We start from the raw sequence: 72,089 nt of genomic DNA, 5'->3' as shown, positions 1-72,089 counted from the left end.
ATGCTAGACAACCTTTCCAAACCTCCCCAATTAATGCAGGAAAGGATGGGGACGGGGAAACCAGGTACACCCAGGGAGGGAAATTGGGATCGGGGTGGTGTGTGCCCTCCACCCCACCTCACCCCTGGCTTGAACCATCAGACTTTCTTTTTAACCACCCAAAGAGTTTAATATTAAAGTGGTTCAAGTGTCATAAGATTCTACGCTCAGTCGAAGACTCCTCCAAAATGGCAGTGTGCTCAGATGGCGAGCATACATTTTTAATAATGCCTTCCCTATTAAAAATGATTGACAATATTGTTTTATCCCCCTTTGATATATTTACCTTCGATGGCAGCTGACATTAAGCATCTAAAACTTTTCCTGTCAGTATTTCCATGGCCCAAAAAGCTCCCCCAGCTAAATTTCTGCACGCAAGTCAACAGGCAGCCCCACAAAATAACAGAGCACAAATAACAGCTCAGAAAACCCCAAATCTTTGCCATTTGAATAGTTAGGTAACTTTCTCGAGACCGCCATTGTACTAAGAACTCACTGCAGCTCCCTCACATGTTAAGTGAACAGCTGAGGGGGTTTGTGTTGTTGTGGGTGTTGAATGGCTGTGCAAAGGACCCCTTATGGCTCCTCTGCATGAGAAGAAATCATGAGCCGAGATGTGTACAACTCCTTCACCCAGCTGTCAAGTGCATGGCTGCTGGCAGGTATGGCCTGCACATGTTTCTGCAAGGCGCAGGGCGGCAGAGGGCAGCGGCCCAGCCCCCTCATGTGTTCCTTTGAGAGAGCTGAGTAACACCCCTCCTGCTGCTCCTAAATTGAGGGCATGTACACATTAGTGAGGGACGTGGGTGGCGCTGTGGGTTAAACCACAGAGCCTAGGACTTGCCGATCAGAAGGTCGGTGGTTCGAATCCCCACGACAGGGTGAGCTCCCGTTGCTCGGTCCCTGCTCCTGCCAACCTAGCAGTTCGAAAGCACATCAAAGTGCAAGTAGATGAATAGGTACCGCTCCGGCGGGAAGGTAAACGGCATTTCTGTGCGCTACTCTGGTTTGCCAGAAGCGGCTTAGTCATGCTGGCCACATGACCCGGAAGCTGTACGCCGGCTCCCTCAGGCAATAAAGCGAGATGAGCTCCGCAACCCCAGAGTCGTCCGTGACTGGACCTAACGGTCAGGGGTCCCTTTACCTTTACCCATTCGTGGGGACGCGGGTGAGAAGGGAAGACAGGCTTATCTTTCTTCCAGTATGAGACTGTAAAATTGTACTTTTCACTTTTATGCTGTGGATTCTTCTGCTCCCAGAGCAGAGAGAGAGAGAGAGCACCATGATTGCTTGTCTGTATATTCTGTAAATAAATTAGTAGTTTAGAACTACAATGTCTCTAACTTCTTGCTGTGCTAAGCCAGAAGGATAGTGTGCTTACACCAGCTGGTGGAGGTTGCTGGGAGCGCCCTGGAGAAGAAGGGGATGCCTTTTCCAGAGCTATGCTCACTGAAGTATGTCCAGAGGAATGGGGGCTGCAGGCACCCCAGGGTGTTTTCTCCCAACACAGGGGTGAGGGGGACTGTATACGGAAATTTATTTATTTATTTATTTATTTATTTACGGCTATTAGCCCATAAAGTATGTACAAACATAAAAGCACAAAGGCATAAAGCCGGTATATTCGGCACCAGAAGGTGAAAACCAGAAGGTGAACACCATGATGCAGGGGTGGGTCATTGAGCAGAGCCAGGTAACAGCTTGGGGCCCGGAGAGCTCCAAGGGACGGATCCCAGAAAAAGGAAAACTGAAGACGAGATCCGACATGCACTCTCTTCAAAACTGTCCGATTAGTTTTTGATGTTGTTGTTTTTGGTGGTTTTTGTGTGTGAGATAACCGCATTCAGGAATCTCGCCACCTGCAGAGTTACAGAAGGATCTGTATCCTGCAAAAGTAGTGCGGCATGTGACTCAACAGGCCTGCCAACCAAGCGTAGTAAAGCAGGACCCAGGAATTTAGTCCTGGCTATGCTATGTAGGGGGCAGTTGAACATTATATGTGGGAGAGAATCAACAGTTTTCCCGTCACACACGCATAGCGGAGACACCAAACCCTTGGAAAATCTGTGGCTCAGCAGGTTCGATGGAAGGACATTGAACCTTGCACGAATAAATGCAAGTCGGTGTGGTACAGATGAAAGAGATGACATGTATGATGGAAGGCCAAGTGGTGGGGTTATTCCGTGATACCTGGGGGAGCAGACACCCCCACCCCCGGCGAGGTTGTGTTGGTTTTCAATGTCTGCTAATCTTTGCTCAATAAGGCTTTTGGCTGAGCGTAAGTTCATCTTTAAGGAGTCCGCTGGAGAAATTCCGATGCTCAGAAGTTTGGCATGGATTTTTCCTACCCACGGATTGACAAAGTCGTCCCGCCAGAGGCACTGAAAAAGGTAATGGTCGGGAAGCCTATGCCAGCTGGACAGCCAATAACCAAAGACTCGCTTCCAGATGACAGTCTCCAATGATGCAATCCTTAACTCCAGACGTATGGCTGCGTTGCTCACACACATGGGGAGTTTCAGGAGGCGACGGAGAAACTGATTCTGCAATGTCCCCAACGATGTTAAATTGGACCCTGGGGCCCAGAGCGGGGCAGCATAACAGAGGGTGGAAACCACTTTTGCATGGTACACCTTCAATGCAGAAGGGATGTGGGAGGCTCCGTCGGCCGCAAAAAATTGGAGTAGAGTATAAAGTATTGTTTTCCCTTTGTTTAGTAAATACTGTATCTGTGGCTTTCAGCTTAGGTTGTAGTGAAAAAAGACTCCCAGGTACGGAAAGCACCAGGTTAGGGAAAGCTGCTCTGTTTGATTATTGGGATAATGGGCTGATGAAAGATGCTGCCTGACATATATTGATTCTATGGGTTGTCTCCCTACTACACAGTAAAGGTAAAGGGACCCCTGACCATTAGGTCCAATCGTGGCCGACTCTGGGGTTGCGGTGCTCATCTCGCTTTATTGGCCGAGGGAGCCGGCGTACAGCTTCTGGGTCATGTGGCCAGCATGACTAAGCCACTTCTGGCGAACCAGAGCAGCGCACGGAAACACTGTTTACCTTCCTGCCAGAGTGGTACCTATTTATCTACTTGCACTTTGACGTGCTTTCAAACTGCTAGGTTGGCAGGAGCAGGGACTGAGCAACGGGAGCTCACCCCGTTCCGGGGATTCGAACTGCCGACCTTCTGATCGGCAAGGTCTAGGCTCTGTGGTTTAACCCACAGTGCCACCCGCATTACACAGTAGGTCCACTGAAAATTATGAACCTAAGTTAGCCATGTCCTTGAATACCAGTGGGTCTGCAACATGTATGAGCATTAGATGCAAACCTATGGATTCTTTTTTTGGCCAGTACACTAGTGAGCAACAAAGAACAGTTAAGGAGTGTGCTGGTAGTGGCAAGGGACAGACCAAAGGATAGGGCCTTTGCCTTACTTCTCTGCTATTTATATCTAGTAAGGAGGAGTTTGAGAATGCCTGTTTAAGGGAGAACAGAGATGGGACTTCTCTGGTATCACTCAGAGAAAGCTTGTTCGGTGTGAATAAGACAGTTTGTACCCTGTGACATCAGCATCTTCACAAGTGGTCCACAGGAGGCTATCACCATATTGGCCTGAATATAAGCCACATCCGCAAATAAGCCACACCTTAAAAATTCAAGGGAGAAACAGGGGGGAAATGACAATACTGGAATATAAGCCGCTCCCTTAAAATTCCGCAGGCACTCACACCTGTAAATGGCAAATGTTTCAGCAGCGATATCGTAAAAGCCAATTTTGGTAAGGTCACAAATTTAAGCTGCCCTTTAACTTTTTACGGTCGGAATTTGGGGGGGGGGGGAGAGAGAAGTGTGGCTTATATTTGGGCCAATATGGTACTTGCACTGCTTGTATCAGTTGGGGAGATTCACAGCAGCAGAAAATGTTTTTCTCTTTTTTATCCATATGTGGCGCATAAGCCAAAAGCACAGTGCCATAAGCAATAAATGTCACCATCATTGTATACTGAAATCTCCTGCCTCTCCCACCCCAAGTGCAGATTTACATTAGTGAATGGCAGATGGGAGGAATTGCGTGAGCTGAAAATGCTACGAATTTTGAAGAGTCTCATTTGAGATGGATTTTTGCCCATCTTTCTTCAGGAAAGCACGATGCCCAGGAGACCCTGAGGAAAAAGGAAGGAGGCTGCGGATAGCAAAAGTTATCTGTTAAGGGAGCCAATTAGCTAGCATCTGAGAGAGAAGAGCCCAACACGTCCCTTCCTTTCGCCCCCAAAAAGGTTACCAAATATTACGTAACAAGTCTAAGGATATTGTTGTTTTGCAACAGAATTATTGAAGCCGGGGCATGGCAGGACTTTCCACAGAAAAATGTACAATGGGAGCTGTATGCATATCAATTCACTAAGCCAATTCATCTATCAGGCCTGATATGAAATTGCTCAGGTAAAAATCACAGAGGGTTGGGCACAGAGGAGCTGATGTTCATTTTCCAAAATATAAAAAGGCTTAAAATGACAGGCACACTTTCATCTCTCCCTCTCCCTCTCTCCTCCCTGCCCTATTTTGGTCTGCTACCACATACAATATTGGGTAGAAACAAGAACAACAACATTATACTGCATCTAATTAAACTTCACCCAAATGCCCAACCAATGTATTATTCAATGCCAAATTTTCTTCGTTTGAAAAGTGGGGGGGGGGGGGAGGATTTCTTGCAGTAAGGAAATTGACAGGTAGATGCTCTGAAAAATGTGGAACGATTAACAGGAAGACCTAAACACCACACAGGCAAACCAGGAGGAATGCCCATTGCTATGCGTATAACCTCCCTGGAAACAAATCAAAACTGCTCAGTAAAGGCTGGACGCATTCTAACCTCCTTGTCAGCTTTCTGCAAGCAAATGAGGACGAATGCACAACAGATTGTCTGGAGGAGGGCTAAGGCAGGAAGGGCAAGGTTTGGTGTGCACGAGTCTTAAATGTGCTCTTTTCTCATGTGGGGACTAAAAAATAAAGCGTGATTTGAGTCTTTGAGACCTTATGACCATGGGAAGCTGCTGGCCCAGGGGAAAAGTCCACCAAGGGTGAGAGTAGATGGCAGGCACGCAACCTCTCTTTCACCTCTTACAATGCCAGCATGGTGCGTCAATGGGAAACTGGTTTTAGAGTGTGCATGAGAGAAATCCCTGCTTTTTGAGGTATTTAAATATAATTTAATGCTGTACTGTTTTTAACACTTGATTGGGAGCTGCCCAGAGTGGCTGGGGAAACTCAGCCAGATGGGCGGGGGATAAATATTATTATTATTATTATTATTATTATTATTATTATTTCGGTAAAAAAACCAGAGGCCTTTTTACTGGGATTAATTGATGAGGAAATTCAAAAAAAGGATGTAAACTTTTTTATGTATGCCACAACGGCTGCAAGAATTCTTCTGGCCCAAAGATGGAAGGAGCAAGAACTCCCCACCCTGGAAGACTGGCAAATAAAGATGGTAGAATATATTGAATTGGCAAAATTAACGGGAAAGATACGAAATCGGCACCATGAATTGTTTCTTAAGGACTGGAGCAAATTTATAACTTATTTGAGAGAAAATTGTAAATATTTGAAATCGTTTGCAGCTTTAACATGAAATGTTTTGTAATGCGGAATTAAGGAGCTAATTTACATATAAGAGGGTGAATGACAAAGTTAATATTTAGTGAAGAAGTGGCTATAGAAATGCCAATGATTTGATAAAAAATGTGGAAGTCAGAAAGAGGGAGGGAAGGAGGTCGATGCTCACTCTGAGCAATAAGGTAGCTAGGAAGTTTATGTTATTTATGCGAAATGTAATTTTGGAAAACTCAATAAAATTATGTTAAAAAAAGAGTGAGAGAAATCCCTGCTTTTTGAGAGGCACAATAAATTATTCTACTCAGGTGACCTCTTCCCCACCTCGGCAGGAGGTGAGGTGGTGGCACCCCCACACCAGGACTTAAAAGACACCCCATTTAATTTTTAAATTAGGAACACAGGACGCTGCCTTATACAGAGTCAGACCATTGGATCATCATTATCTCTCCAGGGTTTCAGGCAGGAGTCTCGCCCAGACCTATCTTGGGTTGCCAAGGATTGAAATTTCTGAATTCCAAACAGATGTTCTGCCACTGAGGTATGGCTCTTCCAGTTTGTTACATATGTTCCTAAGGACATAAACATTCCACTTGAGAGGACAGTATAGATACATATAAACAAACGGCGGCTGCTGCTACAGGAAAGATTAAAGGTAAAGGTAAAGGGACCCCTGACCATTAGGTCCAGTCGGACCATTAGGAGCCGGCGTACAGCTTCCGGGTCATGTGGCCAGCATGACTAAGTCGCTTCTGGTGAACCAGAGCAGCGCATGTAAACGCTGTTTACCTTCCCGCTGGAGCGGTACCTATTTATCTACTTGCACTTTGACGGTTGGCAGGAGCAGGGACCGAGCAACGGGAGATCACCCCATCGTGGGGATTCGAACCGCTGACCTTCTGATCGGCAAGTCCTAGACTCTGTGGTTTAACCCACAGCGCCACCCGCGTCCCACTGGCAAGATTAGTTTCTTCAAATAGTGGTTATTTCCCAATCCTCCTCTCTTAACAAGAAAGCTTCGTTTCAAAACTATGCCAACAGTCTTTCCAGTTGTGCGCTGCTTTTCCTGCACTTGCTACCCAAAGTACCTAACAATCTAAGCAAGCAGCTGTCTCCAATCCTTCTATGCATTTGAAGACTAGCAATACAGTCAGACAGGAGTATCTCTCGGTGGCACAGCTTTTAAAAATATTTCTAATCTGTAGGGGAAACGTTCAGCTTTCAAGATATACAATGGTTGGTGTTTATGCAGCGCTGATGTTTTTTTATGTAGTCAAAATGCCACCATGCTTTTCACACACAAGAGGGAAGTCTCAAAATGCTCTAGGAAACCCAGTGGTTTGCAGAAGTAAATTATATAAAGGGGGTAACCCTTCTCCTAACAACAAAAAGAAAAATGTGTGCATTTGTGCTTATATAAAGCCAGCAAAGGGACAGAGAGAAAACGGGTGCAATTGCCCCCCCTTCCCCAGCTGGGGGAACGAGGGTGGCGCTGCGGGTTAAACCACAGAGCCTAGGACTTGCTGATCAGAAGGTCAGCGGTTCGAATCCCCGCGACGGGGTGAGCTCCCGTTGCTCGGTCCCTGCTCCTGCCAACCTAGCAGTTCGAAAGCACGTCAAAGTGCAAGTAGATAAATAGGTACCGCTCCGGCGGGAAGGTAAACGGCATTTCTGTGCGCTCCTCTGGTTCGCCAGAAGTGGCTTAGTCATGCTGGCCACATGACCCGGAAGCTATACGCCGGCTCCCTCGGCCAATAAAGCGAGATGAGCGCCGCAACCCCAGAGTCGGTCACGACTGGACCTAATGGTCATGGGTCCCTTTACCTTTACCTCCCCAGCTGGGAGGCTCTCTCACTGTGGACAATCTTTTTTTGCATTTCTTGCAGGGTCCCAACTTCTTACCTTTGCATTTCTCAGCCACCTTCTGTCCACTTTTGAATCGATGAAGGGAGCAGCACAAACAAACACCTCAAATTTTGTTTTTTAAAATGTGCACGCTATTTCAAGGACACTTAAATAAACTCCAGGAAACTATCTTCTTGCCTGAGCCATCTACACAATCAAAATTGGGTAATTACAATGACTTACTTCCCTGATCTTTACAACCACCGACTGTGTCAATTTGAGAAACTATGTACTCCACGGCTGACTCAAATGTGTTAAAGCAAATGGTTTAACGAACCAAATTTGTTGCACCTCTGAAATAACAGCTGCAGCTGCACGCAGTCAAATCAAACCATGTTTAACTTCCCACCATCTCTCTGCAATTCATATGCTCGTGGATATTTAGGTACAATGGACGAGAGAGGCATAGAAGGCGTGGGCAAATAAAGCCTAATTGCAGATCATAAAATCCATATTGGAGAACAACCTATGAAGAGATAACTAAGGAGGAAGAAGCTAAGAATGAAAGCAGGCCAAGTGGCCTTTCCCTCGTTGCTGACCTTTTCTGAACTGTGGTCTTATCAGTGTTTTACAGCTGAATATTCAGACTAGTAACCTATGTGTGTTCAAACCACTTCCACAACTCTCAATACACCTGCCTGCCTCATAGAAAAGGCTGTAAATGGCTACCAGCCAGGATGGCTACATTATAACTTCAGTGTTAGAGGCAGTAAGTCTCTGTACGCTAGTTGTTGGGAATCTCAAGTAGGGAGAGAGCTGTTGCCCTCAGCAATTGTGGCTATTTGCTCTGCACTAGGAGCAAAGGAGGGACGCGGGTGGCACTGTGGGTTAAACCACAGAGCCTAGGACTTGCCGATCAGAAGGTCGGCGGTTCGAATCCCCGCGACGGGGTGAGCTCCCATTGCTCGGTCCCTGCTCCTGCCAACCTAGCAGTTCAAAAGCACGTCAAAGTGCAAGTAGATAAATAGGTACCTCTCCAGTGGGAAGGTAAATGGCGTTTCCGTGTGCTGCTCTGGTTCACCAGAAGTGGCTTAGTCATGCTGGCCACATGACCCGGAAGCTGTACGCTGGCTCCCTCGGCCTATAGAGTGAGATGAGCGCCGCAACCCCAGAGTCGGTCACGACTGGACCTAATGGTCAGGGGTCCCTTTACCTTTACCTAGGAGCAATGGAAGCTGCCTTATACCAACTCAGACCACAGGGTTCATCTAGCCAAGTATAACTGACACCAATTGGCAGCTATTCTCCATTTCAGGCAGAGATGCCCAGTTGACCCTGAGATACTGTGCATTCAAAGCACATGCTCTGCCACTCATCTACGGCCCCTAATATAACAATAACAATAACAACAATAATTTATTATTTATACCCCGCCCATCTGGCTGGGTTTCCCCAGCCACTCTGGGCAGCTTCCAACAGCTCACTAAAATACAATAACCTATTAAACATTAAAAGCTTCCCTAAACAGGGCTGCCTTCAGATGTCTTCTAAAGTTTGGTAGTTAGTTTTCTCTTTGACATCTGGTGGGAGGGCGTTCCACAGGGCGGGTGCCACTACTGAGAAGGCCCTCTGCCTGGTTCCCTGTAACTTGGCTTCTCATAGTGAGGGAACCACCAGAAGGCCCTTGGCACTGGACCTCAGTGTCCGGGCAGAACGATGGGGGTGGAGACGCTCCTTCAGGTATACTGGACCGAGGCAGTTTAGGGCTTTAAAGGTCAGCACCAACACTTTGAATTGCACTCGGAAACGTACTGGGAGCCAATGTAGGTCTTTCAAGACCAGTGTTATATGGTTTCGGTGGCCGCTCCCAGTCACCAGTCTAGCTGCAGCATTCTGGATTAGTTGTAGTTTCCGGGTCACCTTCAAAGGTAGCCCCACATAGAGCGCATTGCAGTAGTCCAAGCGAGAGATAACTAGAGCACGCACCACTCTGGCGAGACAGTCCGTGGGCAGGTAGGGTCTCAGCCTGCGTACCAGATGGAGCTGATAGACAGCTGCCCTAAGGGGGAAAGGGGTAACACTGCCGTTTAGACCATCGGTAGGCAAACTAAGGCCCAAGGGCCAGATATGGCCCAGTCACCTTATAAATCCAGCCCGTGGACTGTCTGGGAATCAGATTGTTTTTACCTGAGTAGGATGTGCCCTTTTATTTAAAATGCATCTCTAGGTTATTTGTGGGGCCTGTCTGGTGTTTTTATATGAGTTGAATGTGTGCTTTTAATAATAACTTATTATTTATACCCCGCCCATCTGGCTGGGTCCCCCCACCCACTCTGGGTGGCTTCCAACAAAACACTAAAATACAATAACCTATTAAACATTAAAAGCTTCCCTAAACAGGGCTGCTTTTAGATGTCTTCTAAAAGTTTGGTAGTTATTTTTCTCTTTGACATCTGGTCAAAGAGATGCATTTTATTTAAAATGCATCTCTGGGTTATTTGTGGGGCATAGGAATTCGTTCATTATTATTTTTTCAAAATATAGTCCGGCCTCTGATAAGGTCTGAGGAACAGCGGACCGGCCCCCTGCTGAAAAAGTTTGCTGACCCCTGGTCTAGACAATACTGCCCTGGACGAACCCATTGGTCAGGATCAGTGAAAGGCAGTTTTCTGTGACCCATGACCACTCAAAGCATGTTTAACAACTTCAGTTAATGGGAGAATTCGGCATTTCCCAATGAAACCAGTGAGACTGAGTAATGCTTAAGTTTGGCGTGACCATGCTCATCTTGTTAGGAAGTCACCAAAATGTTTGTCAAATCTTAGTTTGCATGTTCTAAGTGCTTCCTGATGGCTCCATCTAGTGGCTCTATTATTATTGTATTATACACATCAAACTGATTTTCTAGGAATTGTTACGTCTTCAGGCCACAAAACAGGCAAGTACAAAGGCATTGTTGCCACATTGACCTGCACTGAGTGGGTGGCCTGTGAAGTTTCTTGAATGTGAATTTCAGCAAGAGGTGGAGAACCTCAAACTTTGGAGCCATATTTTTTCCCATGATGCCATTTTGGCCAAGCTACACCCACTTTTCCTATACTTGATAGCATACATGACTTTAAACTCTGCACACCTCAATGATTGCCTTGGCTTGAGAAAACTAATACTGTTTAAACATTGAATGACAACTTCAGTGTGCATCTTTAAATGACAATCTTTGAATTTATTTCAAAATGGGAAGCATTTAAAATACATTTGAAAATTAATAATATTGACTTAAAATCTGTAGAGGCATTTGAATACCAGTAATATCGTTCACTAGTTATATGATATAACATATTCCGAAGTGATTTGAGATGATAGCAATAACATGTATTGGCAGCAAAGAATGGTAATTAGAATTATGGAGTAGGTGGGAAGTTGGATTTAAATGGAAGAGAGCATTACAGTTTATGGGTTATGAAATTAATATTAATTCTTTATGTAATGCGCGACTGATGATATTCTAATTATGGTGTAATTTGTCTTTTTGTTGCTGTTATGTGTTGAGCAATTTTTTTTTTTTTAATGACAATCTTTGGCAACTATAGTTACAGGTGGAGCCCATATCTCAAACTCTTTGCATTATTCAATCCCTGATCATGCTTTTTATGGTACAATCTGCCAGCATTTTCACAATCACTGGCCTCAGACCAGCACAGTTATTTGTACTTAAGAGGCTCTCAAGGCAGTGAATCACTAAGTCTAAACAAGAACATAGGGCTGCATCCAACATTACAGAATAGACCCACTGAAATTCATGGATGCGATTAATTTAGGCCTGTAAATTTCAATGGCCTGTGTAAAACTTCATTGGCTACGTCCTACAGAATTTACTTCAAAGAAAATATTGGCATTGCTGAAAATAAAATACATGCTAGCTGAGCAAGATCTTAGAGAGGTTTTGAAGAGATTCTTAAATCTGCCTAGTTATTGCAGTCTGGCCTGCAAATCAGTTTTGGATGATGTATCAATACGCTGCCCAGCCCTAGCATCCAACTGCCTTCCCTACTCTTGATAGCATAAACCCAGCAGATAAACACATGGCAGATGACCTGAACCCTAGTTACGCACGAACATACTTCAGACCCCAGCAGCCAAATGTCATAGCCTCGTGTTGAACAACGTGCGGAGCTCAGTAGAGTGGGAGCCAGCCCACCAGAAGAGTATCTGAGGTGTACTTGCCTTGATGAAGAGTCAGTATCCAAAGCCAGGTCCAGTCCTACTGTAGGTCAAACAGCAATCCATGTGGTCAGAGAATCCAAAGATCATGGGGTCAGGGGCCAAGGCAAGCAGGAATCAGCAAAGTAGGACCAGAAACTACAAGTGGTGTTTCCAGCATCCGAGTACGGCTGGAAGCTTGGCTGAAACTAGCTGGTTCTCATCAGCACCTTCTCCTGTGTGTCCTTGAAAGCTGATCAGCTGCAGGTGGAGTCACTTCCCCCTTCAGTTCAGAAGGCAAAGCCGACTCCTGGCCCATGACACCAAATTATATGTTTTATTAAGAGTTTAAAAAGTGAGGCGAAGAGAAGGACAAAGTAGACTGGAAAATAACAGGAGTTCTTGGGCTCCAATCTACCGTACCTAGGCTGACCTAGCTACTTACAAACAGACTTATGGTCTTAACACACCATAGGTGGTCGATTGCATGGTTTTCCTATGGTTGATGGACCCTGAGGTGAGGGACTTCATGACAGAATGTGAAGGACAACAGCCCAATTTGGAGGGTTTCCTACCTGCATTGGTTTGAGTGGCAGCTGACACCTTTTGACCAATCCAAGCACCTATCACACCTGGGAGGTAACTAGTGTGACACCTTGCCCAGACTTGGGAAGTTGGCCAGCATCCTCTGGGGGCAAAGATGGTTATCCCTGGTGGAAATTGCTACTGGATTTCTCAATCTTTCCTGCCAGACAGAACCTATTTTGGGTTTGTGGATTCAGGATTGATGCACTTGCCTCGCTCAAGCAAAATGGAAGAACAAGGGAGCAGGGCTTTTTGTCCACACTCATTATTATGAACCTTACCCCAAAGGTGATCAAAGACCTCAAAACTCTAGACTCCAAACCTATGTGTCTACATTAGGTTTTGGTCGCCCAATTTTGTTCTAAATAGTTATGAACTGTGGTTACTACACATTTTAAGCATGCTTTGAAAGAGTATGTAGCACTACCCATGTGCCATGGTGTTTCATGAAGTACAGACAAGAGAACATATCTCTGGGCCGAGAGGCTTACTATCTCTATTTCACCATAGGAGAATCAAGGGAAGAACAGAACAGAGGCAGGGATAAGTGGAGCAAGAATGAATTCCTTTAGTTACATGTGTTTAGGATGAGCCTCCCCCATAACCAGTTCTTGCCATCACTACCTTTCTGCTGCAGCGTCCCATATCATGTGAGCCATCATCAGGGAAGGATGCAGACAGCTGCAGAGGGAAGCCACATGTCAGGATCAAAACCACTGTTTCTTCAATATTTAAAAATGTTTCCTATTTTATGCTTTCATTTGTGGCAGTTTGCTTATTTAAGAGAACTTACAATTTTGGTCAAGCTATATTAGTATGCCAACTATAAGTTAGGTAAAGGTAAAGAGACCCCTGACAATTAGGTCCAGTTGCGGACGACTCTGGGGTTGCGGCGCTCATCTCGTTTTACTGGCCGAGGGAGCCGCGCAGACAGCCTCCGGGTCATGTGGCCAGCATGACTAAGCCGCTTTTGGAGAACCAGAGCAGCACACGGAAACGCTGTTTGCCTTCTCGCCAGAGTGGTACCTATTTACCTACTTGCACTTGATGTGCTTTCGAATTGCTAGGTTGGCAGGAGCAGGGACCAAGCAATGGGAGCTCACCCCGTTGCGAGGTTTCAAACCACCGACCTTCTTATCGGCAAGCCCTAGGCTTTGTGGTTTGGACCACAGCGCCACTAGAAGTTAATTATACACAAATCGTGCCTGGGCTACCACCAACTGTTCTCTGTCGAGAGCCAGTGTGGTGTAGTGGTTAAGAGCAGTGGACTCGTAATCCGGTGAACCGGGTTCGCATCCCCACTCCTCCACATGCAGCTGCTGGGTGACCTTGGGCTAGTCGCACTTCTCTGAAGTCTCTCAGCCCCACTCACCTCACAGAGTGTTTGTTGTGGGGGAGGAAGGGAAAGGAGATTGTTAGCTGCTTTGAGACTCCTTAGGGTAGTGATAAAGTGGGATATCAAATCCAAACTCCTCCTCCTCCTCCACTCTGAATAGTCAGTTAATAACTGACTATTGGTTTGCAACTGTTTTGGATTACAACCGTTTTGGATTATAACGTCAAACCCGGAAGTACGTGTCCCTTTATTTGGATTACACACCCCCCCCCCTTTTTGGGGGGTGGCCCCATTGGCGAAAGTGCACCTTGGGTTACAACCTGTTTTGGTTTACAACCGGACCTCCGGAACAGATTATGGTTGTAAACCAAGGTACCACTATACTTGATGCATTCATTTCCCCCTGGCCTCATAGCTTACCTTGTAAATTCCCACCTGCTGTACCTCTGACATCCTATATGATGCCTGCTGATTTGTGGTCTTTCAAACTTTGGTTGGTGGCCCTGCCCACTTGTCAAAGTTGGCCTGCAAGGGTGAGAGAAGATAAGGATCTGTTGAGATCCGTTTTTCCACTCCTGGCTTACAGTCTCACCCCATCTCCCTGTGTAACTCAGGAAAATGCTTCATGCTTCTGATGAAGTGGACTGTAATCTGTGAACCCTTAGGCCATAAAATATTGGTAGTCATAGGTACCTGCTATAATCAGAGGCAAAGGAGCGCATTTCAACAAGAAATGCAGGTGAGCTAAAATGAAAGCATGCTGTACGACTTCCTAACTAACCGAAACTCCCAGAATGAGACAGGTTTAACAGTGGTTAAGAAAGTGAAATACCTGGGGATTAACATGACAGCAAAAAATGGGAATTTATTCAAAGACAATTACGAAAAATGCTGGGCTGAAGTGAAAAAAGATTTAGAAATTTGGTCAAATTTGAAGCTTTCACTGCTAGGCCGTATTGCTGCGATAAAAATGAATGTATTGCCTAGAATGTTGTTTCTGTTTCAAACACTGCAAATTTTGGACAAAATGGACTGTTTCAAGAAGTGGCAGAGAGATATCTCTAGATTTGTCTGGCAGGGCAAGAAGCCTAGAATAAAATTTAAAATATTAACGGATGCAAAGGAAAGAGGTGGATTTGCCCTGCCAGACCTTAAACTTTATTATGAATCAGCAGCTTTTTGCTGGTTGAAAGAATGGCTGCTTCTTGAAAACACAGACATTTTGGATTTAGAAGGTTTTGTATTTGGATGGCATGCATATTTGTGGTATGATAAGGTCAAAGCACACAAAGCATTTAAAAATCATATTGTCAGGAAAGCATTGTTTAATGTATGGATAAGATATAAGGATCTATTGGAAAACAAAACCCCAAGGTGGCTGTCACCGATGGAAGCGAAAGCTCAGAAAAAGCTCAATATGGAGGTCAAATGGCCGAAATATTGGGAAATTTTGGAACAAGAGGGAGATAGACTGAAATTGCAGAGTTTTGAGAAATTGAAAAACAAAGTGCGAGACTGGCTTCATTATTATCAGATAATGGAGGCATACAATTTGGACAAGAAAACTGGCTTCCAGGTGGAAAAATCAAAATTAGAAACAGAACTGCTAGAACCCAAAACTAAGATTTTGTCAAAGATGTATAACTTGCTGTTGAAATGGAATACACAGGATGAAACGGTGAAATCTGCTATGATTAAATGGGCACAAGATGTTGGACATAACATAATGATGGCTGACTGGGAACAGTTATGGACCACAGGTATGAAGTTTACGGCATGTAATGCCTTAAGAGAGAATATTATGAAAATGATATACAGGTGGTACATGACACCAGTCAAGCTTGCAAAAATCTATCATTTGCCCGATAATAAATGTTGGAAATGTAAAGAAACTGAAGGTACATTCTTTCACCTTTGGTGGACGTGCCCAAGGATTAAGGCTTTCTGGGAGATGATTTATAATGAAATGAAAAGCGTATTTAAATATACCTTTCTGAAGAAACCAGAGGCCTTTCTCCTGGGCATGGTCGGCCAAATGGTGTTAAAGAAGGACAGAACTTTCTTTATGTATGCCACAACAGCAGCAAGAATACTTATTGCAAAGTATTGGAAGATACAAGATCTACCCACTCTGGAAGAATGGCAGATGAAGGTGATGGACTACATGGAATTGGCGGAAATGACTGGCAGAATCCGAGACCAGGGAGAAGAGTCGGTGGAAGAAGATTGGAAGAAATTTAAAGACTATTTACAGAAATATTGTAAAATTAATGAATGTTAGAATGATGTCAGAATGAAGTTAAGTGGTTTAAGCAGCAATGTTATAAAGGTGTATGTAAAAATGGATTATTAACAGGTGAGAATCCAAAGTTATAATATATTAAGTTAAAGGATTAAGATAAAAACAAAGAGGGAAAGAAATTGCTGAATTAACTAACTGAATTGGAATACAAAAAAGGGAGGTGCGAGGAGGTCAGGGAAGCAAGGAAATGAATGTAAGGTGGAAAGATTGATGTTTTTTTTAAAAGTGTTTTTTATATTTCTTTTTTTTCTGTATTTTGTATTTTTCTTTTATTCTTATTTCTGTCCTTTTTTCTTTTTTTTAATTTATGTAATTTTATTTTTTTTGAAACTTTAATATATATCATTAAAAAAAAAAAAAACTCCCAATGTGATAGGATCATGAAAGCAAGAGGCTCCCCTGAACAGACACTAAAAGGCACTCTGAATTCAGCTGAGATCACATAAAAGGACAGAGGGAAGGGATATGAATTGAGGGAATTCATTACTAACTCGTCCTTGCAAAGGTGGGAGGCAGGTCACTTACAAAATTGATTTAACTGACTAAAAAAAAAAAAAAAAAAAAAAGACCCAGTTAACAGAATTTTTACTGCAGAAAGGAGCTGTATGAAAAGTCTTCCATTTTCAAACCAAAAGACATACACACTTTAGCCAGGTAAAAGAGTGTCATTAAAAATGAAGTTTTGATGAATCATTGGGTGGTAGACAAAGAGATAATGCATTATCTTCAATTAAGTGAAGAAGTGACTCCAATAGAAATGGATTACATCCATTAGGAGAGCATCAGTGTGGCCTGGAATGTAAGCTTTTATGTCTAGGTTCATCAAAGAAACCTCAGCCACTGAGCATTCTCGTGTTTAACCTGTTTTTGCTTTGTAAAATGGAAATATCACCGTGCACTACAAAATGACTGACAGAATGAAGACGTTGTATGCCAAAGCCTCCTGCTTACTAAAATTGTTTTACTGCTTTCAAAATTGTCAACAGATGTCCCTCTGGAACTGAACTTTAAAGAAAATGAAGCAAAACTGGAATCTAACTGGCTTTGGAGCTGAAGAATGAGGGAACATGATATATTGCCATTATTATTGTTTTGCTGTGTTTCGTTTTGTGATTCTACCTGTTTTCAATGCTAGATTTTTCTTATATAGCTACTCTAGACTCTCATGACAGGAAGGGGTAAACTTAAGAATTAAAATAATAAAGGGTCCAACATTTGGGGCTTATGCTTCTTGCACAGAAGTCCCCTTGCACTTTAGTAAATAACTTTTTTAATCGAGGGGTGGGTTTTCGAACTGTCATGGAAAGGAAAAATGTCAAAACCCCTCTAGGCATGTCCAAGTTATTTGGTATGCATAAAACAGCTCTCTGGATCCCAACTTCAGGTACCGTATTTTTCGCCCTATAGGACGCACTTTTTCCCCTCCAAAAATGAAGGGGAAATGTGTGTGCGTCCTATGGGGCGAATGCAGGCTTTCGCTGAAGCCTGGAGAGCGAGAGGGGTCGGTGCGCACCGACCCCTCTCGCTCTCCAGGCTTCGGGAAGCTATCCGCAAGTCTTGCAAGCCTGGCGGGATGTCCCGCGGGCTCGCAAGGCTTGCAGGCAGCAGCCTGCAGCCCAAAAGCTCGGGGGACAGCAGGGAGGCGCAGCGCCTTCTCCCCCCCGCCAGCCCCACAAACTCGGGGGACAGCGGGGCAAGCTGTCCCTGAAGGCAGAAGAGGGAGACGGAGCGCTCCGTCTCCCTCTTCTAGCTTGGGGATGGCTGCGCAAACCTGGGGGGGAAATAAAAATTTTTCCCTTGATTTCCCCCCCAAAAAACTAGGTGCGTCCTATGGGCCGGTGCGTCCTATAGGGCGAAAAATACAGTAGATCATGCTAACATCTCAAGTTTCAGACTTCAAGTTTCAAAACACCACTCACCAATAACTCTGAAGTTATTGCTAAAGGGAAATCTGAATGTTAAACTTTTGCCAGCTAGTTTTTATTGATATGTTACTGATGTTTTTACTGACATGTCACTCGTGGTTTTTTTACTGTAGTTGCACTATTTTTATGTTGTGTAAGGTTGTACACAGCCTTGCTGTATTTCCTATGGAAGTGTGGTGTGAAAATAATTAAATAATACCCTGCGCACCCCTGTAACACAAGAAGCCTGAATGAAAACTCACTTTGTCAAGTAGAAGTGCTGAATGACATGAGTTCTGGCTGTCTTCTGCAGTTGAGGGAGAGGCAGTACAAACTTAACAGAACACACACAATTTTCTATAAAGAACCCTAATAGATCAGGATGTGTTATGTGCAGGGCCCTTAAACTTTTGAATTGGAAACATTTTAATAGATTTTTTTTTTCTTGTGCAAGGAGGTCCTGGATAGAAGCACCAGCCTAGAACTTACCATTTTGGCAGTGTGTCTTTTCTCAGCAACTGTAATGTCAGATTTTAGGCACAACACCCCACCACCTGACCGTCTGAACCAATACTGTGCATATGGATTTTAGAGAAAGTTATTTATTTTACACATTTAAATATAAAAGTGAAATGTGATGGACATACCTAAGAGAGAGAATGTTAACATGTAAAAAAAAATACTGTCCAATTCTGCATCTCAAAACAGAATCTTATAATGAAAGATTCACAGAGGAGTAACAGATCTCCTGCAAAAATGTTGCAGGTATACTTTTAAAAAGTATAAAATATTTTAAAATGGCAGCTCTCTCCTACCCAATACTCTCCCCGCTCAACGTACCCATGTCTGTAAACTGTGGAAAATTATTCATAGCACGGAAGAAAAGTTCCATTTAAATCCTTTCAAGGATAATGTCCAGTGGCACTACACAGTAGTTTCATGTTTCCATAACCCAGTCCTGATATTGCCAGTGCTGTCAGCAGTCAGTAATGTCGCATCCTGGGCACTGCTTTTTAGTGGCCCGTTCTGGACAGCCAAATTTAAGCCATAGGACTTCTGCTGCCCTTCCAGCTCGGCCACTATGGGCTTCCTAAGTACATCCTTTTTGAAGTTTGTTGGCACTGTCTTTTCGGTATTCCTGTGTCCTTTCTGAAGAGTGCTGCAAGCATCACCACTGCTGTCTTGCTGAGACTGGTTATACTGCCGCTCCCTGTAGGCCAAATAAGCTCTTCGGCTCCTTGAATGCCCTTCGCTGATACTTTGACGGGGTTTGGGCATGCCATTTTGGATGCTTCCTTCCACGCTGGTGGGGACATCGTAAGCATACTCCCGCAAGACGGTTAGCCTGCTGGCACGATGCCCTTTACTCCTGTTTTTGTGATGGCGACCTGGGTGCCCATTTGTCCGTAAAGGCACCTCTAAAGGGGCCACGTGCATTTTGATCTCATTGTCTACTGAGTGCTCAGTAAGGCTGTTATCGAGCGGAGGGCCTGTGTTCAGCGCCAAGGGGCCTGCAGGACACTGAGCTGCTGCAGCCTGTATATTGGTCAGCTTACAGCCCGGAGAAGAATTTTTTAAGCTTGGCGCACTTTTATTAGTGCATGACGACTCTGCACTGCTATTGGTGCACTTGGCAGGTTCCCCGTTTGCCCCGCTCGCGCTGGAAGAGGGCTGAATGTTCACTTGTACCGAGTATGTGCTCCTTCCAGGGCAGCAGGTTGTGATCCAAGCATGTCGGACATCTTCCCGGTTGATGCAATGATGTGTTATTAGGAAACCACTAAGAGTTAAACACACAACTCCAAAAAAGCAGCTAAATACCAAATCCAAGGGGTAATATAAAGAAACAGCAAAGGCCCCGACAATCCACAGGGCCACGTACAGAAATAAAGTGAGGCTCACGCCCAGAAGCTGAGCATGGAAGCTGTGCTCATTCTCCAAAGCTGAAGTGGAAACCAGCGACACAGACATTGAATCCTGATGGTTGAGGTCGCTGTGTTCATTGGTAGCTAAACGCTGCTGCTCCTCAGCTGGCTCTTTAAGTTCAAATTTACGCTCAGGGTGCCTCTTCAGTTGTATAAATATGCTGAGAAAATACATGCAGTTCACGAAAATAATGAAACTGGAAGGTCCATAAAATGCTCCCAAGCTTGGTTCCCATGCCATCCAACAACTGCAATAAGACAAAAAAAACAAAATGTGAGAAAGGCATCTGCTTTCATGTTACTCTTAATAATAATTTCAGTTAAATATATCCACCCAAATACTTACTATGCTGCATGAGGCCTGCTTCCATAATTCCTTATATTTGCAGCAGCTGTTATCCCACAGACTATCACAGGGATGCCACCACCAATTAGGTAGAACCTAAAAAACAAAGCAGATGCCAGTTAGCAGTTACAACAATTTAAGGCACACTCCAATTCCGTAGTACGACTGGAAAGCTAGCCCCAGTTCTTAGGCTGGGATAGCACATGGAAAGCAGTATCCCCCCCCCCCCAAAAAAAAAGTTTAAATGTTGGTTATTCAGTAGAAAGCTGAAAGGCAGGGACTTTGAGGTAGCTGTTTCTGAAATACTACCAGAGCCACTTGCGGGACCAGCTAGACAGATGCATCAGTGTAGTCTTAAGGCATGGATGAGAGAGGATGGGGTTGGGAGAAGGAAGGGGTTTGGCTTTCTCAGACCAGGGTTGGGGAACCTCAGACTTGCTGGTTGAAGGCAGGCCTCCCTTTCTCCACCCCCACTATTCTCTGACTGATTTTCACCTTCCCTGGGTTTTTTTCTGGCTGGCTGGCATGTATCGAACTCTGATAATGCGTCTTGCTTGCCTAGATTCAGGATAGAGAGGGATGTGCAAGTGTGTGTAAAGGTAACCTGTTCATTTACTGCTCTGGCCCTGCACACCAGAGGCTTGAAGCCCCCAGAGGGTTTTCCATTAGGGAATTTTGCCTTCTGGTGCGAGAATGTTCTCCTCCCAGTGTCAGGTACTGGCCCACTCTGAGTAGCAGTGGTTCTCAGGATGTCAAGTGAGAGTCTTTCCCATCACTTGCTTCCTGATCCTGCCCAGAAAGCATGTGGTCTGCTACTGAGCTAAGGTGTCTGCCCCAGCTCCTTCAAAAGAAGGGCTATACAAGGAATATTCCAAATGGATTTTACTTCTTGTGCTCTCTTAGGCATGCAAGAGAAAAAATATTTTGTATGACAAATTAACACAACGAGGCTATAAAGTTCCAGTTTTGAAAAAAACTGATCAGTTTCTGCCACCTTGTGGACAAAGCCAGATTAAACTAGTTTAATGGACAATGGCTGAAACATCTGTATGAAATATTAAACACACATTTTGAACCCTTGACAGAAGGGATTTTGAATGAGAAAAGAAAGCAAGGCCCTTTGTGGCACCTTCAAAGCCCCTTCAGCTGCAAACAGACTGCAAAGTCTTCTACTGAAGCCAATAGGGTTTGAAGCCAATTGGGTGATCTCCCCAATGAAAGCTGGAAAACGTGAATATGCTCCCCCCCCCCAAAAAAACCCCCACCTAATTTCTGGTGAAGTGCACACCAAGAGTTTATCCAGTTTGCAACCTGTTTTAGCATATAATGGAAGTTGGCTTGAATACAGTTTTATCCGTTCTGCTTAATTTCATGGCTTTATTTTAACTGCTCCTTTTACTGTCTTATTTCTGTAGCGTTTTGCTTATTTACTGTTATTTATATAGTTACTGTACGCTATCCTGGAACTGATATCTTCTAAAATAAATAAAAATAATCTTCATTAGCTTGTAAATCATAAACAATGAAGGGAGTAAGCCAACCTAAAATATTTATATATGCTTTCTGATCTCATCTTGACCACCACCAGAACAACAAGCCACTCTCCCCTCGTTATACCCTAAGCTTGGCACCCATGGAGATGCTCTAAGCATGCTGGTCATTTTTATGTTCCTCAGTCTTTCACTAATATTCACCTAGAACTTGCTGAGTTCCATTCAAAGTAGGGAAATCCCAAGAACAACACACTAATTTAAGCAGAAGCTGTACAATAATATTTCTTACCTAAGCATTGGCCTAGGAGGTGGGGGTGGTTCGTCAGGATCTTGACACCTCTTTGCCTTCCTAGTGACTTGCTTATAGATGTTTCTAGAAGTGACTCCTGTCCACAGTAACGTGGCAAGTGTAGAATAGTGCAGAATTATCCCAACCTGAAAAATATACAATAAGACAATTAAGGCATTTGCTTAAGAGAGATACGGTCTATTTGTATGTTTAACACACACAGGCACTCAAACACTTCTTCCACAACCTACTTACCAACTTAAGCCAATACCTACTTGCTTAATTATGGCAAGTTAATTTTTAACTCTTGGTTGGACAACTTGTTTTGTAATGATCGTTTATTGCCCTTATAACCGCTAGTAAGAAAGAGAACGACAACTATACACCCCACTCATTAAGAAAACAGGCTGTTCAAAACATAACATATAATTCCCAGGCAACATACAAATTGGCTGAAAGGCTGCAATTTCTGAGAGGCCACCTACTCATTTAACTTTAATGAACCATTTGATGGGTTTGCTTCAAACTATGCCTTGCTTTGCCGAAGTTGGTACGTGCATTACTTTATACTGGTATACATGGGAAAGTGCATTTACAATGTTGTGTTTGTATATCGGCACTAAAGTACAAATCGCTTCATGAAGAGTTACTGAAGCCACTTACCTGGAATGCTAATGGGCATGGTTCCTGACTGGATTAAATTCTAGATCAGTGCTTTTTGTGTGGATTATATTATCACTGGGGTGGTGTCCTGAGGGGCCCTCAATAATCTCAGAAACAGCAAATGAAAAACCTTGAAAGCAGCTTTCCCTGCAATGTATATATTATTGTGTGTGCTTGACTGGATGTGCATTCTTTAACACGTTCCCAAATCCTCTGATCAGGAATTATTTGGAGATAAATTTATATGGGAAAAGTTCTCTGAGGGGAGAAAATTTGAAAACCACTGATCCAGATAATGCATTCCTCAATAAATTATACTTTGAAACAAAATTCCAGAATTGTACATTTGTTTCCGCTTTAGCAGTTCTCTATAAGATGGCAATAGGAAACTGTCAAATTTTAATATTTCTCCATGGGAAAACGCCCAGCAGCTCTTGACAAAATCATTGCCCCCACCCCTGAGCTCTTTATTACTATTTCTTTTCTTAGTTTTCTCAACACACAGTTTAACTTACTGCTTGGCAGATGCTAGCATTCTTGCTCTGGGTAATGCCTCCAACAAACATCACACATGTCAGGAAAATATGAAAGCTGAGGTTAACTAACATGTGCCAACTTTTAAGGCTGATCCTGATGACACTGTTAAACAACAGAAGCAAAGCAATTCTTCATACAAATGCTAAAATGTTCAATTATACAAGCATATATTTTTAACCAGAATCATGCTAGTTGCATCAACCTGAATTTATGTGGACCTTTATGATGAAAACTGAATTCCGCAATGCCAAATCACAGAATGCCCTCCCTAGGAAATGCATCTGGAGGAAGGAAATGTATCTGGATATAGCATTAACAACAAAATCAGTATTTAAATACTTTGCACCTTCATGGAATGCTTTCCACAGCCGTCATGGCTATTCAGCCTTATCAACCAATGTGAACGGAGTGCTCCCTAAATGCAGCTAACAGCTGCACTTTCAGGAAAGCTTGCTTGTCATTACTACTCTCCTACTGAGATCTCTCTGAATTTTCCAAGAAACCCCAAGGCTTATTTAAGTACACTGGGCTAAATTATTAGAACTGTAGCATAAATCAGGAAATTTACCATTCCGATGTTAATCTATGTTCTATAATTTGCCTGCTATTTGGTAAGCTATTAGGTTTTACAGTGGTACCTCGGGTCCGTTCTTAACCTGAAACTGTTCTTAACCTGAAGCACCACCCTAGCTAATGGGGCCTCCTGCTGCCGCCGGAGCACGATTTCTGTTCTCATCCTGAAGCAAAGTTCTTAACCAGAAGCACTATTTCTGGGTTAGCGGAGTCTGTAACCTGAAGCGTATGCAACCTGAAGCGTATGTAACCCAAGGTACCACTGTACTCAAGCTGGTATGCTTCTGAACTGCTAGGTTGGCAAGAGCTTGGACAAAGCAATGGGAGCTCATTCTGTTATGCAGATTCTGTTGAGCCATATGAAAAAGCTGTCCCACTAATTTATACATCATCTAACAGCGGGCCAGAATGCAGTAGTTTCCTGTAAGGAAGTTGTTTAAGTAACAGATTACTCATTTTGTTTTGGTTGGGGAGGATTTGAACCCCTTAAAGAAAACAACTCCTTTAAGTGTAGATTGTAGCAGGCAATACATATAAACGCAGAAAGAGTGGTTCTCCCAGAGATTACCAAAGCTATGTTTGAAACAGCACTGCAAGTTGAAATATATAACACAGATTGAGACTGAATCTGGACTAGATTCTACTCTTATTGGTATGAACTTATGAAAAGGTGGTTGATAGGCATGCCATTCCAATATCCAGCTACCTGATACTTTGAAGCTAACTAACCGACATCACCTACTAATTTAACATGAGTCTATATTTCTGGTGCTGGACTGCTGTGTACACATAGTAACCCGAGACTAATTACTTGCGTTTTGTCTAGATAGGACAGTATGAATTCAAAAATCTTGATACCTGTGATGGTATAGGTAGCTAACTTTGATCATCAGGAGGCACATCAAGAGAATCACAGCTGAGGCATAGATAACTGGATGTAAGAGGTCAACTGCCTGGGCATACCCTGTCAAATCCTGAAAGACAAGACGATGCAAATGATTAATTATATTTATAGCTGTATTTGGTGTAAGGATTGTTATAATCACAACTGCCCCATGAAACCGTTAAAAGAACAGCAGAACATCTGAGCACAGTCAGAACAGTCTTCCCACTTGAGCTCCTTTGGGAGTTCTCAGTTCTAGTCCTTGATCAGGAGTCCTTAAAGAGAAGACTGGTTCATAGTGCAGATAAAGGGAGAAATTACTGAGGCTGCATGAGTCGCTCAGCACAATATAACGGCCAAATTTATGAAGTAATGCTAACAACTGAGGGGTAGCTGACACTCTCCTAAAATTAACCAGGTTAACACTCTTGTCAAATTTTATTCATATGAATGGATCTTTGTCAGAGAAGGTAACGTAATATTTATTTTTGTTCCTCCAGGTGGCACAGTTATATTTTACTTGAAACTGATTCCCTCTTTAAATATAAACCGAACAGTAGGAAATGTTTCCTTCTTTCTTTTTCTTCTTTTTTTGCAAGCAGGCTGTTCCTTTACATAGAAGGATTAGATGTAATTGCAAGAATCAAAGAGTAAGAATGTTCAGTTGTGGGATTATATTGATTTAACTTTTTTAAAAAACTCCTGTCAATACCACCAGTTCAAAAATAGATTTCTTTTATCTTTACTTATGTAAGGGCTTCAAAGAGAAAACTATTATACACAAACTATAAGACCCACTGATAATGAGTATCCAAAGACAAAATAGAAAATATACTCCATAATCAAAATCTTAATAAAGAACCTGGATACTTATAAACTACTTGAAACTTATTGTTTCTTTTTCCTTATTTTTTTTTAATTTTTATTTAGTGTTTCAGTTTAAAATTTTACAATCAATTATCCAACAGCCAACATAAAAACAAGATTCCAAAGAATCTCCTGGCCTCCCCTCCTCCTCTTTGTGGGTCCTATTGCTAATCATTTCCTCCTGCATCTTTTATAATAATCCAAATCTTTTACATCTTCATTATATCCAAAATTCAACATTAAACTATAAGTGTTATTCTAATCCTACTAATGATTACAATGGTTTTTAAGATAACTTATGTATTTTCCCCATTCCTTATTAAAATTTTGGTCTTCCCGATTTCTGATTCTTCCAGTCATTTTTTGTTATCTGTTGTTACAACAGTGGTGTCAGTGTCCAAACTGCTTTACAATTCTATTCTTAATTATCATGAAGCTTGTTAAGGTACATTAAGACTGAGGGCAGCCTTGCAAATAGTTTGTGAGCTAGTGGTTGTCAAATACAGTGGCACCTCTGTTTACAAACTTAATTCGTTCCAGAGGTCCATTCTTAAGCTGAAACCATTCTTATCCGTTCTTTCACTAATGGGGCCTCCCGCTGCACACGCACCTCTGACGAGCGATTTCCGTTTGCATCCTGGGCGAAGTTCACAACCAGGAGCAGCTACTTCTGGGTTAGTGGAGTTCGTAACCTGAAGCGTTGGTAACCAGAGGTACCACTGTATTTTGGGGACTCACTTGTCCACACATACCTGTGTTAGTGAATTGTAGCACAGATTGCCCCAAATAAGAAAAAGATAACCCCTCTTCCAATTTGCAAAGGCTGGGCTGTGTTTTGCCCATGATCACCTCAATATTTCTGCCATGTATATGAAACTAACGTTTTCTAAGTTGCCTTAGGAAGGCACGGTCTCCAAAGGAGGCACAGAATTTCTTTAAATAAATGAAAACTTTTCACCTTTGATAGAAAAACATATTAACCACATAAATTTGGATAAAATGAACAGCTCACATACCATCAGTACTGCATAGTTACTGAGTGAGTAGCACTGTATAGTAGTGACGTTTTCATCTGAAGAAAGAATGTGACATCCATCAGATTTCCATCCTCCTTGCCCATTCAGCAAATCAAAGTCCCACTGCACTGCAACAGCATCTGCTCCATGCGCAATGCGCCGCAATGTCACATTGATAGGAGTGTGTTGATGGGGCAGACTCAAGCCATCTTGTTTGGTTATAAAGAAAGAAAATGGGATTTTATCTTATTACACGCAAACTGAAGCACTGACATTTTACGATTAAAGACAAAGACAGAGGCGAAAGTTCTCGGAACAGATAATTTGCTTGAAACACACCTAATTTGGTGAGGATAACCGGCGTGACCACTGTAAGGCGTTTTCTATCCACAGCTAAAGTTGTTGAATTCCCTGTTGTTGGGAAAAGTTTCCCATTGCGAAATGCAATAAGTTGAAGCTTGTAGACAGTGTCATCTGCTGGCCTGATCTCTCTTTTGTGCTTGTGTGAAAAAAGGGCAGGTGGAAGTTGTATTGAGGCCTCCACAATTGTGTTCTGCAAAACAGACATGTGGTGTGTTAATACTGAAACAAAAGACAATGCTTCCTATCTCTGCTTTGATATGTTGTTCCCTCCATCCCTCAGCACTGAGTTTCCTTTCCTTAATGCGTGCTCAGGGGTGTGCCTGTCAAAACATCATTTCTTTTGTGAGGAATTGCTTCCATGAGGTTAGCTTGCCGTGACCTGACTAAGCAATGTCTGAAGCCTCCTGAGCACATGGAAGGGTTAACCAAATTCAAATAAATTATCCACATATTCTATTAGGAGAAGCAATTGTAGATGTGAAAAGTAAATTGAGAATAGTAGTTGCCAGTTATAGCTCCCCTCACTTCCAGCTCATGGAAGAGAACATACCGTATTTTTCGCCCTATAGGACGCACTTTTTCCCCCTCCAAAAATGAAGGGGAAATGTGTGTGCGTCCTATGGGGCGAATGCAGGCTTTCGCTGAAGCCTGGAGAGCGAGAGGGGTCGGTGCGCACGGACCCCTCTCGCTCTCCAGGCTTCAGGAAGCTATCCGCAAGCCTTGGGAGCTCCGCGCGAGTTCCCGTCGGGCTTCCAAGGCTTGCGGATAGCAGCCTGCATCCCGAAGCCTGGGGCGCGCTGCAGATATCGGGAAGCTCCACAAACTCGGGGGACAGCGGGGAGGCGGAGCGCCGCCATCCTGCTATTACCCGACCTGGTTTGGAGGCTGGCGGTGGGGAGAAGCATGCTTCTCCCCACCGCCAGCACCACAAGCTCGGGGGACAACGGGGAGGCGGAGCGCCGCCATCCCGCTGTTCCCCGACCTGGTTTGCAGAGTTGCCTGCATCCCGAAGAGAGATGCCTGCATCCTGAAGCCTTCGGGCAGATATCCACAAGCCTGGGGAGACCGGCGCGACTTCCCGCGGGCTCCCTAGGCTTGCGGATAGCAGCCTGTTCTGGGGGCTGGGGTTGGGGAAAGCTCGGGCTTCCCCCGCCCCAGCCCCGCGCCTGGGGGGGGGGGAATAATTTTTTTTCTTTATCCCCCCCCCCAAAAAAAACCTAGGTGCACCCTATGGGCCGGTGCGCCCAATAGGGCGAAAAATATAATTCTAAAGGAATGGTAAAGGATAAAGGAAGAAAATTCCATAGACAGTGTGGAAGAAAATCCTTGTGTTGTCTGTTAAAACTTTTTAAGAATTCCATTTGCCAGTTAAGTTGGACTTTCTCTCTGTATCTCAAAATACACTTTTTACGTAATCTCAAAGCAGGGCTGGGAAAAACTCCTACCCGAAACCATGGAGAGTCACTGCCAGTCACTGAAGAGACAATACTGAGCTAAATGGACCAATAGCTTAGGGACACAGGAAGCTGTTTTATACCTTCATCTATACAAAATAATTTCTTTAGGGTCAGCTTAGCAAGCATCAAACACAAACTCTGTATATTCAACAGAATCAAGTGATCAAGCTATTCCTGAGCTGTACATTTCAGTCTGCAAAAGGGATGGGTGGGACCTCCCTCAAAGAAAATTAGCCTACCAAGGGGAATGGGTTTGGCCTAGCCTTCTCCCCAAAATAGTTAGTGTACTTTTGTGTGTGCGCATGAAGTAGAATATTTTAAACAAAGCTTTCCTGCTGAATATATAAATTGCCTCAAACACACATTCTCTCTCTCTCTCTTCTCTCTCTCTCTCTCTCTCACACACACACACACACACACACGCTTAATCTAACCTTAAGTGCCAGGCTTGACAATGTATTTGAGACATTGCACTTAAAGCCCAGTTGCTTATCAAGGCTTCCATCCAGATCTCTTCGTCCATATTCAGGGAGTCCTGTGCGGTCTGCTGCCGCTACTTTCTGGAACACAGTGCAGGTCATTCCGGTGAAGCTAGTTCCTTTTATTACATAAGCTTCCACGGCAATATTTGGAGAATACTGTAGAAAACAAAGATACAAATAGATAGATGGACACATACACACAGAGAGAGATATGTCTGAAACCTGCTATATATTGGTAATTTAAACCAGTTAAAGTACACAATTTCCTTTCAAAATTCCAAATGTTCTGTTCCTACATAGTTGAATAGCTTCCATTAAAAATAATCTACTATTTAAATAAAGCGGTGCTTATCAACGAATAAAAAGTGTCATTTCCTACCGTTGAGTAAACCTGAGCTCCATTAGCTAGCCGGTATGTAGCAATCTTCTGCAAGCACTGTACAATTCGGGTACAAGCTTTGGCTTCCCTCTGTGCCATCCACAGAATGCGTTCATCAGCTAGCATTATGTTACTTGCAATATCAACCATCACATCACCAAGCTAACAGAGGAAAGAGATCAGAAAGGCTGACATACATGCTGGTGTACCATTTTTCATAGTTTTAAAAAATATTTTATTCTCCCTGTCCTGCAGCACTTTATTACATTTTTATTCCACCATTTCCACGTACTGAAGGAGCTCAGTACACGGTTCTCTCCTCACCCACTATTTATTGACCACAAGCACACTTATTTAGAAACTATTTTCAAGTAATAGACATACCTATTTAAATTTATTTTTTAAAATCATAACTAGCAGAGACTAAACCCTTTTGAGTTTGCAATTTAACTCTGCAATATCCATCATTCTGTTTGAGGCCTATTATAGAGAGATGGGGAGACACACAAACACCCACACACACCCACACACACCCACACACACCTCTATTTCCATGCTACATCGTTTCCTATTTTTCATCAATGTGTTTTAGAGTTTTTTCTTCTTTGATCGTGGACATTTTCATAGTACTCTTGCTTTCCCCAGTCAAACATATACCGTATTTTTCGCACCATAGGGCGCACCTGACCATAGGGCGCACCTAGTTTTTAGAGGAGGAAAACACACAAAAAAATATTCTGAATCAAATGTTGCACTAAACTATTTAAAGCAGCAAAGCGGGCGGCTCCTGTCCATTTGCTGCTTTAAATCGAGCCTCAGAGGAGGGTAGGAAGGGGAACCATGGCTTATCTAAGTCCAGTCAATAATGCTGAGCCTGACTTATGGCCATCGAGATTAGCCTGGCCGTCTCAGTGGAAATCTGGGGAGGCTGGAGTGGACATTCCAGTGGTCAAAGTATGGTTGTGTCTTCCTGCCCGGCATCTATTTCCTGCCCTCTTTCTCCCCTGCACCCCCGCACCCTGCTTCCAGGGAAGGAAGCGGAGCCATGGATCCTCTGCTCGCAACTGCAGTGGATTCCATCCAATTTGAAGCAGGAAAGTGGGAGAGGAGCTGCTTACACGAGTGTAAGCTGCTCCCCTCCCACTTTGCTGCTTCAAAGGGAGCCCAGAAGGAGGGAATCCTCTGCAGCCGCAAGCAGAGAATCCATGGTCCCCTTCCTTCCCTCCTCCGTAGTTGCTTTGAAGCAGGAAAGTGGGAGAGGAGCTGCTTACAGGAGTGTAAGCTGCTCCCCTCCCACTTTGCTGCTTCAAAGGGAGCTGGGGAGGAGGGAATCCGCTGCATGGATCCCCTTCCTTCCCTCGTCCTGGTTGCTTTGAAGCAGGAAAGTGGGAGAGGAGCTGCTTACACGAGTGTAAGCTGCTCCCCTCCCACTTTGCTGCTTCAAAGGGAGCTGGGGAGGAGGGAATCCGCTGCAGCTTCCCCCCCTCCCGGAGAGCCTGCAGAAGCCGCCCGCTCTTTAAAGGGGCTGCGTGGCTTCTCCTGGCTTTTCTGGGAGGTGGGGGGGATTCCCCCACCTCCCGCAAAACCGGCAGAAGCCGCCAGCTCTTTAAAGGGGCTGCGCGGCTTCTCCTGGTTTTTCTGGGAGGTAGGAGAAGGGACTAATGCAGCCAGTCAGTCCCTTCTCCCTCCTGGGGAAAAGCCCGCAAGAGCGCACGAAGCTTGTGTGCGGCTCTTGGGGGCTTTTCCCGCCTGCCTCCCCCTTGCATTCGCTCCATAGGACACACACACATTTTCCCTTGCTTTTTAGGAGGGAAAAAGTGCGTCCTATAGAGCGAAAAATACGGTATATATTTAAGTTCCCATGTGCAGTTAGTTCTTCAATTGCAGTTCACTAGCTCAGATTAAAGAAGAGGCTGCTGCCCACATGTACTACTAATAGTAGTTGATCTCTCTTATAATTTAATCTAAGAAAGCAAATTCTACAGTGCTCCTAGTACAACAATGCATAAAACGTGCCTGTCTGGCCTCATAATAAAGACACGAAAGAAATATGTGTTTTTAGAAGTAGAAGTAGGAATTTAAGACAGCCTGATGTATATGCTTATTTTGTTTTAGTTTTTCTATTAAATAAGCAAAAAGTGAGAAAGGAAAATTTAAAAAGCAATTTCCTTCTTATATTGCTGTTGAAATAAACCTAAAAATGGCCAGAGCCTAGTGAAATTTGAAAACCTAGGCTGGGGTGAGCAGGATACTAAGGCATCAAGTGATGGGGTTTCAATGATCCATATAGCTTTTTGATACCCTCGCCATGGGCTAATGGGTAAATCATCAAAAATAAAATTTAGACTAGTTGGTTTTTTTTCTAAAAATCTGCCTGCCAAGCTTTAATATGTATACAGTCATACCTTGGTTGTGAACATTTTGGCTCCCAAACACAGCAAACCCGGAAGTGAGTGTTCCGGTTTGTGAACGTTCTTTGGAACCTGAACGTCTGATGCGGCTTCCGAAGCTTTTGGAAGTCGAACAGACTTCCGGAACAAATTCCGTTCAACTTCCGAGGTACCACTGTATATATATATTCCTGCCCCTAAAATCAAGTTTTCCCAGTGTCCAGTGCCTTCATTATTTACAGAAATGCTTTCTAGAGAGATTAAGGGAGGAAGAAAATAAACTCAGGACAGTCAGAAGGCATACAACGCAGCAAATTTGCTGAAGCTAGAAAGGCTTGCTCAGGATGGAAAATCAGAATGAGAACCCTACCATGCATTCTGAATATTAAGAACTGCAGGTCATTTGCGGAAGGGGAGTTCATCACCTACACCCCACTCCTCTCTGCAGCTACCTGTACCCTCAAAGCCTCTGTAGAGGGTTGGGGACCCCCTCCTGAATAGTATAGAATGGGGCTTGGGAGATTGCTTGGGGAGGTGTGTATTGGCCAAAATTGGCAAAGGGACTTCGCCCAAGCAGAGGCCTCTAGAGAGGATTTTTGGAGGGCACAGGTGGTGTAGCGATAGGGGATGAAAAAGGCCTCTATTTGACTTCCTTCTGCTCATGGTACTCAAGATTCAAGCCCTTGTGTAAGTCAGCAAGAACTTCCTTGGAGGCTAAAAACTGTAATGAATAAATAAAACATGTGCTTCCTAAGACGCTGAGGGACACACATACGGGGATGTGCTGAGGATTTAGCACCTGCCATTTGCCCTTCACAATATTTGTTACAATAAACACCTGCATAGCCAAAGCAGTTGTGACAAATCCCAATAAGGAAATGGAAGCAGCTCTGAACTATGGATAATGTTGCCATATAGCTTGTAGGTCCCAATTTTACCTAGAAGTGCTGTGTTGCAATAAATGGATGCTGCAAGTTCAATTCATTAATCCTTATTTTTACTTCCATGTAAACTATATAAGGGACGCGGGTGGAGCTGTGGTCTAAACCACAGAGCCTAGGGCTTGCCGATAAGAAGGTCAGCGGTTCAAATCCCCGCAATGGGGTGAGCTCCCATTGCTCGGTCCCAGCTCCTGCCCACCTAACAGTTCAAAACCACGTCAAAGTGCAAGTAGATAAATAGGTACTGCTCCACCGGAAAGGTAGACGGCATTTCCGTGCGCTGCTCTGGTTCGCCAGAAGCAGCTTTGTCATGCTGGCCACATGACCCAGAAGTTGTACGCCGGCTCCCTCGGCCAATAAAGCGAGATGAGCGAGCAACCCCTGAGTCGTCCGCGACTGGACCTAACAGTCAGGGATACCTGTACTTTTACCTTTAAACTATGTAATATACTGAACATTTATACTTAAATAGAAAGCTAGCATACTTGATTTTTATGGCTGAGCAAAGCAAGACTAAACTGGGTTTCACTAAGTAATGTTAAGAATGCATTGTCTATTGCCACATTTACTCTACTATGACAAACACTGCTCATGAATTTCTGTCTGGCATTTTTATAGCTTTTATTGCCTTCAAGCAGTGGCAGAACAGTGTCAGATTGTGTCAATCTGGACCTCATACATCACAGAAGGAAAAACAACATCCTTATAATGCAATAAATCAACCTGTAATCCATGGCCTACACATATTTTAGGTCACATTAAATCAATCACTTAATGAACAACTTGGATTGCTCCACAGCCACAGTCCATGACACTGTAATACTACAGCTCTTGCCAGAATAATTTTAAACATTTGTTCCCAGGTTCTTTTTGATTTGACTGCAGATATTGAGTGCACTGCAGATATTTAGTACATTGTGGTCTCCAACATTCAAATGTGCCTAAACATAAAGATCAATAAAGTTCAACAGTGAAATGGAAAGCCTCTAACCACAAGCACATATTTACCCTTAAAGGCTATTTGAGGAATACTCTAATTTAGCTGGTCTCTATAAATAGTTACAGCTTTTAAGAGGTTTGGATATCAACCGACAGCGCAGTTTAGCTTTAGCAAGGGCATTTTTAAAAAGAGATATTGAGGAAAACATAATTACCTCTTTGTACTTCTCAGCAAATCTTCCAAATTTTTCTATCATTTCAGCCACAAAAATAACATCCATTTTGTCAGAAAAGTTTGTAGCTTCGACAGTGTAAGCTAACAGTTGTCGAGCTGTTGCTACAGCATTGGTAAGGTTCAGCGGCATCTGTATGGAGCACAGTAATTGTATAAATTACATAACCAAGACAAAACAATAGGGCCAATTCACATTAGCATCTGTCATAAAGGTATGTGTTTATTATTATTAAAGATTTTCTTGTTTTACAGAAGTATGTGTAATGTCTCTCGTATTTTTTCCATGTAACATTTTTACAAATCAGTTTCATTTGTTGAGACATTTGGGGGGGGGGGAGGGGGGAGATAGGGGGGGTGATGTATCTATTTTGCTTAATGTATGTAGGGTTTGGTGTCAGCGTTGCCCGTGCAGGTTCTCTGCTGTTCATTTGTGTTTCTTTGGTGGTGAGAGAGGTTGGGGTTGGCCTAGGGTGTGGTTGTTTGTTTGTGATTGACTGTGGTGATCTTTGTTTTCATGTGTGAGTGGGGTGGGTGGGTGTTTTGGATCAGGTTAGCCATATTGATTTGTATGCTGTTGGTGGATTATTGTCATTGTCTTGTTGGGTTGTGTATGTGATAAAGGTATGTGTTTAAAATGTAACCAGTTTACAAATAGAGCAATTCTATTGTTTGTGTGCAGCCATAGTGAGGGAGAATCTGTGGCAAACCAAATAGCCATGTCCAAATAAATGCCAGCTAGTTGCATCCAGGATGGGAGGCAACTTTACTTCTGCAACCCCACCCCCTCCATTTCTGGTAAAAGGTATGCAAAAGTTCCCAGGTTCAACCCGACATCTCCAAGCTGTGGCTCTGTAAAGATGCAGTCAACGAAAGTAGCTGAATGTGACTGAGACGAAACTATAACAAAAGTTTAAACAGCTTCCTATGTTTTTATGACTGCAATGGGAAGAAATTGACAGCACCAGTCAGGACTGGCATTGTTTCACGGTCTGTTTGGAAACACTTTGTGGAAATAAAGTAGGTCAGGAACATGCAACTTCATGGCTTTCCCAATAGGCCCCATTTAGGCCCATGGTGGAATGCTGCCAGCAGGACGTATATGCCCTCAGAATTTTCCAACAGCTTCCTTTGGGCCAATTTAAGGATTGAAGCCTTAGTCTACCTTAGCAAAATTTTGAGTAAGCACAGCAAAGTGAAAAAAGAAGAAAAGAAGAAGCAAATTCTGATTTCCTAAAAACTTGGAAGCAATGATCAGTAATCGACCTTGTCACAGGGCTATCTAGCACCAATTCCCCTGAGAGAAAGATAATCAGATGTTAGCTGCTAATAACCTCCAAATATGAGGATCTTACTGCACATATTGCATATTTATATTGTGAGTCACTTTAGGACTACAGGCAAAATGTGAAATAGAAGACCTAATAAATACGAAACTGATCCTGCAGAGTAAGCTGCAACAAGCAAACATGCTTACTTTTAAAAAACAACTTCTAATAGTTCACTGCACAAAGATGCAAGCTCATATGTTAAAACTGAGCTTCTCTCTAAGCAGCTACATCATTCAGTTGTGTGCTAGTAAAATCATTAACATTCAAAAAGAAAATATAATGAGAACACGTGTTTTCCACCTGCTTATGATCTAATACTGGGCCTCAGGTATCCTAGGCATACTTATAAACAAGCAATCTTTTTTTAAAAAAAAAAAAGCTACATGAAAACGTAGACTTTTCAAGCTGTGTTCTTCACTGAAGAGGAAACCCTCTTCTGGATGGAAGAATAAAGACAGCATGGAAAAATCTTACAAGAATTTATGTGCAAAACATTTTACGTTAAGATTGGGAGAAAGAATGAATAACCTGATTAAACATATACAGGATTTGAGTGGCATCATTTGTATATTGGCAACGAGAGTAATCCTCTTCAGCCCAAAATCCTCCCCTATCACATCTGCGCCAAGCTCTCTTCTCAGCCTGAGAGTTTCCTGTATATATTCCACTGCCACCTGAGTAACGAGTGCACACCAGGTATGAAGTAATACCTGCCAACGTACGAGGCCACCTAAAGAGTTGAAGGCAAAAGATTAAGACAAATTTTCAGGGCCACTCTGGAAAAAAAGTAAACAGCAGAAATAAGGACTGGATCACAAAATGACACACACTTCAAATCTACATATATGCAAACCACATAAAATTTCAACTTGGCTAGCCTTCATCATTGCCATGCTCTTCATATGTTAACATTACAAGCCTTTTAATCTCCATATCCTACTGTTTTAGACTTTTCCACAATTTGGCAAGGGGGGGGGGGGGTTACACCAAATCACCAGAGAAGTTATATACAATTTTCCACCCAAAGTGAAAATGAACTCTTCATTTTAATTTAAAATTATCCAAAGTTTATAGTGTATTGGCATTGCAACTAAAATAGAAGAGCAACAGGCTACATTTATAAATGAAGTTTGTACTGTGTCCTGTAATTAAGCAGAAGTTTGTGTTTAAGACAACAATTCTTGGGGAGCAACAGAATTATTCTATCCTATTGTTCTCTAATTTTGGCTATAATTTAAAAGTGAAATGAGGCAGCCCTGCAATTCAACTCAGAATAATAATTGCACTTGTCAATTAAAGTATCAAACACTTTGACTTTTGACAAAACTAGAACAAGTAATATTATTCAAGGGATTATGTTAAAGAGCTTAAAAACTCTGTGGAAAATATTTTTAATCTCTCAATGCCATAATACAGAAACTTAATTAAATTACTTGGAGATGCAATGAGTACTCCATCTTACCCCTGTTGTCTTTTTTGTTTAATAAAAGAGTATTGAGTAAAGTGGGACAATAAAGGTAACCAGAGATAAAGATGAAGGATATTAAACACTACTGTATTTTAAACATAAAGGCTACAATCTTTTGCACACTTTCTTGTTTGGGAGTAACTTCCACTGAAATCTGTACGTTTTACTCTTGAATAAACATTCACAGGATTGTTTTAGAGGACTGATACACCAATGAAAATGATCAACCAATTAACTACATTATTAATTAGGCCCTTGTGGAAAGTATCTAATTTACACATGTTTATACCAAATTCACATAATGTTGATATACCAGACGGTTCACAACCCCCAAAAAAGTTATACACAGAAACCTCTCAAATCCCAGAATTTATCTTTTTTTGGGGGGGGGGGATGCTTTTATTTTCCCCTTTTGGATCTAAGCATGTTGAGAAAATTATTATTTCTATGTATTAACACACAAGTTTAGCTAAAGTATTCAATGATATTCTTCAAGATACTCTACAGAAATGTGTAGAGTAAGAAAGTGAAACCTATTATTTCCACAAAGTTAAAGAACTAACATAGGTCTGCCTTTTTTTTCTTGAAACACTGTTCTTGCAACTACTGATACTTGGTTTATTGAGAGTTTGCCTGTGAGTGAGTTAAACTGGCAGTTTAACTATTCCTTAGGTATAAATCGTAACTGTCTTTCGGGAAGATTTTAAGACCTCAAAACAGATACCATTTATCTTTGATGACGATAAACAGTAACAATGGAAAACACTCATGTGTTTATTGGATTTTTAGACAAGCACCAATACAATCCTTTACATACAATGTTGACTCATTATTAGAAACCTTTCCAAAAGTGTAAATTGCACCAGTTTTGACAGCTTTAAAATTTTGAAGAGGGCAACGAAAATGATCAAGGGAACAGTAGAATATTTTCTCTATAAGGAAAAGATAAAAAAGCATCTGGAGATTTTTAGGTGTAGACAAAGGACTAAGGGAAAGACACAATAGAGGTTTCCAAAATTATGAACAGGGTGGAGATTATAATATAAATTTTCTTCCTTTTCCTTGAATATAATGATAGAACTTGGGGACACTCAGTGAAATTCAGGGGTAGTAAATTCAGAACAGAAAATTCAAAACTTGCGAAATTCACTGCCACAAGGACGTTATTTAAAGCATATGTATCCTGAATTGAGGGACTTAATATGGCTTACACCACACAATCAATATTTTTTGTGAAAATATTAAACACACAGCACGTAACAGTAAGCAAAATTAAAGAAACGAACGGCAGTAGAGACTCAAGCTAAGCTAAAACAAGCAAAGGAAGAGTTCTATGTCAAACACCTACAGGCCACAGGTCTGCCAGGACAACAAAGTTTTCAGTTTTGTGCAGAGAAGCCTTAGAGAGGCCACAAAAATCTCCCAGGGTAAGAAGGCATCTCATGGGGAAACCCTATCCCACATTCCTACCAACCGAATGAGTGCCAAAGGTTAAGATGGGTTTTAGAAAAGAAGCAGTTAAACTCATAGAGATCAGATCAGTGGCTATTAGCCTTAACGGAAAAATGGAACTTTTATATTAAGAGCCTGTGAACTGAAAAACAGTTTGGGGAAAACAAACAGGAGACAGCTCTTGCCTTCATGCCCTTTCTATAGGCATCCCAGAAACATTCAGCAGGCCATTGTTGAAAACAGAATGCTAGACTAGATGAACCTTTGGTTTGATTCACCAGAGCTGCCAGGTTCTTAACTATTTTCAGGAAAATCCTGAAAGAAAGATGTGCTAAAATAAACGTGAATGGTTTTTCCAAAATTGGTTTGCTATTTTACATTTTGCCATGGTGAGAACTAACAGGATTCTGTTTGTGCATGATGCACAAAATAAATGCAGTTGTAGAAAAGCATACTGCTGCGTAAATACTGAGCTAGTCTTTTTTCAATTTGAAAAGGACAATCAAACTGAAATGAATGAAGTATAGCTAATACATATGTCCTTCTTTCTTTGCTTGAATATACTATTTTCTCCCTAGAGAAGAGATGCATTTAAGTTCTTCTACTTCAGTATGAAATAGCTTCTAAGCAGAATCAAAATAGACACTTCCAGCTATGCTGTAGCCGTCCAAACCAAGAACAATAAAGGTAAATGTTCCTAGGTGCATTTACAGCCATCTGCTCAGAATAATTTCCTTTACAAGTCAGAGCCTGCTTTCTGTATGGCCTCAAAAGGTGAAATATAGCTCTTTGTTATTGCTTTTTCTATACCACAGATAGAAGGTTTTTGCAGTAAACCCAGCTCTAGTGAACCTCCTGATAAAATGAATGTTTCCAGAAATTGTGTTTCCTTCCAATGAATTCCAGAGAGGCAAAATCCTATTAAACTGAACAATCACTGCTAAGCACAGGTTAATTTAATAGAGAATGCTCAAAAAACAAGCTTTACCATCTGTTTTTACCTCTAATTGTAAGTCCAAAACGAACAATTCACAATTGTATTTTAAAAGTTATTTAAATTCCTCTGCATTTTTTTTTCATAAACACTGCCAGAAACTTTCTTATATTTTTTATCTTCTCAACTCAACACAGCATTTCCTATAAATGGAAAAGGTTGCACCAGGGAAAGGACTAAAGTAACAGGAGAAGGGCAAACATGGCTTGGCTCCAAAGAACTACTTGAGGCATTTAAGGGCCTGGAGATGGCTAATGAAATTTTACACCTTTCATCTTTGAACTGTTGAAATACCACACACACAGGCCACTTCCTCCAAATGTTGTATCACAAAATTGCTTTTAAAGCACCTCTCAATTTCAGCAGAGATCTGTGATGCAGTAATTGAAGGTTGGAGAACCAAAAGTACCAATCTCCCTTAGGTACACAGAATTAGAGTAGTTTTGATCCATGGTCTTACTGAAAAGTTGACCAATGCAAACCTCACATATATTTTGAGCATATAACGGCCGCCATTTCCTAAGGGCATATCTTCCTGTAAAACTCACCTGGTCACCTCTGACAAGCAAGAAATGCTTGAAAGTAAAACAGGCAAAAGGGGGTCTTTCATTCCCTCTTTTGAACAATCAATCCCAGTTTGTATGTCAAATGGACCAGGATATAAGCACCAAAGCCTTGAGAGGACTGAGCTAGGAAGGAAGCAAGTCAGAGCCTGGTTTGTGTGAACAACATACAATTGTGGTTTGTTTCCCTCAAACAAACCATGAGTGCTAAGCCAAGAACAAATCTTGGTTTCCCTCAAGAAGTAAACCACAAGCCCAGGTTCACATAAAACCACCATTTCCTTCACAGTGCAGCATGAGCAAGGGAGAAGACTGAAGCAACAGTATTTGAGCAGCATGCTACTCATTCAGCTTAAACCATAGTTTACTTCACCTATGTTTTAATATGACAAGCAAGCCAAGTCAGTGTCTCACAAATGAGTTTCGTAGGAATAAGCAAGCAAACAAGCTAATAAACGATTTGTGGGTTATACATGCAAGGTATTAAGCCTTAACTTGAAATCAAGGCATTTTATTCATTTACTTGACAAGGTTTATATACCGCTTGACAAAAAACTTCTAAGCTGTGCAGTCTTATATCCTGCATAAAAAAAAACCTTCCAGTAGCACCTTTAAGACCAACTAAGTTAGTTCTTGGTATGAGCTTTCGTGTGCAAGCACACTTCTTCAGATATTCTTCTTCAGATACACTTCTTCTTATATCCTGCAGTTCATAGTATATGTATGTTTCCACCACATGGAAGAGATATCCACGTACAAAATCATCCTATGCAAAGTGATTCTGATTTGGAGGTGGGGAGAGGGAATGACAGGGACAGGCTAACAAAAATCAAAAGACAAATGGCCTCTACACTGACTTACTTCACTTCACAGTACGCACTACTGCTAGAAAGTGCAACAGACGTAAGTTAGAAAAGGCGTTACCTTACACAGAGAGACTCTAACTGTTATGGCTGGCACCTCCAGAGGCAATGTGCTGTTAGTGTAACCAGCAGCAAAGAGGTCAGAATGGAAAAGGTGAAGAAAGAAACAAGTGCAAAATGAAGGTGAGTGTGTGCAATGTCCAACAGTAATTAACATCGCCTAGATGCAGATAGTGGTTGTTACATCTATTACACTTACTGCTTGAACACAGTAATATGCAAACTGGTTAAGTGACTGAACAAATAAACCAAGAGCAGGGAACCTTCTTCAGTCAAGGGGCCACATTCTCATCTGGGCAACCTTCCAGGGGCAAGGCCAGGGGCAAAGGTGAGCAAAGAGGCAAATGTACATTTTACCTTTGTACAGGACGCCTCTCTATCTTCCATTAAGGCAACCAGGAAGAGTGATCACATTCTAGCCAGGCAAAAGCACATAAGGAGGGTATGAATTGAGGCAGATTTAGGGAAGTGTGACCGGTTCAGTCACACTGGGCGCAGAGACTTGGGGGAGCTGCAGGGGATGAAGCAACTATTATTTAGAATGGAGCACAAGAGGCACCAAATTTTGTCATCCCAAAGGGCACTGCTGAAATTTGAGATCCCAAGGTCCGCCACTGGTATAAAATAAGGGATGTGCATTAGGAAGTATCTGAAGAGCCACGCAGAGGCCAGGAGGGCTGGATTTGGCCTCTTCTTGTGAGGTTTCCACCCCTTAAATAATCTAAGTGGTGTTTCTAGATAATGTTTTATATTTCAGTCCACCTCAGCAACTTTTTATTTTTTTAAGTTAAATCAAGGCTACTTATTCTACATTAATACCAGCTTTGTACAGTGGTACTTCAGGTTACATACGCTTCAGGTTACAGACTCTGCTAACCCAGAAATAGTACCTCGGGTTAAGAACTTTGCTTCAGGATGAGAACAGAAATCGTGCTCCGGCAGCGCAGCAGCAGCGGGAGGCCCTGTTAGCTAAAGTGGTACCTCAGGTTAAGAACCGTTTCAGGTTAAGAACGGACTTCCGGAACGAATTAAGTACTTAACCCGAGGTACCACTGTACTTTTAACTGATATTTTTAATCTGAAGGAGTTGTGATGGCTTTCTCCCAACAAGGAGGCCCAATAAATAAGACACTGGCTCTTCATTTCCTTATCTAATGCAACTGAGAGTCATGATAACTCACCCTTTATCATAAAGGAGAACAGAATCAGGTAACATTTGAACTCAAAAGCAATCTGTAAGAGCAGCAGACACATTCTCCTTCAAAGCTGTCATCACCAACCTGAAGTCGCCTTTGTTGTTGACAACTCTTTCCGGCGGGCAGTACTGCGCAGAGCTGTTCAATACCACTATGTCAACAGTCCTTGAATTATTCCCACGTCTGGTGTGCACATGACACCCCCAGTTTCCAGTAGATCCAGCTTGAATGTTTGAGATGGTCAGAGCACTAAGGTAAAAGGCAAAACCAGCATTCAAGAGCAAGTAAACATTTTTTTTTTAAAGGTGAATAAATGCCTGCTTTGCCAAAGATATCTACTAGAATAGAGCTTGCAAACATAAGGCCCGCCAGATGTCATTTGACTCAAACTTCGATCAGTCCCAGAAAACACAGCCGATGGTCAGGGATGATGGGAGTTGGAGCCCAATAACATCTGAAGGGCCACAAGTTGACCACCTGTTCTGGAAGAAACTACAGCCCAAATCCTCACCTTGCAATGAGTGAGCAGTTATGGATCATGTTTTTTTCAACAAAAATGCCTTGGGATTCATCAGTTTCAACTATCTTCCCATCCTGGTACCACAGAACCTGCATGTCCTGATCAATATACGAAGCCATACATTGGAAAGGCAGGCTGTCTCCTTCAAATACAACCTGACGATGAGAGGGAGTCATGTAGAAAGATGGTAATTCCAGAGGGGGGTCTGTATTCCATTGAAACAAAACACCATGTTTTAGATCAATATAGTGTATTTACTGAATGTAAAATAAAAAATTCTTTTAGAGAATTGCCATGTCATATAACCAGAAGCAGCATCAGCCTAAAAGGAATGATAATTACAAAATATTAGATTGCACTTACTGCAAGTTAAAGATTCTCAAACTACCAGCCAACCTGGTCTTATATTGAAAATATTAATTTAAATACAAGAGTAACACCTAAAGTTGAATGTCACACTGGTTGTCTAAACCTCAACTTCATGTATTATGTTTATTGTTCCTGGGGCCGTCTATCGCTGTCCTCAAAGACAGAGGGGGTAAATGGGCTAAACTTATTTTTTCCTTTTTTTAAAAAAGAACACTTAGGCCTTGGTGTTAGTGCAAAAGTACCAAACTGAGTGAGAAGAAGGGAAAGGTGCACTTTGGGAATAGTTATTAAGAGTCAGCATTGCTTTGTTATAATGTTCTTACCACAAGTTAGAAGACCTTGCTTAACACTCAAAACTGGTTGAGCCTGCAGTGACTTGGGGTAAGCACATCTGGTCTCACGAACAGTTATATTTCTTTCTTGCAACCACTGCTGCATCCACAAAATATTACAGTCACAAAGTAGATAATCAGTCTGAAATTCACTGGAAGAAACAAAAGACAGATTTTTGTTTTTTAAAGAGGCAAAATCCCACTGAAACCGGTATAAATTTGGTGTATATAACTGAGCTATTTCCAAATATTTGTAATCAATCAACAGCCCAACTCTGCATTACTGAAAATACTCAACTAGGTATTTTGGCCATATAAATTCAGTAGATCATTTGTCCATGCGTACCTTCTTAAGTCACTTGTAACATTACAGTGGCCTAAAGAACAGCCAACAACTCTTCCATTTGCCTAAACTTTTACACTTGGTTATCCTTTCATACTTGGTTATCTGGAAGGAATTCTTATATGCCACAGGACACCTGGGAGGTGCTGTTAATATTCCTAAGTTCATACTTGCTCAGTACAATACTTGTAGTTTTAAGAAACAACAACAAAAAAATCATAATGCCTGAGGCAAAACTGGCTTTTCAGTAAAATAAAATGAAATCTAATTTGGTTATGTTCTGTACTTAATTTTAACACCAATATCTTTTAGCTTTCAAAATTACACCAAAAAAACCTCACCCAGATTCACACTTACAGAGATTTCAGTGATGTAAGATGATCAAATGTTCCTTGCGCAAGTGAGGAAAACAGGTTTCCCGAAAGATTTCTAGGAAAGTTTAAAACAGTGACATTAGATACGTACAAGTGGGACTGACAACAAACTTGTTGCAGTGTAGGGTGTTGTTATTCAGGGTTTAATTCTTCCCCCCCCTCCCCCCAGTTTTCCATTCCACCTCTCCAACTGTGAGCATTCCATGCCCACAGACCAAACTCAATCCTTGCTTTTGGGAATTTATCTCTCCCTCCCCCCAGTATAGATTCAGGTAGGTAGCTGTGTTGGTCTGAAATATATAAAATATATAAAATATATTATTCGCGCGCGTGTGTGTGTGTGTGTGTGTGTGTATATATATATTATTCTTCAGTGTATCTGATGCACACGAAAGCTTATACCAAGATCAAACTTAGTTGGTCTCTAAGGTGCTACTGGGCTCCTTATTATTTTTTTATATATCCCCCCCCCCCCAGTATATTTTACCTAAAAGTATTTTGTATTTCTGCAAACCTCGGCACTCCCAAGCCACCTGACATCTTCCTCTTATGGTGCTTTTTTGGATCAGCACTTGGAAGACTGAGATTGCTATTAGTACACAGCAAGTGTTCAGTCAGCTTCAGAGAAAGCCTTGTGCTATTCTGGACTATTCTGGATCAAAAACGTAGATTATTCTCAATTCCAATTGTAACTCATTACACAAACCATCATTATGGTGGGGGCTGCCCCTTAAGCAAGTACTGGTATGCATGTATCTCACCCATGTCTAGTTCTCTGTCTAGCCAGGCCAGCACGAGGAAAAATATTACAGTGTAATTGGCCAAACAATCGCAGCAGGGGAAGTTGAATCTTTGGGTGAATAATGTGGACTATAAAGCTGTTTTACAAACCATGTATTCCTAACTCAAAATAAACATACATTTTGAGTTAGGAATACATGGTTTGTAAAACAGAATTCCAGATAAGGATTTTGAAATCCTTATACGAACAATAGGCTACCAATTTAGCTAGCAAAGGAGTTTACTAAAAGCTTAATTCAAATTATTGCTAAGAATAATATTTAACAGAATAATACTTACAACCGAACGAGATTTGCAAGTTCTTTAAATATATCTGCATTCAGGCATCCTATTTGGTTGTTTGTTAGGTCTCTGTTCAAAATGGAGAAAAAAAAAACCCAAAATGCTTCATTTTACCATGCAACATGTAACTCATAATTTAATTCAAGTAATTTTAATTCACCCCAAAAAATCAGTAATCGAAACCAGAATTTAGATTGTGATCAAGCAAGCCCCTTGGAATTCAATATGAGTTACTTCTGCATAGACATAGTTGGACTGCTCTGTAAGGCACAAAATTTAGGGGTGTCCATTTGAATCCTGGTCATTCAGTATGTCAGATTTGCAGGGAAGACTAATATCTACACAGAAGCAAGCCCCACTGAGTTCACTCAGGCCAGTTCCTAGGTAAGTGTGTATGTCTTAAAACACACAATTTTTCTGAATATAATAATGGAGGGAGAGAAGAGCACTGCATTATTTTCTTTTTAAAAAATAAAATAAAATGCCCAAGCACCTTATGATTTCTTTACCTTCTCCAGATCAACTTTTTTAAAAAAAGATGGGGCAACAAGAACTGCATACAGTACTCTAGAGCAGTGAACAGTATAGATTTAAACAACAGTAATATAACATTGCAAAGTAAGAGGTCTTGTGCCTATGGCTTAAGGGCTTTTTTAAAAGATCAGAGAAGCTTTAGTTCAGACTACATTTAAATTGCTACTTTCTGACATTCCATTTAATTCCAGGTTAACAAATGTAAATACTTACAGTCTTTTTAGAGATGAAAGTCCTACAAAAGCTCCTGGATCTATAGTGCTAATGAGATTGTTCTTAAGGTCCCTGTTTAAAAAAAAAGAAAGAAAATTTCCAAAGTGTACGGATTACGATAGAAAAGTAGTAGTATGACTAAATTTACAAGCTGGATAACCACTTTATAATATAACATAGGTGGGGAAAAAATTAAATACCCACTTCTTGATTTAAATATTTTCTTCAGAGAAATGGGTTAGCATGAAATCCTTCCACTGATTTTCAGCCTAAGTTATGAATGTTCATACCAGCCTCAATCACTGTTTTTTATGGTGATATTTCTTCCATTATCCTGACTCAATGTTAAAGAACCTGAACCTGAGCTGAGTTAGAAGCAGAAAACTCTTTTTTAAAAAAAGCCAAAGGATTTAATCTTTCCCCACATGAGCAAAATGCCTGCATACAGAGGGGTCTCCAAAAGGCTTAACAAAGCCTTGCCATCTCCTCCCAACAGCACATCTTTGGAACACATGCAGTTTTACACCAGGCTTCCTCGACTAAAGCTTGGACAGGTTTGAGAGAGAGAGAGAGAATGTCAACATCCCATTACTTCCCATAAATCCCTGGTGTGCATCCACACTTGTGCAGGTATAAAGGCAAGAGTGGAAAAGCAAATCTGTTCTTCCCTACTGGGATTCTTACACCCATGTTGAGAAAAAATGTGCCCAAAGAGTTTACATCTAATTTGAAACAAAAGCTCTCTCTCAATAACACAGTAAATCAAAAAGTAACAATGAAGTAATGATGGCATATAAAATAAATTCCATGTCTGAAAACCAGAATTCTTTTTTTGCTCTTACCTAGAGATCAATAATATACACAGAATAAAAAGTATATTATGTCTGATTACTCCAGAATCTTATTCAAGAGATGAACACTGGGTTTTCATTACCTTGGTCATCTAACTCATCACTAAACAACACAAGGTATTCACTTTCTCCCCAAATCTCAGTGCTGCTCACTGGTGCCAAACTGCACAACAATAATGAAGTTATAACTGTTAGATTAATAATTCTATGTAAGATATTGGACAAACGCTTTAGGACTGGGGTGAGGGTTCCTTTATGACACCAGCAAACTTTATTCATGCACCTTTGTTCCACATAGGTAATCTAATCCGTAGGTTAGATTACTGGAACACATTATACATAGGGCTGCCTCAGAAGACAGTTTGGAAACTTCAACTGGTGCAGAATTTGGTGATCAGCTTGCTCACTGGGGCAAGATGGTTTGAGCATATTACACCAATCCTGGCCCAACTGCACTGACCGCCAATTAATTTCCAGGCCCAATTCAAAGTGCTGGTGCTGACCTATGAAGTGTTAAATGGTTCAGGACCACAATACTTCAAGGACCGATACTCCTCATATGAACCTACCCAGACCCTGCAATCATCACCTGAGGCTCTTCTTCGTGTGCACCTCCTCCACAAAAGATTTGGAGGGTGGCAGCACAAGAATGGGACTTGTTCTGTGGTGGCTCCCCACTTGTGGAATGCCAGGGGGGCTGGTTACGTATCTTTAGGCTCCAGGCAAAAAGGTTTCTCTTCGGCCAGGAGTTTGGCTGATTAATATTCTATGGCTTTTTAAATGTGTTTGTGGGAAGGAGATTATTTGTTTGTGTTTGCTTAATTATGTATTTTGTATTCTTATTTTATATTTTTCTGTTGTGAACCACCCTGGGATCTTTGGATGAAGGGCAGTATTTAAATTTAATAAAGAATGATGATGATGATGATCTTCTGATAGTGATCTTTATCATTATACTGTGGTTTCACCTCCAAGACAAAATATTGAGTAAAGTTTATCAGAGAAAGCAAAATAGTAAATAGAAGCTTTGGGGAAATGATGCTAAAGCATGACAACAGCAAACACTCTTCAATAAAAACTCAACTGGGACTTCAGGAAGAATTAAAGTAGACTGGGATGAATAACTGGCAGAGCTATCCAAATACAGCCTTTTTGGGGATGCTGTTTGACCCCAAACTTGCCAACTAAGAGTCAAAAGGGCTCTGTGAAGCTGTGCCCTTAGGACACAGCTTCCTGAAAAGTGAATCTAGATGCTGACCTGGGCCCCAGAGAATCAAGCCTGGAACAACATACAAATTCCCAAGCACCATAGCAAATAACACATTTTAAGTTTAGTACTGTATTCTGCATCAAAAACATCTGTTGACATGCTACAAAGATGCACTTTGCAGGTTTACAGTCTCTCTCAGCAACTGCTGCAGTTCCTAAAATAGACAGTAGCTTGTTCAAGTGGGAAGTGACTGCTAAGCGAAGCAACATGCGTTCAGACAATCAATGATTGAAAGCTCCTGGATATATGGTTATAAGCTCCTAAAGAGATCATTGGAACTGACAAAGTTTGTGAAATGCCACATTTATACCCACTGGCGGCAATTCAACACAACATTAGGCATGCCTAAGCTCAATGATTAGAAGGGACTTAAGTGCATAGCTCTGTGCTTGATTACGCTCATCATGTTTGAGCCACAAAACGACAGCATATTTATTTATGTTCTACATTACATTCTGTTTCTAAGGAAAATGTGGTATTTGGGATGAACACAAAATGAAGGAAATGTTAAATCCTTTCCTCAAATACCTTGCAGCTCCTGTTGAACTGCATAAAGAGACTACAGGGCTGTGCTGCATGCAAAAGGTATTGGTTTCAACCCTTGGCAATCCCAGTTAGGGCTAGGAATGGCTTCTATCTGAAACCATGGAAAGCTGCTGTCTCTCAGTGTGGACAATGCTGAACCAGAAAGACCAGTCATCTGACTTGATATAAATCAGCTTTCTGTGTTCTAATGAATAGAAAGAAGTAGGACTATTGTGTGTATAAGAAGCTCAAGGAACATGGAGGCGGGATCTTGAAGAGAGCACATGGAGGTGCATACAAACTCTCATTCTGTGTAATAGCTAATTAAGTACTTAAACGTCCTGTGCGATGATAGACCATTTCTCCATCTGCACACCTGACTTCCCTTTGGCTTCAGGAAAGCAACAGCAGGTTGCCTTGCCCCTCAATTGCAGCTTGGGAATAAGCCTCAATGAATCCAGTGGGATTTGCTTCCAAGTAAATGTGTACTGAATAAAGCTTTAAATAGGAGCATCCTGAATCAAAAATTGTTTTAGGAAGTGATTAAAAAGCAATTTCAGCAATGCTGCAGAAGATCAGGAGCCATTTTAAACAACATTAAACAGGAAGACATTGCTAACCAAAGGGTATAATTCAGAATAGGACTTACTTTTGAGTAAATGTATTTATGATCTCTTTGCATTGCCAATCCCAGCTCAATAATGCTCATTTACTTTTGCTTTGCTGTGGGGATGCTGGTTTACAAACTTGCAGCAAATACGACTTTTAGGTGCAGTGTGAATCCAAAGTTAGAATTCCACTTGCAGCCTCACTGCACAAAAGCAGCATTTCTGTACTGCTAAAAGGCCTTAGGAGGCAGTGAACATTAAAACAATCCTATCTGTCTGCAACCTGTCTTCTCAACGCTCACTCAGTCCTCAATCACTTTAGACAAATTCTTCCTTTATGCTCCGAATACTTTCCCCCACTCCTCCCCCAAAAGAAAAGCAAAATAATTTAGAGTAGTTCTTTACCATTTAGAAATATTACTGGAATATTTAAAGTTTTTAAGTTACAACCTTAATTAAACGCAGTAAAAGAGAATTCTAGATTTTTTTGCACTGCAAGAAAAACTGTTCCCATCTCTCAAAAAGTTAACAGACTCAAAATGTGATTATGGATATATATATATATATATACACACACACACACACACACACACACACATTACTATTGTAGTGAAGGCATCATCATCAACAGCAGTTTCACTGTGTGATTATTCTAGGTGCCTAAGAAAAGTTTAAATATTTGTTTCTAAATAAAAAATAATAAAAAGGCTATCCCTCACTGCATTGCACTGCACACTTCTTTTGAAACTCTAGGGAATTTTCTTAGTAGGCTGTGATTTGCCATGTGGCACTGCCATTCAAAAAACAAAAATTTAGGTGGGTGTACCTAAGCCCTTGGATGCACCTAGTGAAAGTTCTTTAAATCTTTAAATCCTTGCTATTATTTATATTGCACCTAAGAGCTTTACAGCAAACATGACTGGAATTGTAGTCATAAGTTTATTTCCACGAGAGAAAGTAAATTTAATGTGTGATGTTGTACTGTGTTTTAACTATTTTTGTTGGGAGCAGCCCAGAACCGTGGGGGCAACGCAGTCAGATGGGTGGCATCATCATGGCAACTTATTTGTAAGTAAGCATTGATAAAATAATATGCTAAAGTTATATGGAAATATCTTGCTTATTTCTTATTACATTTGAAGCAATTAGTTTTGTATTTATTATACATACAGTAGGAAAACTATTCATCCAAGTATATTAACTTCTGGAGTATCTTAATGTTGTTGTTATAGTTTTTAAAAAACTCAAATATAGTTAAAGAGGTGAATTCTCCCTCCCTTCCATTACATCTCCTTCCACATTATAATACTTAAAACATAAAAGGGGGGCAGGACTTACAATCTTTCAAGAAGGCTTAATCCAGCAAAGGAACCATTCTTCAATTCTGTTATCTTATTGTTGCTCAGAATTCTATAAAACAAAATAATGTAAAAACATTACAGTATTTCCCTTTTCAAACAATTACAGTAGCATTAGAGTAAATGTTTGTGGTTTTCCATCTTATGCTGCTTAAAATGATGCTTTACAGCAGAGCTTTCCAAACTTTTCAAATTGGTGACACACTATTTAGACATGCATCATTTCGCGACACAGTAATTCAGTTTTACTAGCAAACCAGGGGTTAAACTAACTGCTTCCCAGCCCCGGGAGGAGTGCGGGGAGTGTATGCGCGACATACGTATACACTGCAGTGACACTATCTTGTCATGACACACAGTTTGGAAAGCTCTGCTTTACAGAATTGGCCCCCTAAGTTATTGGTCCTGAAGCTAAGCTGCAAAAACTCATGCACACCCTAGTCTGTTATATTAGATATGCATGCATTAGATATAGTTCCTTGGATCAAAATTAGAATTCCAAGTAAGCCCTTTTTCAAGTGTGCAAGAAATAAGGAGAAAATGAGGTAGACTGAGCTCGTTCATATAGTGCCAAGGCAGACCATGGACATGGATGGCACTGTGGTCAAAACCACCAAGCTTGCCAATTGTAAGTTCGGCAGTTTGAATCTGTGTAACAAAATGAGCTTGCATTGCTTTGTCCCAGCTCCTGCCAACCTAGCAATTCAAAAGCATACCAGCTTGAGTAGATAACTAGGTACTGCTGCAGCGGGAAGATAAATGGTGTTTCCATGCACTCTGGTACTCGTCCCGGTGTCCCATGCACCAGAAGCAGTTTATTTATGCTGGCCAGATGACTCAGTAAAGCCTTGGTGACAGCTGAGCCTGGATTTTGAAGACATGCTAAGCCAAACCATAGCTCAGCTCGCAGAATCCCTGAAGGAGCAAAGAAGCTGCAATCTTCACGAGCCCACACATTAATGGTAAACTGTACTTTGACTTACCACTAATGTCCTCTCTCGCTCACTTTTTTCTTTAAATCTATATAGTGATTTACTGTTTAAAAACCCCCACAAACGTCTAAACCGTTACAAAAATAACAAAACAATAAAAGTATCAGTAAGAAAATGTATATAAAGCATTCAATATATGAAATAAAAGCTAACAATAGCTTAAAAGAGATAAAACAGATGTAACGTCTACATGTCTAGATAGGTTTGCCTACCAGGCATGGCTAAACTTGGCCCTCCAGCTGTCTTGGGACTGCAATTCACATCATCCCTGACCACTGGTCCTGTTAGCTAGGGATGATGGAGTTGTAGTTCCAAAACAGCTAGAGGGCCAAGTTTGGCCATGCCTGGACGAAAGTGTTAAGCAAGTGCCCAAAAGAGTACAGCCTTTCTGTAGAGGGGAAGTTTCAAAGTGTAGATGCTGCCACACTAAAATATCAATTTCTTACAAGTGCAGAATGGGTCATAGGTGGTACCTGTAACAGTGCCAGTTCTGCAGATAGTAAAGCAATACCACAAGTAAACTGGTCCCAAGCTGTTAAGGGCTCTTTATATCAACACCTTGAATTTGGCCCAGCAGCAAAGAGGCAACCAGTGTCAAGAGGCTGACAGGGTCTCATTGTGCTGCAGCATTCTGTACTAACTGCTGCTTCTTATAAACACAATAAAAAGAAAGCATTTAAACTATCTGGGAAAACATCTTGAGTTCAAATAATATTAGCTAACACAAAATAGTATATAAAGACACTTGCAAATATGATATTGGTCACTCAGGAAGTACCCCCTTATGATACATACAAACACTGAAACATGTTTAATAGTCTGCCTATGTTCACTGTTTGTGATGTGACATAGGAATCAGCTGCTTAAAAGGGGGAAAAGAATTCTGTATGACTGATAAGAGTCCCTTATGTGAATCAAAGAAGCTTTTTGGATGCCAGCCATTATTAATAACAGTAAATACTTCCTATCATAATATGAAAGGTTATCCTAAGAGGATATGCTACCATCTGTACAATCATGAAATATCTTTCCTACAGAAAACAGTGGCCACACTGAAAGCTTTCTGAAGTGTAAGTAAATATTTTTCTGGGGAAAGTTCCAGGGAACACTGTGAAAGAAACACTTGACAAAGAAAAACCCTCAAAGAGTTGCACAGTATTGCTTTAAGCACCATCTGCAGATGTTTTGACAGTATAAACTGTTCTAAGCTCCGTCCTCTGTCAAGGTATTTCTATATATAATATATTTTCAACAGATTGTTGCTGGACATTTCACCTTGTACAGCATTGAAGCCTCCAACCCGGGGGAGGGAGGGGATTATACACCACACACTGAGAAAATAAAGTACAAAGTAGAAGACTATTACTTTTTAATGAGACCTTTGAAAACGTACAAGATTCACTTTTTATTATCTGCATTTCATGAGCCAACTAAGTAGCAACTTTATGCTGAGGCTTTGCAGCAGTATGATTAACAGCATTAATGCAAGCAAATATTGACAGAGCATAATTAGATATAATTTTAAAATGTGGGGCCTATTTATTACACTTTAATATTGCCTTTCCACCAAGCAGCTTAAGATGGAGTGTACAATTCCCTTGTTCTGCACTTTTAGCCTCAAAACCACGCTGCCTAACTACAAAGCTTACTAGAGATGGGCTGAGACACAGTGACTAGCCCAAGTCAGTCGGCTTTCTGCCTGGCTCTGACTCTGCACTTGCCTCTGGCCTTTTGATTCTTATCTGTCTATTGTCTCTTGCCTTTTGTTCCTAGTTCACCTGATCCAATGTGAACTTAACACCAGTTGCATCCTGTCTAGAACCTAGGCCAAGACCTGACAAATCCTGACAGTCTGCTCAATTACAAAGGCAGAAAGTTCATTTAAATTAACTGGTAGTGTGTTACCTCAAAATGTTCAAACCACAAACATCAAGTCTAGACAGCAGAATCCTGCCTCCTCATACCCCCCCAACCTTTTCCAGTTGGCTTCTTTCTTTTGGTAAGGCAAATAAACTGGCTTTATTTTTACAGTTTGAACATTTTACAGCCATAAGCAAACTAAAAAAAAGATGTACTCAAAGTAATTTTGGAGAACAGAAATGCAAATATGGTTTTATTACTACAATTACTACTGATATAAAGATTCTACAATGGAAAAAAATACTAACCATAATTGAATTTTATGAATAGCTAGCATATACATAATATAGCTCTGGAAAGAAAAGTCTTGCATTTCTCAGTTTTGATAGTGGACTACCTCTTAAGCAGTAGTTAGGAAAAGACAGGACTGTTAACACCGTGAGATGCTGGAAAAACAAAAGGAACTTTTCACTATATACCTAAGGATCTCTGACCGTATTTCCACCCTTAAAAGGTGGAGAGGTTGTCTTACTCTGGAAGGTAAACAGGAAGACTGGTTCAGCTCTGGCACTTCAAAAGTATGGTAGGACACAAAGTTGCAAAATGCTGTACAAACAAGCCTTCTGCAGGTCACCCAGAGTATTTGGTTCCAGGCAAAACAAACGATGTTGCACTTAACAGATACAGTGGAACCTCAGGTTGCGAACGTGATCTGTGCAGGAGGCACGTTCGCAACCCGAAGCGCCACGTCTGTGCATGCTCATGATGCAATTCGGCGCTTCTGCGCATGTGGAAAAGCGTGATTTACTGCTTCTGCACATGTGCCGAAACCCGGAAGTAACCCATTCCGGTACTTCCGGGTTTTGGCGCATCGGTAACCCGAAAACACGCAACCCGCAGCAATCGCAACCTGAGGTATGACTGTACAGGTTAAAATCCTCGTTCATTCACAAAGCTCAGAGCCAAGATAGATCACATAAAGGACTTGATGACTGTATGTTTATTTAGAAGCAGCCTTGAGATCCCCAAAATTAAGTTGAAACAACAGCGGGGGGGGTGCGCGCGTGCACGCGCGCACACACACACACACACACACACACTTTCCTTCCATGTTTCCCCAAACTAAATTGCCCTCCATCCCTCCCTCCCGCTATCTGCCATCCCACAGGGAACATACAGGTTTGCAGGATCAAGAACTTGAGTGCTGGCACAACAAGGCACCTTGTCCTCTTGCTAAAGCCTGAAGAAAAGTTGCACCAGGACTTGAAAAAAGCCCATTTGTGGCAAAGCTTCAGGTCACCTCCCAAGGGACACCAGATTCATCTTGCCTTTCCCATACCAGCAACTGCATTGCTTCACTTTCCTGGAATGCTGCTTTAGCCACTGGAGTAGCTGCAGTGGGATGTGGCACCATGCTGCGAACCTACTTTTATCCATATATTTTGGGTTGTTTTGTGAACGGATTTTTAATGAAGAAAATTCAAGGCATGAAGAGGAATTTAACACCATGCCGTTACAAATGTTCTGTCAATGCAAGTATTTCTGCTTGCCTGGTAGAACAATCTCCCCTCCGCTCCCCTCACACTATTTTGATTCAATTTGGGGAGGGCAGGGGTGCCACCCCACTGTGCTAGCAGAAGTTCTTGAACAGGCTTCTACTAGTGGGAACAGTTAGCTGAATCCAGCCGGTGATGTGGAATTTATGTCCGCTTTTGGGCATAGCTCCTACCCCATCCCAAACCCCTGGTAGTTTTTGGGATTCCAAGCAACTCAATATCCTAGCAGGCCACTTAATATCTAGTAATGATGGGGAAGTTACTCATATCTAGTAACTTGATGGGGAAGTGGATGGCAAGAGTATCAAATGTCTTTACAAAACATGCTGTTTTGTTTGTAAATCCTCTGGAAAACCATCTCTCAGAGGACCTGTTGATGGCATTTTACCATTGTACTGTGGAGTGTGTATTAACTTATAGTCTGTGTGTGTGGTTTGGGAGCTGCACGGTCAGGGAAAAAACAAAGCTGTCCAGGGTTGTAAAGACTGCGGAGAGAATAACTGGGTGCACTCTTCCCACCTTGGATCAAATCTATGCTTCCAGGTGCCATAAGAAAGCTGCAGAGATAGCGCAGGATAGTGCGCACCCCGGAAATGATCTATTTCAGCTTCTGCCTTCTGGAAGAAGGTACAGGGTTATAAAGACTAGGACTAGCCGCCTGAGAAACAGTTTCTACCCAAATGCGATTTTGGTCTTAAACACAGTGTAAGGAGTCTCTATGGGAGTATGTTGTATTAAAAAATGGGGTATCAGAGTTTTTAGGGGGCTAACCAGGTTGGGATAGCTGGGATAGCAGGCTTGTTGGGTTTTGAATGTTTTATGTAGATTTTTCAATTTCTTTGTTCTGTATGGGACAATGACAATAAAGATTATCATATCGTAATTATGCTATGTATTTTTGTGTTTTTATATTGTAAACCGCCCTGTGATCCTTAGATGAAGGGTGGTATAGAAATTTAATAAATAAAATATAATCAAGTCAGCTAAATAGAAAATAAGGAACTGAAGGGTGAATATCTTCAATTGTTGTTTCACAGAACAGTTTCCTGGTCATTTTCAAATTCAATACGAAAGTAGTAAAGCAGTGCTGTTCTGTATTAAAACTGTTCATTTGTATATATAAAATTTTAGTTTTCATTATTCTTTTAATGCAGAGGTTTTTTTTGTTCTATGGGCTAGAGTTCATAACGTTTAAGAAACTACATTCCATTTTTTTGGGGGGGGGAATAATGTCTGAATTTTAAGTTGGAAAATATTGCAAAATGACAATCAAATTAAAATCTGTAGCTCATGGTACTGTTCCAACTAGATATTTATCAGTCTTTATGAGAACCACATATCCAAGGTTAGAGAAAGTAACCAACTATAGATTTGAGGCTTTATATTTTTCACTAGTGGTACTAGTGTTTTTGAATACCTCCCTGCTGGCATAGAGAAGACCTCGCCTGTACTGGCAATCTGCAGACTCTTAAAGGTGCATCTATTTAGGTGAGTGTTCCCTTTCCCTTGATCTTCCTGATCCAACTGTTATACCTGCTCTTGTAACTGTTATGCTTTCTGATGCACTTGTTTTAGTGTTTTGATGCATTTTTTTAATTCTGCGTTTTAAATACATATGGCTTTTATAATTGATTTTATTCTTGTAAACTGCTTAGTAGCCATTCTGTCATGCAAGTGATGTATAAATTAATTAATTAAAAATAAACGAAAAACTCTCACAGCCCTAATTAGGGCTGGTACTCAACTTGATGACTACAAAAAAAACTGCTGGGCACCTCTGAAATTTGATCTTTTGGAGTGGCTGGAGATGGTTCTTTCACAATAGCTGCTTTGTTAGATCAATCCCAAGAGTCATTCAATTTCCTGCAGCAGCTAACCAAATACTTTTCAGAAGCTTACACAGTACGATGGTGGGAAGTATCCAGTTGTTTGTCTCCACCATACAGTACTCCGGGAATACAGATTCTAATCTAGCCACTGACAGATCTATTCTCTCTGAATTTGTCGAATCCCCGTTTTTAAGAGCCATTTAAGCTTGCGGCTTTCACTATATCCTGTGGCAATGAACTCCCTGAGTTAATTATATGTTATATGAAGTACTTCCTTCTGTCTTTCCTGTACCTACTGTCAAGCAATTCCATTTGATGTCTCACATTCTATTATTCAAAGGGAAACTCATTCACACTCTACACCATTCCTTCTTTCCCAGTATCTTACAAGCCTTAGCAGTCATGTGATCACCTAACAGTTGTGTCCTGTAAAGCATTACCAAAGTAGTAGGAACACTTGCCAGAACCAACAATGAAATCCATCCTCTAGACAATCCTATAAACAAGTGGCAGTCTTTCCCAATTCTAAGCAAGTTATACACACCATATATATTCCAAATGTACCTCTTGCTCAGGAGCTTATTTTATTAGTAGCGTGAACAAATATAGACATTATCTTAAAACTTAAAAGGCCTAGTAGTTCATGGCATTCACTCCAAAACCATTTTTATTACAGTGCCATTCTCCTCCTGCCATAAAGAAGAGTTACACTTAACACAATCAACCTCTCAACATAAATGACCAATACAATGCCTGTATCAATTATTGGGTGTCCTATTGCAGTCAGGCAAACAAGGTGAGCTTTGTATTTTTCTGCCACAAATATCTAGCAACAGACACCAAATGTTGCCATTACTATAGTGTTAAATTTGGTCAAATTTCAAATTGGCATGAAATGTAATTTCAGATGTAATGGACACAGAAATCTCTTTCTGCGTGATTTATGGAGATTCTTTGATACAGAACTTACATCGTTCTGCATAGAACATAAAAATTAGCTGCCAAGAGCTACATCACTATTATTTTACTTCATATGCCACCTCCCTATTCCTGCCAAGTCCCCTCAACACAAATATATAAGATGTAAACTCCAAGTTGATATTCTGGCAGTCACTGTAATGAATAGATCTGTAAAGGTTACCAGCGTGTTAAGATGTTGCTTATATGTTATTACCTAGAACTTCAAACATTTCCAATAGCTCCTGACTTTTCTTTGGTTATGGAATAATATCCCATACTGCCTCTTTAAGTTGGATCTTGCACTTAAAAAATAGTAACTTGAATATTAAAACAGATGGTCTAATCAGCACGTTTAAAAATAAGCTTCACTGTGATGTAACAGGTATATAGCATAGACAAGGTCTCTTTAGCTTTTACAGACCTAGGACCCACTTTTAACCCAAATGTGCATTTGAGGACCCAATTCTTAATCTTTTACCATATATTTGAATACTGGTAGTGTTCCTGTTGTGACCCACCTTGGAACAGGCTGTGACCCACTGGTGGATCCTGATCCACCAGTTGAAGACCAGTGGCATAAACAATGTTTATAAAATTGACAAAACCCTAGCATGAATATTTTCTCATTTATCTTACCTATCCTAAAACTTTAAAAAACTGTTTAAAATACATCAAGTTTTTTAAAAAATGCATAACCACAGCATTTGTTGTCCTTAATTAAGATAGTCAATATATTCCTAAGCAACCAAACATTTTTGAACCTCATAAATGTACGATATATTGGAATTCTTCTCATTATTCTAAGCATTGTGGCTGTCTCCTTTCTTCTAGCCTCACAAGAATGCTGTGAGGTAGTTAGACATATTATATCCATTATGCTGTGATACTTAATTGTTCAGAGAGTATGCATTTGAGTTCTGGATGTTGATGGCAAACCAAAGACGACTGGTGATCACCCTCATTCAGTAAGCTACCAAAAGATTGGGACAAAGAGGGGCCTTGTGCGTTAACATTAAGTGAGTCATACCAGTGGCATCTCTGTTTATTTGCTTTTCTTTTTTAACTGAAAAGATAGTGAAAGAAGGAGAAAATGGGAAAACAGAAACAAGACAAACGTATATGGCAATATATTGATATCAGGCAGGTGTCTTCATTGTATTCTTTTTGGTGCCTGCTGAAGACATTCTTATTTACACAAGCTACCCAGACATTTAGAAAAACTGTACAAGTTTTAATTTGTTTTAGTCCATTTCTACTGCATTTTTATCTATTGGAATGTTTCAAATTACGATTGAAAAATATTTTTGGTTGATGTCTTTTATTGTTTTCCTCTTTTTGTAAACAGCTTTGAGAGGCTCCCACCACCACCACGATCAAGAGCTATATAAATTTTACAAACTACTGTAACTAAAATAAATAATTTTTTAAAAAACAAATGAACAAAAGGCTGCTGGATGGTACTTTTGGTCTGATCCAGCATAGGCAAAGGCTTTCTTAGAATGCTCATGCAGCCCATGTACCTGCAGGAAAGCAATTATTTCCCAAAAAACACTGTGAGTGAGGTGTGAATTGGGAGGAAGGAAAGAAGATGTTGTTATTTACTTTATTTTCAAAGTGCAAAGGGTGTTACTGCACCATTTACTACATGGAGACCAGGCATCTTCCATACATCCCTTTTCCTGTATGCTGCGAGAAACCATGCTCAAGTGGGAAGGAAGAAGTTGTTATTTACTTTATTTACAAAGTGCTTGCATGAAAGAGCATTATTACACTGTGTGACAAAAAAACAATTATGAGGAGGAGACCAGGAATCTTCCATGCCATGCACACATTGCTTTATCTGTATGCCACCTTTCCATAGCTAAAACGCCACGCTATGGTGTGAGGTGGATGGAGGGAAGGAAAGATGGTGTTATGGGGTTGTGCAAAAGATGGTGTTATGGGGTTGTGAGAAGGAGCGCTGTTACACAGAGTGACAAAAACCAATTACAAGAGGGAGACAGGACATCTTCCACACATCCTAGGGTTGCCATATTTTGAAGAGAGAGAAAAGACACATTTGCCGACTTATACTTTTAACTATGGATCGCAATGATGGCTCTTATTTTACATACCCATGAAAAAGAGGATGTACCCTGTAAAAAAAAAAAGTACATAGGACAACTCCTAACATCCATATACAGTGGTGCCTCGCAAGACGAAATTAATCCGTTCCGCGAGTGTCTTCGTCTAGCGGTTTTTTCGTCTTGCGAAGCAACCCTATTAGCGGATTAGCGCTATTAGCGGTTTAGCGGCTATTAAAGGGTTATCGGCTTAGCGGCTTAGCTGCTAAAAGGCTATTAGCGGCTTAGAAAAGGGGGGGGGGCCGGAAAAAAAATCTCAAGACTCACAAGACATTTTCGTCTTGCAAAGCAAGCCCATAGGGAAATTCGTCCTGCGAAGCAACTCAAAAACGGAAAATCCTTTCGTCTAGCGGGTTTTCCGTCTTGCGAGGCATTCGTCTTGTGGGGCACCACTGTACTTCACATTATCAGCATGTTGCCTTTCCATAGTCAGAAAGCAGGCTCCAGCATGAAGCAGGAGGAGGGAACAGAAGGTGTTGTTATAGTCAGGAAGGCCAAATTTTTAATAAGGAATGGGTAAAGTTTATAACTTATCTTAAAGGCCACTGTAAACAGTTAAAATCATTAGTAGGATTGGGACTTGTAGTTTAAAGTTGAATTCTGGACATAATAGAAGTAAAGAGTTTGGATTATCAAAAAAGACGCGGGAAGAACTGGTTAATAACAGGACACACATGGGGGGGGGGGTCCAGAAAATTCCTGGAATCTTGTTTTTATGATTGATGTTTGATGTATCGCTGTAACATTTTAAGTTGAAAAATCAAATAAATCTATATATATACAATGGATGCTCGGTTTGCAAACGTGATCCGTGCAGGATGCATGTTCGCAACCGGCAGCATTCGCAACCAGCATCTCCGCGGGTTGCGATTCGGCGCATGCACGACCGCCAAAACCTGGAAGTAACCCGTTCCAGTACTTCCAGGTTTCAGCGGTCCGCAACCCGAAAAAATGCAACCTGAAGCGTCTGTAACCTGAGGTATGACTCTCTCTCTCTCTCTCTCTCTGTATGTGTGTGTGTGTGTGTATACATAAAAGGCAAAGGATCCCTGGACAGTTAAGTCCAGTCAAAGGCGACTATGGGGTTGCGGCGCTCATCTCGCTTTCAGGCTGACTAAACCGCTTCTGGCGCAACGGGACACCGTGACAGAAACCAGAGTGCACAGAAACGCCGTTTACCTTCCCGCCACAGTGCTACCTATTTATCTATTTATCTACTTGCACTGGAATGCTTTCTAACTGCTAGGTTGGCAGGAGCTGGGACAGAGCTCCCCTCCATTGTGAGGATTTGAACCACTGACCTTCTGATCTGCAAGCCCAAGGCTCAGTGGTTTAGGCCACAGCGCCACCCACATCCCTATTATATCTCTCTATATATATATTAAAAGGAAGGTGTTGTTATAGGGCATGGGTAGGCAAACTAAGGTCCGGGTGCCGGATCCGGCCCAATCGCCTTCTAAATCCGGCCCACGGACGTTCTGGAAATCAGCGTGTTTTTACATGAGTAGAATGTGCCCTTTTATTAAAAATGCATCTCTGGGTTATTTGTAGGGCCTGCCTGGTGTTTTTACATGAGTAGAATGTGCCTTTTTATTTAAAATGCATCTCTGGGTTATTTGCGGGGCACAGGAATTCGTTCATTTTTTTTTTTTTTTTCAAAATATAGCCCGGCCCCTCACAAGGTCTCAGGGACAGTGGACCGGCCCCCTGCTGAAAAAGTTTGCTGACCCCTGTTATAGGGGTTGTGCGTTAATAGCAGAGTGGGGGGGGGGGAGGAAAAAAAACAACAACCACGAGAGGGAGACGGAGCATCTTGCACACCCACCCACCCGCCCAAAAACACCCCACCACCTTTTTATCTGCACGCCGCCTTTGGCACAGCCCGAAACCACGCTGAAAAGGCGGCATGAAGGGGAGTGGGAAGGAATCATAAACAATGAGCCAAACACACGGGGTAAAGAGCAGGGCCGAATCGATCTACTACTACTACTACTACTACTACTAATAATAATAAATTTTTATTTATACCCCGCCCTCCCCATATACTACCGAGAGGAGGAGAAAACCACGACGAATAATAATAATAATAATAATAATAAAGGGCCGAATCGATCAGTACTACCGAGAGGAGGGGAAAACCACAACAAATAATAATAATAATAATAATAAAGGGCCGAATCGATCAGTACTACCGAGAGGAGGGGAAAACCACAACGAATAATAATAATAATAATAATAATAAAGGGCCGAATCGATCAGTACTACCGAGAGGAGGGGAAAACCACAACGAATAATAATAATAATAATAATAATAATAAAGGGCCGAATCGATCAGTACTACCGAGAGGAGGGGAAAACCACAACAACTAATAATAATAATAATAATAATAGAGATTTTAAAAAGAAGTCTCCATCGCAGGGACCCAATCCCACTCCCAGCGGACCCCGGCCCTCCCCCCAGCCCTTTCCTCGGCGTCGCTTACTCACAGGGTGACCGTCCTGTTGGGGAGCCCGCCGGGGTCCGGGACGCGGGCCAGAGCCAGGCTGCTGCAGACCACCTTCCCTCCCACTCCCGCTTCGCCCGGCGGAGAAGCCTTGCCGCTGCCGCTCCTGAGGCGACCGCCGCCTCCTCCTCCTCCGTCCTGTTTGCAGCCTTCGGGCAGCCCTGAGGAGCCTCCGCCTCCGCCTCGGGCCAGCGCCAGCGCCGCCGCCAGCAGCACCAGCGGAGCTCCCCGGCTCGCCATGGCCGCCTCCCTCGAGGGAGGGACCGCCCCGGCGAGGGAGCCAGCGAGGCCTAGCGCCGCGGCAACCCGGCCGGGGCCGCCATGAAGGGATTTAACCGAGGAGTCGGCGCCAACGGCCGAACCGAATCCACACACACACACCCCCCTCACGCACGACGCCTCGCCCCGCGCGCGGGCACCAGGGCGCAGGCGCGGCCGGGGAGGACGCCGAGCACGCGCGGTGAGGCGCCCTGAAGCCGCCGCGGGTGCCCTGGCTCTGAGGAAGGAAGGGCAAGTACTGAGACATAAGTTTCTCTGGGTTGTGATTTCGCCTCGCCCCGCGCGCGGGCAGCAGGGCGCATGCGCGGCCCGGGCGGACGCCGAGCACGCGCGGTGAGGCGCCCTGAAGCCGCCGCGGATGCCCTGGCTCTGAGGAAGGAAGGGCAAGTAGAAACTAGGAGTTTTGCTTGTATGGGATGATGGGGGGGGGGGGGCGTATTTTCGCTCCAGTTTTGCAATTCCGGTTCTGGGCTGCTGTTAGCGAAGGGTGCGGGTTGGTTTTGGCTGGTGGGGTTGTGTTTTTTTAAAGGGTTTTCAAAACTGCTTGCTTTTTTCATATTAAATTTGTATTGTTGCAATTTGGAGTTTCTATGCTGTTCTTGTGCGGGTTGGTTTTCGCCCGTGGGAATTTTTTAAAGGGTTTTCCAAACTCTGCTTGTTTGTTTGGTAAATCTGTATACCTCCCTTCACCTGAAAATCTGAGAGCAGTTCACAGCATAAAAATACAAAATAAAAACACAAAATGCATAATAAAAACACAAAATACATAATAAGAACAAGAACAAACCCATAACCCTCATTTCCCGCAAATATGTTTTGCAGTTTGTCCATAGGCCTTTTAAACTCCCGTTTTGTGTGTGTATGCACACAAATCATTATTTTTGTTTGTTACTATATTGGTGCAGCAACAAAACCACCAGCATATTTGCAAACGTAGGCAGGGTCAGGTATGTTGAGATTCCTGCATTCCAAGGCTTGGACTAGATGACCCTTGGGGTGCTTCCAACTCTACAATTCTGTGATTCTGTACATTTTTATGTTTTTATATGGTAAACCGCACCATGAACCTCAGATGAATGGCGGGTATAGAAATTTAATAAATAAAATTATAGTGTTTTGTTATGTTGTCTCGGTCCCCTCTTGATGTGTCATTTCCTCTCTTTCCCTCCCCTTGTTTTATTTCCCTTCTTTCTTTTCCATGAGAATCATAGAATTGTTGAGTTGGAAGGGACCCCAAGAGACATCTAGTGCAACCCCCAAAATCTCAACTGGAACATACATGGCATTCAACCTCTGCTTGAAAACCTCCAAGGAAGGAGAGTCCACGACCTTCCGAGGGAGTCTGCTCCACTGCCAGATGACTCTTACTGTCAGAAAGTTCTTCCAGATGTTTAGCTGGAATCTCCTTTCTTGTAATTTGAATCCATTGTTTCCCATCATACCCTCTAGAGCAGGAGAAAACAAGCTTGCTCCATCCTTCATGGCTATCATATTGCCTCTCAGTCTTATCCTGTCCAGGCTAGTAAAGGTAAAGGGACCCCTGACCATTAGGTCCAGTCATGACCGACTCTGGGGTTGCAGCGCTCATCTTGCTTTATTGGCCAAGGAAGCCGGCGTGCAGCTTCCGGGTCATGTGGCCAGCATGACTAAGTCGCTTCTGGCAAACCAGAGCAGCGCACGGAAACGCTGTTTACCTTCCCGCCAGAGCGGTACCTATTTATCTACTTGCACTTTGACGTGCTTTTGAACTGCTAGGTTGGCAGGAGCTGGGACCGAGCAATGGGAGCTCACCCCGTCGCAGGGATTCGAAAACCACCGACCTTCTGATCGGCAAGTCCTAGGCTCTGTGGTTTAACCCACAGGGCCACCCGCGTCCCTTCCTGTCCAGGCTAAACATATCCAATTCCCTCAATTGTTCCTCCTAAGGCTTGGTTTCAAGACCCTTTATCATCTTGGTCGCCCTCCTCTGCAACCACTGCAGCTGCTTAAGGATGCTTGATGTATTATGGTTTTTGCTACACATTGTTACAACATAATAGTAATTACATTTTAATAACAATAATAATACAGTGTTACCTCGGAAGTCGAATGGAATCTGTCCTGGAGGTCCGTTCAACTTCTAAAACGTTCAGAAACCAATGCGCAGCTTCCAGTTGTTTGCAGGAAGCTCCTGCAGCCAATCGGAAGCTGCGGAAGTCGCATTGGACGTTCAGGTTCCAAAGAACATTCGCAAACCGGAACACACACTTCCAAGTTTGTGGCGTTCAGGAGCCAAATCATTCAACTTGCAAGGCGTTCAGTAATACAGTGGTATCTCGGGTTACATATGCTTCAGGTTACATACGCTTCAGGTTACAGACTCCGCTAACCCAGAAATAGTGCTTCAGGTTAAGAACTTTGCTTCAGGATGAGAACAGAAATCGTGCTCCGGTGGCGTGGCAGCAGCAGGAGGCCCCATTAGCTAAGTGGTGCTTCAGGTTAAGAACAGTTTCAGGTTAAGTACTGACCTCTGGAACGAATTAAATACTTAACCCGAGGTACCACTGTACTACGTACATACATACTGTTGAATTATATATCCTCGATTAAAGTTTGTGTTGTTTTTGTTGCTGTGTCATTGCATTGTTTTTATGTACAACCTGCAAGATATAAAAATCTAATAAAGACAATTAAAATGAAAGATAAGACACTATGTATGTAGCAAATGAATATGAAAAAATATTTTACTATATTATGATTATTATTTTTCACAATACAGGCGTTATAGAGTACTTGGGTAGAGAAACCTATTAATTATCCTTGAGCTCAGGAGGCGTGAATGGTTGCTTTATGCATGATAACTCTGTAAAGAATGTCTATAAGCCCTCAATAAAATTGTAAATAGTTGTGGTGCCTGCCCTGGCTTTGATGTTCCAGTTCCCCTAAACGGAGGCATGTTGTAGCAGGCACTGATGTTGGCCTGTTAAAATAAAAAATAAAAAGACATAATAAGAATCCAAGCTGCAGTAGTAACACAATATCTTTATTACTGTCAATTAAAAATCACAAAGAATCAAGGTAGCATATGAGTTTAACAGAACTCATCAGGCTCAGTGTGAAATCCTGGGAAGGCCGGGTCATCCTCTTATATACCTGCTGGGATTGACAAGGCATCTGACCCTCACCTGAATCTCATAGCTCTCCTGTCTCTGATTAGTTATCTTTTAACTCTTGCAAACGATGCAAGTTTACTTAGAAGTAAATCCCACTTTATTTAGCAGAGTTTGTTAAGAAGTTCAGTGGGTAAAGAATAGGCCGAAATCCTGCTCAGTGGGACTTAATCCTGAGTAAATGTTGTTGTTTAGTTGTTTAGTCGTGTCCGACTCTTCGTGACCCCATGGACCAGAGCACGCCAGGCACTTCTGTCTTCCACTGCCTCCCGCAGTTTGGTCAAACTCATGCTGGTAGTTTTGAGAACACTATCCAACCATCTTGTCCTCTGTCGTCCCCTTCTCCTTGTGTCCTCCATCTTTCCCAACAGGGAGTCTTCTCTTCTCATGAGGTGGCCAAAGTATTGGAGCCTCAGCTTCACGATCTGTCCTTCCAGTGAGCAAGCCCCTTCATGGATCACTGCCTTGCCGTGGCGAAGGGGCTTGAATAACTCAGAGAAGCTATGAACTACGCCGAGCAGGGCACCCAAGATGAACAGGTCATAGTGGAGAGTTTTGACCAAACACGATCCACCTGGAGGAGGAACCGGCAAGCCACTTCAGTATCCCTGTCAAGAAAACTCCATGGACAAAGACAACAGGCATATAAAAGAAAAGAAAAATACTTAAGGGTTATACTACACGACTGAAATCTTATGCATGCTTATCTGGGCTTTTGGGTGAACATGCATAGGACTGGCCTATGCTGGCCTTTTCACACATTTCATTGTTCCTGTGCACGGTACACTTGGGGTTTTGTCAAGCTTTTTAATGTGTAATGTTTTATTATGCTTTTATATATGTTGGAAGCTTACCAGAGTGTCTGGGGCAACCCAGTCAGATGGGTGAGGTACAAATAATAAAATCATTATGCTAAAACTATAAACTATTGGTATGAGAAAGAGTGTCTGGGAAAAATGGGTGTCATGCAAGTACACTCATCACAGAACTATTAAATTGTGTGAGGCTTCCTGATGAAGATATGCAAGTCCCCATCAGTTGCTGGGCAGTGTTTGGAAGATTCCCAACACTTCATGAGAGATCAAATGAGAAGTACTGTATAGAGAAGAGTGCATTTGCCGTTCCTAGAAGATTTCTCTCCGCTATTCATACCTGTTCATTAACTGTGGATTCTACTTAACATATATGAGATTTAACATGCAATAACTGACCCTTATGCAATAGGACTAGGTTTGTTTGTAGCGCATCTGTGTGAGATCATTTGCCAGGTTTTTATAGCCGTGTCGGGACCACAGAAAATTTAATATAATTAGTGTGCGTAAGAGACCGGCCGCCCCATGCCTTGTTACAAATTGAATAGATTCTGTAGTCGTCTGTAACGTCTGGTTATGTATTGAATGAAGTGAATGTTTCCCTTACTGCAATATAAAGGCAAGGGACCTTTATAAATGGGAGACAAATCCCAAAGTAATATTTTTGTTTAATTCTATTTCAAAGTTTTAACAAGCAAGTAGGCCCCTGTTTGGTCTATTAGAGCAAAATTAAACTACAATAAAACAATCTAAAAGTTAAATGTTATGGGAAGTTTTTAATGTTTGATCTTTTATTGTGTTTTTAATGTTCTGTTGGGAGCTGCCCAGAGTTGCTGGGAAAATCGAGCCAGATGGGCGGGGTATAAATAATAATTTCTTCTTCTTCTTCTTCTTCATAAAGTTCATCAAAACCAACAATGTCCACAATGCAGTACGTGGGCTTTCAAGTTTCACTGAAGTTTTCCTCAGGCTTAAGGTTTCTATCTTTTTATTTCCTCTGCTCCTGTCCCTTTAAAAAAAAAAGTATACATATTTTATGTATAGGTAAAGGGACCCCTGACCATTAGGTCCAGTCGTGACCGACTCTGGGGTTGCGGTGCTCATCTTGCTTTATTGGCCGAGTGAACCGGCATACAGCTTCCAGGTCATGTGGCCAGCATGACTAAGTCGCTTCTGGCAAACCAGAGCAGCACATGGAAACGCCGTTTACCTTCCCGCCGGAGCGCTACCTATTTATCTACTTGCACTTTGACATGCTTTCGAACTGCTAGGTTGGCAGGAGCAGGGACCGAGCAACGGGAGCTCACCCCGTGGCGGGGATTCGAACCGCCGACCTTCTGATCGGCAAGTCCTAGGCTCTGTGGTTTAACCCACAGCACCACCCGCGTCTCTTTCATTTTATGTATACTAATGTCTTATAAAAGCTACAAAGTTAAAAATGAATAACAAACGGAGTGCCCTTCTGACAGTAACCTTTCTGGCATACAGAAATTCAACAGATAAAACTTCCTTTTGGTATGGAAGAGGGATGGGGAAAGCCTTTACCGGTTGGATTTTTGCGCTAGCATTTTTCTTTTAAGGTGCATTGTCTTTCCCGCCACGGGAGAGGTTATATTTTTCTTGCAGACAATCCAATTGCTTGCTGAAACTGAGCATTTGTAGGAGAAAATTATATCAGGCTTCAATCCTTGAGACTTTTACTAGGGAGTAAGATCTGCTTCTGATTAAATTTACTGCCAATGCGTAATATGGTAATTTACTTTGTCTGCAGTCTGATACTTTTCTGGACTTTTCTGGACTTCCAGACTTTTCTGGAAGCAAGTCCCATTGACATATGCAGAATTGCACTGTAAGTTGGGCTAATCTGTAACTAGTCTTCCAGTTCCAGATACAGGGGTTGGACTAGATGACCCTCGGGGTCCCTTCCAACTCTACAATTCTACAATTCTATGAAAAATGTGTGTGTGTGTGTGTGTGTGTGTGTGTGTTTGCAGAAAGAGGTGGGGTTTTGTTTTTTTCTTCCACCCTACCCTCCATCAACCATCAGTTTAAAGACAAAAAAGATAGATGGCTTTCAGTTGTCTGTTTATATTTGAGCAGGGGAAAAAACCCTGGCAGCACTACAAACCCTCAGACAGCTTTAGGGCAGGGAGAGATAAACAGAAGCTCACTTATCTTCTCAGGAAATTTCAACCTGTTTCCCCCTTATTTTAGCACTTCTAACTTTCTTTCATCAAGTCTGGTTTCCTTGCCTGTGTACATGATATCCAGGCATCAACAACAGCTCACTTCAAAGACTCTTTCTTGTTTTGTTTTCCCCCTTGAAGGGAATTTGAAGTTGTTGTTCTAGCAAGGAAAGGATAAAAGTCCTGTACTTAGGAAGGACCGATCTTCAGCTGTTACCATTCAACAGGATATGAGCCAGTGTGGTGTTGGTGTCTGCAGTGTTGGACTCGAACCCGCAGCAAACAGTAATGATAATAATAATAATAATAATTTATTATTTGTACCCCACCCATCTGGCTGGGTTTCTCCAGCCACTCTGGGCGGCTTCCACAAAGACAAAAAATACACTAATATGTCATACATTAAAAACTTCCCTGAATAGGGCTGCCTTAAGATGTCTTCTGAATGTCAGGTAGTTGTTTATCTCTTTGACATCTGATGGGAGGGTGTTCCACAGGGCAGGCGCCACTACCGAAAAGGCCCTCTGCCTGGTTCCTTGTAGCTTTGCTTCTCACAATGAGGGAACCGCCAGAAGGCCCTTGGCGCTGGACCTCAGCGTCTGGGCAGAACGATGGGGGTGGAGACGCTCCTTCAGGTATACTGGGCTGTTTAGGGCTTTAAAGGTCAACACCAACACTTTGAATTGTGCTCAGAAACGTACTGGGAGCCAATGTAGGTCTTTCAGGACCGGTGTTATGTGGTCTCGGCCGCTCCCAGTCACCAGTCTAGCTGCCACATTCTGGATTAGTTGTCGTTTCCGGGTCACCTTCAAAGGTAGCCCCACATAGAGCGTATTGCAGTAGTCCAAGAGGGAGATAACCAGAGCATGCACCACTCTGGCGAGACAGTCCGCGGGCAGGTAGGGTCTCAGCCTGTGTACCAGATGGAGCTGGTTGACATCTGCCCTGGACACAGAATTGACCTGCGCCTCCATGGACAGCTGTGAGTCCAAAATGACTCCCAGGCTGTGCACCTGGTCCTTCAGGGGCACAGTTACCGTATTCAGGACCAGTGAGTCCTCCACACCAGCCCGCCCCCTGTCCCCCCAAAACAGTACTTCTGTCTTGTCAGGATTCAACCTCAATCCATTAGCCGCCATCCATCCTCCAACCGCCTTCAGGCACTCACACAGGACCTTCACCGCCTTCACTGGTTCTGATTTGAAAGAGAGGTAGAGATTTGAAAGAGAGGTAGTGCATTCAAAGTCAAATGTCATGCCACTGGGTGGCCTCGGATGAATCGATCTCAAGCAAATGTACCTCGCAGGGCTGTTGTCAATGGGATAAACCTGAAACATGCCACCTTGTTTATTGGTGGAAAGATAGCATACACAGAAAGATTGCGGTGGGCAGCTGTTTCCATATTGAGGGGAGTATTCCCTTGGAGATAATCTGACAGGGACCAAACGCCAGTGGTGGGCGGAACCAGAACTAGTGATAAGCAGGAGATGGGAACAAACACTTTCTGGATTAACAACTATAGAATACAAACTGCCATGTTTCAATTTTTATAACGGCTACCTCTGCGGGGAGAAAAGCAATGACAAACCTAGTCAGCATCTTAAAAAGCAGAGACATCACCTTGCCAACAAAGGTCCGTATAGTTAAAGCTATGGTTTTCCCAGTAGTGATGTATGGAAGTGAGAGCTGGACCATAAAGAAGGCTGATCGCCGAAGAATTGATGCTTTGGAATTATGGTGCTGGAGGAGACTCATGAGAGTCCCATGGACTGCAAGAAGATCAAACCTATCCATTCTGAAGGAAATCAGCCCTGAGTGCTCACTGGAAGGACAGATCGTGAAGCTGAGGCTCCAATACTTTGGCCACCTCATGAGAAGAGAAGACTCCCTGGAAAAGACCCTGGTGCTGGGAAAGATGGAGGGCACAAGGAGAAGGAGACGACAGAGGACGAGATGGTGGGACAGTGTTCTTGAAGCTATGAACATGAGTTTGACCAAACTGCGGGAGGCAGTGGAAGACAGGAGTGCCTGATCCATGGGGTCACGAAGAGTTGGACATGACTAAACAATAACAACAACCTCTGCGGGGAGCTGGCTTCCCTGCAAATCTGTTCTGGGTTACAAAGATGTCTGCAACCATGACATGAAGGTTGGCGACATTTAACCCCTCTTCTGTGGGAATCCCTTGCAGACGACCACAGAGCCTGGAGGCGGACAGTCAAGTTGTGCATCCACACAGCCTCCAAAATTTCTCTGATGGAAATAAGGTGTCAATATGCTGTCAGCGGCTCCGGGCTGGTTGCCCAGGAAAGTATAAAGACAAGGAAAAGTTTCTTACCGTCCTTTTTTATTCCAATCTTTACAGAGAGAGGCTACAGAACCCAGCCTCTTGGATAATGGCGTTGTCCCGAGTGAATCTCCACCCCTCCTTCTCTCCCACTTCCTAATTTGTCATCATCATCTCTTCTATGGGTGCTGCTAAGTGTCCTCTGTCTTTGAGCTCTTTGCTCTTCTACTTTTAAGGCTCGCCGGGTTCTGAGAGATGGAGGTTCTGGAATGCTTTCTAATTAAAATGTGTCAGCCAGCTGCTGTTCTGGCTCTCCCATGATTTCCCAGCTTTTCCCCTCATCTGCCTCTGAGCTGCGACCTCCCTCAAACCGCTGTTGGAAATCTATCCTGTCTTCCTCCTCCCAGGAAGGGTCAGGCTGGGGAGATCTCCACTATTCCTCCTCTTCTCAGTCCCTGACATAGGGACATCCTACTCCATAATAATAATAATAATAATAATAATCTCATTATTTAAGCCCCACACATCTTACTGGGTTGCCGCAGCCATTTTGCACAGCTTCAAACATATATAAAAACATAATAAAACATCAAACATTTAAAAAAACTTCTCTATACGGGGCTGCCTTCAGGTATCTCCTAAAGGTTTATAGTTACTTAAGTATCTATAAACGCTGTGGTCTAAACCACTGAGCCTAGGGCTTGCCGATCAGAAGGTTGGCGGTTTGAATCCCTGCAATGGGTTGAGCTCCCGTTGCTCGGTCCCTGCTCCTGCCAACCTAGCAGTTCGAAAGCACGTCAAAGTGCAAGTAGATAAATAGGTACCACTCTGGCAGGAAGGTAAACGGCGTTTCTATGCACTGCTCTGGTTTGCCAGAAGCAGCTTAGTCATGCTGGCCACATGACCCGGAAGCTGTACGCCGGCACCCTCGGCCAGTAAAGCGAGATGAGTGCCGCAACCCCAGAGTTGTCCGTAACTGGACTTAACGGTCAGGGGTCCCTTTACCTTTACCTTACCTGGCTTGGGGGTTGCATAACTCCATACCCTCCAACTTTTCTCCTATGAAAAATAGGGACATCCTAAGGAAAAGTGGGACATTCTGGGATCAAATCAGAAACTGGGACAGCTTCTGTAAATCTGGGACTGTCCCTGTAAAATAGGGACACTTGGAGGGTCTGATACCATAGCAGGTATCAGAGGAGGGATGTCTGCTGGGAGGAGCACAAAGAGAATACAGTGGTACCTCGGGTTAAGTACTTAATTCGTTCCGGAGGTCCGTTCTTAACCTGAAACTGTTCTTAACCTGAAGCACCACTTTAGCTAATAGGTCCTCCTGCTGCTGCCACCCCGCCGCCGCACTATTTCTGTTCTCATCCTGAAGCAAAGTTCTTAACCCGAGGTATTGTTTCTGGGTTAGCGGAGTCTGTAACCTGAAGCGTCTGTAACCCGAGGTACCACTGTAAACACCATGGCGCATCTGCATCAGCACAACATGACATCAGTGGCAGACTTGGGGCTCTCAAATTTCAGCTAAAATTCAGTGTCCCCCGCCTCCCTCGCTCCATTCTACAGCATTGTTTTGGCATCCCCTGCAATGTGGGCCCCAGTGTTACTGCACTGGTTGAGCGACCCTAAAACTG

General features: G+C 42.3%; 1 protein-coding gene and 1 long non-coding RNA gene across 2 annotated transcripts; both read right to left on the bottom strand.

Annotated features, from left to right (window-relative positions):
* Positions 1 to 18,412: 18,412 nt before the first annotated feature.
* On the bottom strand, positions 18,413 to 62,098 carry ADGRA3 (adhesion G protein-coupled receptor A3). The gene is made up of 19 exons (XM_081024402.1): positions 61,720 to 62,098; positions 49,893 to 49,964; positions 45,301 to 45,372; positions 44,551 to 44,622; positions 43,454 to 43,525; positions 42,745 to 42,905; positions 42,044 to 42,257; positions 41,617 to 41,781; positions 35,465 to 35,666; positions 33,589 to 33,738; positions 29,104 to 29,265; positions 28,677 to 28,880; positions 26,762 to 26,975; positions 26,423 to 26,631; positions 24,515 to 24,630; positions 23,062 to 23,185; positions 21,884 to 22,029; positions 20,102 to 20,197; positions 18,413 to 20,003 (listed from the first exon to the last, which is right to left on the bottom strand). The coding sequence occupies exons 1-19, from the start codon at positions 61,974 to 61,976 to the stop codon at positions 18,755 to 18,757; spliced, it is 3,957 nt and encodes a 1,318-aa protein (XP_080880528.1). The 5' UTR covers positions 61,977 to 62,098; the 3' UTR covers positions 18,413 to 18,754.
* Positions 40,544 to 41,610, bottom strand: LOC308469085. The gene is made up of 2 exons (XR_013981993.1): positions 41,387 to 41,610; positions 40,544 to 41,158 (listed from the first exon to the last, which is right to left on the bottom strand). It is a non-coding gene; the product is annotated as an uncharacterized lncRNA (long non-coding RNA).
* Positions 62,099 to 72,089: the final 9,991 nt, after the last annotated feature.

The sequence above is a fragment of the Podarcis pityusensis genome, assembly GCF_964106645.2.
Source record: "Podarcis pityusensis genome assembly, contig: HAP1_SCAFFOLD_114, whole genome shotgun sequence".
Taxonomy (NCBI): domain Eukaryota; kingdom Metazoa; phylum Chordata; class Lepidosauria; order Squamata; family Lacertidae; genus Podarcis; species Podarcis pityusensis.
Note: the sequence above shows the minus strand (reverse complement) of the source record. Positions and strands in the feature narration are given on the sequence as shown.

Excerpts from the sequence above, each read along its gene's own strand:
- ADGRA3 (XM_081024402.1), bottom strand. The coding sequence starts at position 61,976 with ATGGCGAGCCGGGGAGCTCCGCTGGTGCTGCTGGCGGCGGCGCTGGCG. Across the intron at positions 42,906-43,453 it reads CTTACATCACTGAAATCTCT|TGAATTTCAGACTGATTATC; the intron begins GTAAGTGTGAAT and ends TGTTTCTTCCAG. Across the intron at positions 35,667-41,616 it reads AACAACAAAGGCGACTTCAG|GTGGCCTCGTACGTTGGCAG; the intron begins GTTGGTGATGAC and ends TCAACTCTTTAG.